This window comes from Pezoporus flaviventris, unplaced genomic scaffold (genome assembly GCF_033815535.1).
Source record: "Pezoporus flaviventris isolate CSIRO_AGI_PZ_B2104156 unplaced genomic scaffold, CSIRO_AGI_Pfla_v1 ptg000066l, whole genome shotgun sequence".
Lineage (NCBI taxonomy): Eukaryota > Metazoa > Chordata > Aves > Psittaciformes > Psittacidae > Pezoporus > Pezoporus flaviventris.
In genome coordinates this window covers 3,182,724-3,254,812 of record NW_026892614.1, presented here as the reverse complement: position 1 = coordinate 3,254,812, position 72,089 = coordinate 3,182,724, and positions in this window count along the sequence as shown.

The window sequence follows — 72,089 nt, the reverse complement described above, 5'->3', positions numbered from 1 at the left end:
GAATGTGGCCTTTGTCTAATGCTTTGGCTCACAAGGGCTTTTTCATAAGAAATTCTATTTCAATGAAATAGAAACTTTCTGATAGCTACCAAACACCGCGAGACAATGGCAAGCTATATCTGTTCATCATCCTCAGCCATTCATTTATCCTAGGAAGGAATTTCTTGGTGATAATCCTGAGTGAAGGCTTGCTTGTTTGCATGGCTGGATGAGATCCAGCATCGATAGCACCTTGCTGAACTCTTTGGAGTGTCAAGTTGAAATTACAGCAGAGATGTGATTAAGCCAGGAAAGCACTAACAAATAACCCAATCACAGCTGCACTGTAAGCATCTTCCCATATGAGGATGTCAAGAAGATGAAGGGATGGGCAAAACACATATAATTCCAGTGAGAGGTATGGTAAAGAACAAAGTATGCAACCTTGGAAGGGAGGAAAGGGAATTTTTTAGAAGGCATAACAGGAAGCAACAAGCTGGTGCAAAGCATTTGTGGTAAGACTGGGATGAAGAAGGGCAGCATCACAGCAAACCAGGGGCAGAAGAAACCTTAGAGTGCTCTTAGTGCTGCCAGGCCCTGGCACTTGGGCTTAGGCCCTGTACAGCTATGTGCATCACTTCCTCTTAAACATGCCCTGTGGCCTTCCTGGGCACTCTGTGCCACAGCCTCACACCCTGTGCATTAGAAAGCACTCCCAAGTCTCTAACTTGGCTCTCCCTCATTCTACTTAAGCTCCTGGAGATGTGACAATTAGCTAATCAGGGGATGCTTTTGCCTGCATAAAAAACCCAACAGTTGCCAGCCGTCCTCAGGAGAGAGTAGGGTGGCTCTGTGCAGCCATCTCGGTGCCAGGTGGAGTCCGGGTTTTAGGTTAAATTCTTCCCAAAAGAACAGACTGAGAAAGGAAGGGACATGTTCCAGGACTGTGTAGAAAAACCCCGAGTTAGATTCTGAAGGAATTACTGCATCAGTCAGCTCCAACAAAAACTTCTAGGGAAGTGATAAGAAGGCATAGTAAATATTCTACCAAGGGCTAGGCAGAAGTATCTGAACCACTCTGTGGCAAATTAGTGGCTGAGTTCCTACCTAGAGCACCCAGCAGAGCACCACTCTGAGGATGGGGTACAACCTTGTTTAACCCCAAGGAGGTGTCAATACTTTGGTGGCAAGTGTCCATCCTGCAGCAGGCAAGCAGCTGAGCATGGTCCAGCACTGCTTGTGCTTTCCTTCACCAGTGCCACAAGGCACAGCCTTCCCCTCTCCCATGCTCACCCTGGAGCTCACACTCTCCTCTAGGGTGGTTTTCAAAATGAGTACTTTGTCATCTCTTTATAAGAGCTGAGACCTCCGAGTCCCTGTGTGGGGAGCCAGCTGGATAATGAAGGGGGCTGAAAATGTGAAAATGACTTTATCTGCTGCTTTCAAACAACAGGGAGGGACCAGCAGCATAGGAACAGTGGGAACTAGATGAACATGTCATGCATAAAGGGCATGGGATCAACTGACAATTAATGAAAACCAGAACTATTAATTGCCTAAGTGATTGCAACAGGGTGGGTTTCAAAGAACCCAGTCTTCACAAGGGGAAGCTGAACCTTGTCAGTCTGCCAGAAAGCCTCCAAATGAGGCAGCAAACTGGTAGCTGAACTGATTGAAATGATTCATTAAGGGATTGTCAAAGCTTACTAACAAAAACCTGTCAGGGAAAAAATAAAAACTGTAATGATGTTAGGTGAATGACTACTATTAGATCAGACCTGTGGTTATGGGCCTGCCTACAAGGAATTTTGCAGCCAGATACAGATATACTGTCTGAACTTTGAACTGATCAGACCCCATGGGATAACACTGACCCTAGAGTAACCTGAGCTTGGGTTTTTCAAGGTGATAACTCCTTTAAAACAGCTTCCTTTCAGCTCTGCACACAGACAGGTCTTGATCATGCTTACTCAGTGCCTGGGCAGAGTGCAAAGTCATGGATGGATGTAGCCTGAGAGAGAAGTCTGATTAATAGATACAAACAAGGTCTAGCAGTCTTTGTGCTGAATCAGAACACAGGGAAAAGGGCATACTCGAGGAATGTGAAAAACAAAAAAATATGTAATATAGTGATAAGGAATGTAGGTACACAGTTACTTCTGACAGTGAGTCCCGGGGGTCACCCCTTGCTTAGCAGATTGGGTTGCTGGATGTCAGTGTAAGTAATGTGAATAGGTGAAGATACAGTAGCAATTGTTAAACCCAGAAAAGTAGGAAAGCTATTGAAAGATACAAAAAAAACCCTTGCTTTGGGGCCTAAGCCTGTCTGCATTAGAAATTAGGTTGTTGTACTGTCCTTTGGGGCAGGAAGGACGCTCACACCTGGGAGATTTGGTCCATATTTGGAGCCAAATGGAGCTTGATATTGGGTATTGCTCCCTGCATTCAATTTGTGTCCAGGCAGGGTCAAGTTCCTCACCTAATAGGAAGCTACCCATGGTGATACAAACTGTTGCTGGCTCCCTCTGGCATAAGTGCTGTCAGACAGGCTTCAGGGCAAACAGCCACTTCGACAGGCACCCTCTGGGCTGGCCTAGGGAAGGCAGAGCCCAGGGCCACTGCCATGGTGGGCAAGGGGGAAAAAGAGGCACTGCTTCTGCTCTACCTGTCTGAGGGCTTAAACTAACTTTTGGGTCAACCAGAGCTGCCAGCATGGCACCTTCTGCCAGTATAAAATGGCCTTTAAAGTGGGAAGGGAAATGAGTGTATAACACAAACAAACAAAAATTGGTTGACCAAGAATTCAGGGAGCGCAGTATAACTGCACACAAGACTGAGTTTTGCCTCAACCACCAATTTACCTTGTCTTGAGGGCACTGGAATATGTTAAGAGGCATCCAGTGGCCACAGACTTCTGCCGCTCGCAGCCAGGGCCCGGCAAGCGGCGCCAGCACTTGCTCTTCCTCGAGCCCTTCCCAGCTGGAGGAGGAGGTGTCCTTCAGTTCTGCATCTTAGCTCTAAATGCAGCTCCTGGGGTGGCTTTCCCCACCCTTTTCCCTTGCAGGGGTGTGCTTGGTGGTGGGTCCTGGGGCTCCCAGCAGCAGCCCCTCCGGGAGGGCTTGGGGATGTGAGGAACTGGGGATGCACATCCAGAAAGAAGCAGCAGATGCTGAGTATGGCCCTTGCAAAGTATGGCAGGAAAGCAGGAGATGAGGGGTGTCAGGGAGGGTAATATATTTAACTCCCCCACCCAGAGACAGCGCTTTGTGGTGGCTACACTGGAGGCTAAGCAGTCGTGAGGCCATAAGGGGAGACTCTTTTTACAGTGACAGGTACCAGACAGAGGACTAGGAAAGATCTGCCATGCTCAGCTGTCTGGAAAGGAGTTGCTCTCTTTAGTGATGTTAAGCACGGATGCATTTACAGGGCAAAAATGTGAGATAGGAGCTTTGGCTTCTGGTTGTCGGTTTTTGTGGTATTTTGGTTTTTTGCTTCATTTATTTGTACCCCATTGCATCATCTTCCCTCTTGCAGTCCTCCACCGGCACATCCACAAGGAACAGTTTGACCTGTGTGGAGCTCCCTGGACCCTGCTGCACACACAGAACGATGCAGTATTGCTAAACAGAAGGTAAGAGAGCCATGAACCCCACATGTTCTCCAAACACAGCTTCTGCAGAAAGCTCAGTGCCCATCATGTCCCCTCCTCTGCCTACAGGGAGATCTCTGCAGTCCTGGGAGCTAATTTTAGGGGCTTTGTCAGTGGCTGCAGAGCTGACGGTGAACAAGGGCTGGGAGGTTTTCAGGGAGTTTGGCAGAGGTCTGGCATTTTCAACCTTATTTCCAACGGGTTTAGGCTAGAGCCTTTTAAAGACACAGCTGTCCCCCAAACCAGCAAGAAAATGTTGCTAACCCTCCATGGCCTGAAGGTAGAAGCTACGGGTCACTGCAGCCCCCAGCTACAGATGGTTAGCTTTTTAACCCAAGCTATCTTATCTCATGCTTTAGCCTTCGGAGAGCCTGGGTTCAACTCTTGGCGCCTCAGCCAGGAAGCTGGCTCCCTTGGATGCTCTCCAGCGCTTATTTACAACACACATATGCAGCGTGGCCATTGATTTATACTCCAGGCAGCCTCCGCCCCGAAGAGGCAGATTTAGAAGCAGTGTCTCTTCAAAGCGAGATTGTGCTCCACTTTGTTTTGCCCTCAGCTGAGCCTGCTTATATCTGGATGCTCAAACCCAGGTAGTGGTGCTGGGATTTTTGGCAGAGCCCCCCAGCAGGATTAGGCCTACAGCTCAGAGTGGAAGTTCTCAGTCTCTTAAATCAGTGGCTGGGTGCTTCACAAGCACTGAAACTCTCCAGGCTTTGGCAGGAGTCTTAATGGTGCTCCTGGACAGATTTAGGTTCCTAACTTTAGATCCTCACTTTGAAAATTCTGGCCTTTATGTTCTGAGCCCAAAGTATTTCTGCACGGTGACACACTGTTATCCCTTCTATTCTGGTGTCCTACCACCTATTCAAGCACACCAGCCATGTTAAAACAGGCAAATCAAAGAATTTGTCTTTTTTTTCCGCCTTTTCCCACCTTTTGCGTATGGACTATTTCTGTCCTCAGTCACTCAGTCTCCTGTCAGAATGGCACTTGCAAACCCCAGGTGAAGAATGTCCTGTTTACTGCATGAAGGAGAAGGCCAATGCAGAGACTGAGCAAGCTTTGGCTAGTTGATCTCTGCCACCACGGCAGGAGCTGAGCATCCTGCCCTGCTGGGCTCTTCTCCCAGCACCCCTACCCTGGCGGCTCTGCTCCACCGGCACAAAGCCTGGCTAGAAGCAGTCTCACACCTGCTTTTCTTCAGCAGATCTCCATTTTCTTGGGCACATGAGTCACTCTGTGACATTTTCAAGGATGTGCCTGGCGCTCGGGATCAAAGGCTCAGCACCTTCCCTGGGTGCGAGCTCGTGCCAGCGTTTTCATGAAAAAAATAATTGTGTGGCCTGTTCAACAGACCTGGCTAATGGCAGGTTCTGAGAAGCACCTAAGTACCTAGTAGCAGAGAAGTAATAAAGCCTTCTATACTTAGGCCCTTGCAGGCACTTCCAATTATAAAAATCTATTTTGGGACCTTTAGAACTGTCCTTTTTCAAAACTGTTCTTAGCAAAGAGCCTCAGCCTTGGGTCATATTTTTTTTTTTCTGACATTAAAAAAACCATGCATTGTTTTGCTTATTTTGAGCTGGAGATCTGAAAAAAAAGCCCAAACAGGTTTGATGGTGGAGAGCTATTTTTTGTGTTTGTGCAAGTAAAGAAGGGTGTGATTTATAAAACTCCATAGAGGATGCAAAATTTCCCTTTCCAAAAGACAGTTCTAAGCATGTTTTCTGAGGTGTTTTGGGAGGAGGCTGCCGAGCTTGAGGTCTTGCTCACAGACAGAAAGTGCTCTCTAAGTTAGAAAAAGCTCTCAGGACAGTCATTGAAGACTATGCCCTGTCTGGCCCCACTCTCAGTTCAAGGCAATGCGAGTGGCAATTGCCGGTGGGGAATGTTTTCCTCCTCACTTGATGGTTTGTGAGTATGATCTATAAAGGACCAGACAGAGCACCTCCTGACCCTAGGAGGAGAATGGATCCATAAAGTCTGGAGCTTTTTAGCTGCCTTCTAAATAAAATGGTAGAGGAATTTAAATATCTTTTTTTTTTCTTTTTAGAAACCTAACTAGTGAAGACTGGGAAATGCATAGCCAAGGAGCAGCTCTGCATCGAGTCACTGAGCCAATTCTGTAGAAAAAGTGTAATTTGGGCATAAATGTCAAATGTAAATTGAAATTTCTTTTACATTGATCTACATTATAATTTAGTAGGAAGGGTGCTGTGTTGGGGATGGACATCTTGTTTCTTTTTATAATAGAACAAGATTGTTTTATAGAAGAACAATGTGCAGACTGATGCATAGGCTGGGATGCAGCTCATGGGGCCCCAACACCTCTTCCTCTGCCTCCATGCTTCTCCACAGGAGACCTGAATAGCAGTGGTGCCGGCGCGTCTCAGCCGGTCAGGAAGCCCCAAGCCCAGGCGGTGCACAGAGCTATAAGCAGCAAAGTTGTTTTTATGCGTGGGCTTGGTCTGCAGTGAGGTAGAGGGGTCACGGGCGTTCAGGCAGCTCCCTGCCTTGACAGACACCTATGAATGGGCACTCTGGGTAAGCTGAGTCAGCGGGGGCAGCTAGGACGTCTCCAGGCGGTGAGGAGCGAAGGGCGCTGTGTTCCTACCTGCTTGGTGCAACACAGATCTGTGAGCCAGCTGTGTGCTCTGGGCCAGACCCAGAGCAGCTGGTTGGGTTGGCTTTCCCACCACGTCCATGCTCACATGCCCTGCCCCATGGGCTTCTGGAGTCTGCATGGACAGAGTCAGCTCACAGATGTCTTTGCTTGCCAGTGTGGGCATGTTTGAGGCACTTCTGTGTCTTGGTGTAGAAACAAGGAGCTGGGAAAAGACGAGAGTGTCATGGCTTGGTGAACTAGTCCTGGGAAGGTGTTGTTGCGCTTTACAGGTGGGAGGCTGGGCTGCAAGAGGGCGTTTTAAGGGCCAGGACAGAATAGAGGACAGTGTATCTTGGGTTGTAAAGAGGTTTTAGAAGTAGCATCAAGAGTGGTGGTTGATTTGACCAAGAGGTGGTGATTTATTCAGCACAGATGTGTGGTGAGGCTTCTGTCAAAGCTTTGTCACATCACCTTTCATTCCTTGGCTGCTGACCTTTCAACAGCATGCTCAGTAGTCAGGGGCAGACTAGTCAATGTGGCTTTGTCCAGTCTTTACATGGTCCGAGGTTGCTTTTGGGCTTCCCGCAGACAATCAAACCAGGAGACACTCCAAGCATAAGCAAGACCATTGCCAAAGGCAGAGGTAACCACACATGCCAGGGAAGAGCAGCATCAGTACACATCCTTTGAGGTGGCCTGATTCCCTGTGCACAGGAGGTGGAGGTGGGCTCCTGGCTAATCACTCTTTCTCCAAGCGCTTGTGTCCTGGGAAGCCTCTCCCCGGGCCAGATGTGAGGCTGTGTGCAAGGAGTCCTGATGAAACCCGTGTTAGATCCTGCAGTCCTGCAAAAGGGTAAGCAACTCACTCTAGCACAGCAGACTTCGGGTATCTCTTGGGAGTTGGGAGCTGTTGTGGTGTGGTAGGTTTTGGATATAACTCAGGAGGGAGACATAGGGAGAGCAACAGCTTTTACTGAATCAGATGTTATGGGTGAATTTTTGTCCATATGTGTCCCCTTTTGGGGGTGTCTGAAAGCTTGCCTGTTTTTTCTGCCTCTACCTGTTGGTCCAATAAAAGCTGCTACTGGCCCCTCCAAACCTTGCTGCGGGGACCAAAAGGCAGTTTGAAAAACCAGACTAAAGCAATAATGTATAATTGTCTGTAATCAGAGACAATATTAGCTCAGCTTTTCAGTGAAGCAGGATAAACACTGACACACTTCCCACAGCTAAATTCAACTTCTGACACCAAAATGCGGCAAGGCAAAGCAAAGTGCACCTTACAGTGTCTATGACCAGTATTGTTAAACCTGCTCATGCACGGGGTCTTCTCCTCAGCTCTGCTTGACCGAGTACACGGAGGCACGTTGCAAAGCGCTGCTTCCAAGAGAAAGCCATGGAGAGTGCCTCCAGAGTGCAACTCTGGGTTTATATTTGACCAACAGCAATGTCACCTTCTGCTGTTCCTAGGCAGACTAGGGGCATCGCGGCTGGAGGAAGAGTGGAGGAAGGAGACCAGAAACAAGAGACGCAGGAGGAATCCAGACAGATACAGTCCAGCTCGGCTGGGCTAAGATCTTCTTGGCTTGTCGGATGCCTGACCTGCCAGGGGTTGGTCAGCATGCTCAGAATGAGGAGGATGGCTGCAAGCACTCACAGCGTCTGGCCCAGCAACGGGGAGGTGACCTTGACAGACTGCTCCAAGTGCCAGGGCAGCCGGAGGCAGGAGGGCAATTGGACCTGAGTCAAAGAGCATGGATCACTCCAAAGGGAGAAGGAGGCATGAGCCGTAGCAACTGAACTTGTTTATAGCTTGTGTTTCTTGGTATGTGAATGACAGGAAGGCAGAAGGTGTCTAAGGCAAGGAGATCCTGCCTGCACAGAGTATCTGGTTTATCAAATTAGCCTCCTTGTTGCCTAAAATACCCTGATGTGTATGCGCTTTACTACCATCTCATTATAAATACATTCATACATATATATATAAGTTGGTCAGTTCCACTATGATATAGGCTGCATCCAGTCACGTTTCTGCTCCAATAACCCAGACAAGTGGGGGTCAGTGGGGGTGCTTAATCTTTGGTGTTCACAGTCCTCTGCAGCTAGTCCTCACTGCATGGATACCTGCATCTGCTTTCCCAGGGAATAACACTGAAAGACTAGGAGTTGCAGACTCTAATTTCCATCCAAAAGACTGTGATGAAAACCTGAAGGGGATTATATCTCTTTCCAGGCTGTGCAGCAATGGTACAATTTAAGCTATATGTTGCAAATGCAGTTTAAAGCATGTCTCACTTCCCAGGAAAAAGGTGCTCAAAGATAAACTATTCCTTAAAATCTGAGCTAAGGAATTCTAGAAGCAAAAGTACTCCCTAAGTTTTATTTTAGTATAGCTGGATGGTTTGCTTGTTCCAACCACCAGGATGCTTTAAGTGCATTCATGAGTAAAACCCACTTCCTTCAGCCCTGGGACAATAGGGAAGATCTCTCCAGGGCCCTGTGTGGTCTGGAGCAGTATTACTCAACCTGCAAGCCAGACAGCAGCCAGGAGAAACAACATGCAGAAAAGCAAAAATGGAGGGAAATAAGAAAGACAAAATAAAATGCATAGCTTTGGGTCTGCATTTCTGTGAAGATTGTGGCGACCCTGCAGGAAATGGCTGGTGTTGTTCAAAGAGGGTAAGTGACCCGGGGAGAAGGATACCCTTACTTACCAGCAGTTAACCTGCAATTCGTATGACTAAGAGCACCTGCATGTGACCAGGGAAGATCAGCCTGAGATCGCTGCTCCCCTTTCTGCTCAGGGTTCAACAACACCATTATGAAATGCCTAATTCAGAGGGCTCTCAAGCCATGAGAAATGCCTCCAACCTACCTGCTTGGACAAATGTTGGATGGATCCACAAACGTGGCTCCATCCTGAAGGACTGAATCTGAGCCATTTTCTTTGGCAGGCCTGTACAAGCTTTTAGCAATGCAGTGCTTTTTAAGAGTAGTTCAGAATAATGGAGAAGAGTTACAATAAAACTGCCTCCCGCTCTTAAAAATTTCTTCATTATATTACTCATACTCTTTAAAATATTTTACCTATTATTTTCTCTGCTCCTTTTCTTTTTTTCTTTTTTTTTTTTTTGTGTGTGTGTGTGCTTTACAGTACTGCCATGGGCTATTCGCTCCAAAGTGGAAATTAGGAGATGTACCAGCCCTATGTCTTGAGAGCCAGCAACTGAGCTGTGCCTGAAGTAGACTGGAATGGGAGGCGACAGTCATGCCTAGAACCAGCAGCCAGGAGACTGCTGTGGGACAACATCTGGTACCACTGCAAGGAGCAATGGGATGGAAAAGCCAGGGTTTGTGCACAGTCTCTTTTTTAATTTTATTTTATTTTATTGTGCAAAGCACACTAGGCATCAGAAACAAAGTACAGCAAACAAATAAACAAAACCCACAAATAACAAAGTGCTGGAAAACAGTACTTCTAATGGAAATCACGTCTCAGATACTGAGGTTTGATGGGGATGGATGGTTGGTCTCTCAGCACCGGAGAGAGGAAACACACAGGTAAGGAGCCATGTCCTCCACCCCAGCCCTTCTATGTGCAGCAATGCAAGGGGATCGAAGGCAGCAAGGAGAGGTGCTCTCTGCAGAGGGAGTTGGCACCACAGGGCTGAGCAGGGTCCCACAAATTTCCATAGGGCAGAACTGTGGAGCCTTCAGTGCTCTCTTGGGATGCTGCCAGAGTCCTCTCAGCCTGAGGTGGAGCTTGCTGTGGGGAATCATGGAAGGCTGAAGGTTCAGAGGATGTCAGGAGGCACTTGGTGGGAGACACCACAAGGCACCTGGTGCATTGCAGACTCGGGAACCCCCTTTGGTGCTCTTTGCTGAAAACAGGAAGAATGTTTGAATGGAAAGATGACTCTTTTTTGGTCTATGTCTAATATGCTTTCAGCTAAGCATTTCCTACTAGGCAGAAAATGATGACTGGGGTAAATGACTCTCCAGCTTCATCTGGTGCACCTAATAACTTTTGACAACCATAGAAAATAGCAAGGGATGACAAGAAGGCATCCAGTCCCTTTCTGATCTGCAAGGCGGATCAGCTCATTTCCATACATCTTTCCCAGGGACCTCTGACCCCTTAATACCATGAAGAAGGACCAGCCTCCGGCACAAACAGCCCTAGTGTCCTGCCCCAGAAAATGGCATCTGGCAATGAGATGTTGCTACCAGAGGAATTCAGCCAACCTACACCCTCTTCTTGCGTTGCTCTCATTAAATAAGGTGACCAAGAACAGACTGCAGCCCAAAGGGTTAGATTTGCCAGGTTATAAAACAGTCTTCAGAGTGTAGACAAGGAAGCCCTGATTTCTCTTTTTTAGGACGCCTTTCTAGTAAGTCAAGAAGCACAGGCTCTACAGGCAAACTGATACTCCAGAGGAGTAAAAGCGGCCAATACATCCAGGCAAAACGGCGATCACTCTGAAGGGGTTCTTCTGTTTCTATGAGGACCTTGTTGGTCTTGTAAATCTTTGGAGTTAAATCAATGTTCCTGGCAGATGGCAATTCTTTCCTGACTCTTCCATCTTTTGGCTTCACTTGTTTAAGATATTCCTTCTTAAAATCAGATTTTGCTTGTTGCTTCCCTTGTGCTGGATTCCTACTTCCCAATTTCCATGTGGAAGTTCTATCCAGAATCAATGGCTGTGCTGGAAAAAATCCGGTGGCAGCACAGGGGTCTTCTAAATCTGTCCCCGCTTTGTGCTGTGCTCCTGTTTTGCAGATACTGTCTCCGAAAGGGGAGTGCTAATCCATTCCAAGAAATATAACCATAAATGCTGTTATTAAGTTGGTAAGGTGGAATTGCCCAAAGACTCACAATCATGTAACACCCTTTCAATGAATGAGTATTATTTCTGCTCATTCTCAGGGCATCTCTGGTAATCGCAGCTTTTCCCACCTCAGCTGCAAGGTGAAATATATCTGGAGGACAATTATCCCAGTCCTTCCTTAAAGCTCATCCTTTACTATGTTTTCTAGACAGAATAAGCCATTGTTTCTAGCCCTTCAGAGTCATACTGTCTTCTGAGAACTGTGTTCAACACCTACTATTATTCTTGCAGATGAACATCTCTCTTGATGCTTGCTGCATTTCATTCACCTGTTAGTCTTGCCATCTTACTGTAGAATACCTCTGCAGTCCACAGGCAACAGAGACTTCAACTTTTTGTGTGGTGAAGTCTGAAGGGCAGTGAAAGTGATGAAACTTAAATTGTTTAAAACCACATGCTTTTTACAGTACGTCTGCGAATGTGTTTGTACAAGAGTGGGCATCGAGCTGTCCCTGCTATCCAGGCAAGAGCAGCAGTGTGGTGCTAGTAGGAGCAAACTCTATGGCTGAGTGGGAGATATTAGCAGGGATATTAGCATGTGCCTGAATCAGCAGACTTCTCTTAGTAGCTCTAACCTCTGTGAGATTTTCCCCAAAGAACATATAAATATACTGGGTTGTGACCGCAAAGCAGGTGCGAAAGGTCCTGCCCAAGCTTTACTGTCCCACAAAAAGCTCTTGTGAGATGCATCTGTATCTTGGGTGTTAAAAGCAATGACTACACATATGCTGTATCTCTGGGAATACAGGTCCTGGGAGGAGGCAAAGACCAGCAAGAATCGTGGCTCCACCAGTATTATTCCCTGCGGTGCTGCTGGAGACGTGTGCCAGTCAGACCTGGTTATTGTTGGCCATTGAGTGCCCCTCCATGGGAAAGCAGTACTTCAATACCCTGGATACGGTCTGCGGGAAGGTGTCAGTTCTCACAGTGTTTTCAAAGAAGGTACAAGTCTTTCCGGCTTATTGAAACATTTGTTTTGACTCTTATAACATAGTATAAAAGTCTTAAAGTTTTGTCTATTCAATTGCCATGCCATAATATTATGACAGGCTGTGGCATAACAGTCTTACTATTTTGACTCTAGAGCATGCTATAACACGGGTCAAGCTGATGAAATCAAAATGAAGTTAATGTTTTATTTTGACAGGATTGTGTTTCTGTTCCATTTGTTTGACAAAGTCAAAACAAAAATGTCAGCAGGATTTTTCCAAAGTGCAGTCTCAAAATTACATTTTCTCATTCAGGTGTGGATTTTGAATGGGCACCATAACCTTGTTTGGTGCTCAGATCACAGTGGGAATGCTGTAGATGCACCTCAGAGTAACATTTCAGTCCCTGATTTGCTGAGGACTCTACTTATCTCTTTTTCAGCTTTACCAAAGAGCTTTTTTTTGCAGAAGTATGGTCTCGCCTTGTGGATCCAGTGTCATACTTTGACCTGTGCCCCCTTCTGATGCCATAGTTCCTAATCACCCGTCACTTCTGGGTTTTACACAGCAGGAACCCACTCCGAAAACAGTCTGAGAAGAAAGAGCTCCTGAAAAACTGGGATTATGACCTGCTGGGGCAGGGACCCTCCAAGGTATGGAATAAAATTGTCCTAGAACAGCAAGGTCTCCATAAAAGGCCTGTGGTGCAGATGTGGTCTGTGTGGCTGCAAGTCTGATCCATCCTTTATTCATGCAGCATCCAGAACTCACAGTCTCTCAATTCTATTCCTAGCCCTTGCTGCTCACACACGATGTTAGGCAGATGTTAGGCCTGCTTTCCTATCCCCACCTTTGTCTAGTTGGACTGAAGGGTCTTTGAGACTGAGACTTAATTACTTTGTGTACAAAGCACCTGGAGCGTCATGGGGGTCTCGCTCCCTGATTCTGGTCACTGGTAATGCGTCCTTCCTATTGTGCTGTTTCCTACTCTGAATATTGGCTTTCATGGTGATATATTTATTTCCCTTGTTTATTTCATTATTTTTTTTCCCACCCAGGGTTTCCCTTTGTTTGCTTGGTTGTGCTCTGATGCACAGGTATTTACCTAAGTGGGGTCTGCTGTATTTGTACCAGCCCAGGTGGCATGTAAGATGCAAACATCAGACACCTCTTTACACATCTCTGGTTTTCCTGGATGATTGATTAATAGCTTTCACCCTTATCAGCTTTTCTTTCTCATAACTGGGGGTCAGCTTGCATGGGCTAACACCTTCTGGGAGGCCCCATTTCCTATATACATCGGCTTTACTGACTTCTTATTATCTCAGCCCTATCTGAACCTTTGTTCAATTCAAGAGGTAATTGAACTCAAAGCCAAAGCAAATGTCAGGGTGATAATGAGACAGATAAGATTAAAAAACTTCTTTTTTTCTTTTTTTTTTTTTAAGACCTGACACATACCTGAAGTGCCTCCTGGCCCAGAGCCAGTGGAAAGTTTCCTTTCTCACCTGGATATAGTCAGAAAAGTGACCATGTTAGAAAATGGCACCGCTTCCCCTCAGGTGTGTGCTGCTGAGGACAGCACCTCCCTGGCAAAGCACTCAAGCATGTAAGTATTTGTCCCGAAATTGTTTGCTCATGTGCTTCAATTTAAGCACGTGCTTAAGTGTTTTGTTCAACCAGGGCCTCAATCCGTTGCAGCTCGAGTGGGTGTAATTTGGCGGGTGCAATTCCATTCATTTCAGTAATGCCAGTGGGAGCCCTGGCCCGGAGTGACTCCGGGTCGTAGCTGTTGCTTTCAGTCTGCAACTGCTGCCCGAAGTCGAAGGTGAGTGCCCGGGCCTTGCCGTGCTGCCCAGTTTGCAGAGTTCAGACATTATGCAGTAGCTCCTTTGGGCTGCATAATGCTATGCATCACCTGCTAGCCTTGACCTTTCTCTGGGCTCTTTTGGGCTGGAAGGATGGGCATGCCCTCTGCTGACCTTTGCTCTTGCCTAAATTTTTATCAGCAAGAGCCCACGGTGAGCAGGAACCTGCTGAGGTCTAGGGGCAATGGATTGTGCAGGGGGTGTCACGGGCTCTCCCTACATCACGGGCTGTCCACACTCCCTTTCGCCTTTATGCATTGAATGAGTTTATAATCTGAAGCAGACCTGTGGTGTAATTATCAAGGGTTGGGGTGAAGTCACTAATGAAAAAGAGCTGCAGTTTTCCTAGGGAGCTTCAAAGCTCTCTGCAAGCAGGAGAGCCTGTGAAGGATACACATGTTGCTGGCTAGGCAGCCCCTGTCGGTTAAAGTTTTACTTAAGCCCATGTGTTTTTCCACTGGGTATTTTTATCCTCTGAAGTCTACTGTACTTGGCTACATATAGTAAACACAATCCTGTTGTTCTCTCACACGTGTTTACTTTGCAGCTGAGGGAGCACAGCTTACCATGCTAGCTGCTAGTTGCTAGCTGAGTAAATGAAATCGAAGCACCAAAGGACCCCAGAAACCCCAGTGCCTTTCCCAACTCCTCGTATGGCTTCCTTGCCTTTGAACTCTGCTTGCTGCCTTCCTCCCAGGGCAGGGGCAGGCTCACCTGAGATCCATGTTCTTCTCAGCATCTCTTTTGCACTCTGGCTCCCATTCTGCTCCATAACCTCACCAGCAGTATTTAAGTCATCCTTCCTGCTCCCAAACCTTTCAAGAAAAAGCAGTTGTCCTGATAAGCCTCTCATGGGGTGGGTGAGAAGCAAATTTATTATCTTGTACCTGAGTGCTGAGGAGCAGACAGGAAGAGAAATGCCTCTTCGCTGAGGTGATGCAAAAAGCCCATGATGAAGTGAGGAGCTGAAGACAGGTGTCCTCTGAGCACAGCACTGGCATGTGGCCTTTCAGCAGCTCTTCTACCTTCAGTGTTTTGAGGTGGGTGCTAGCTGCCACCAGGGTGATTCCATAGGGCTCTGCAACTTGAAGACATTGAAAGTGATAAAACCAAGGTCAAGTAATTATGTAAGCAGTAGAATTTATTAGTCCCTCTCCTATGTCTCTGTCCATTGTGAACTCTTTGATGTTTAACATGTCCAGGATCCCCTCAGGACCTTTACATCGAGAGAGGTGAGAAGTTTTATTCTCTCTCCCTTAACTAGATGGCAATTTTTACAAAGCAGGTATAAATTAAATATCCCTCAAAGCTCCTGCTCCTTCACTGATGGCTTCAGAAGCTGGGAGGGTGCGGGTTTGCTGGGCACCATAGCTGCATGAACCTTGTTCCATCAGGGTACCAAGCTAAAAATTATTTTGATGAAGATTTTAAAATAAGCAAGCAAAACGCATGCAAGAGAAGGAACTGGTTGGAGGGATCATATTCATCACAAAGTGCTGCCTTTACAGCCATGCATCACCCTGTGAGCAGCCTTTGTGCTTTGGGTGAAGCTTTGATCTAGCTTTGGTCTACACAAGTAACTGGCTGTCTGGTCCCCAACATCGTGGGGAGGTTTTGAATGGAAAACGGTACATTACAGCAGTGGATGCTTCACTCCTACTGCAATATGAATTACAATAAGTTTTAAAATGCTCTAAAAATAATACTTTATGCCTTCAGCCATCCATTATTTATTGACTGACTCATTCTGGTAAACAGATAGAAGAGGAAAGTAGAGTTTAATATTAAGGCATGAAGAAAGATCAGCGTAATTTTGAATGCACATTGTAAATATATATTTGATTGTATTAGATTATACATATTAGGTTGAATACATAAATGTTATATAAAGCACCTATCAGAAAGGGCACAGATCCCAGGCTGAAGAAACTGTTATCACGTATTTATTACTCATAAGGATAAGCTCTTGTTTTAAACGGTTTTAAAAAGGAACTGTGGTCAAATAGAAAAGAATCATTCTTTCAAATAAACAGCTAAGCCCACACATCTAGCAGATGTGGTTCTCATCATGTCTGGGACAATACTAAAGAAAGAAACCAAAATTTGCCCTGATGTTTGCTGCCTAAAACCTTCCCCCTGCATGTGGGATGAAAGGCAAGCAGACTTCCCCCACAGAGGTGGGAAAGCCCTTTAAGTTTCTGCTGCCTGTCTTTGAACGGATTGACCAAAGCATTGCTAGGCACTCAGGGTGTGCTGCCCTACCTGAGGGAAGCCCCATATGTAAAGCAGAAGGTAGAGGGTCTTTCCCCACTGCCCATGTCTTGACCTTACCAAGAGCAGATCCTGGAGCTCCTGAGGTCTGTGCACAAACCACAGCCTCCCTGGGGTGATGACTCACTGTGAGACATTACATGCTGAGTGGCAAAGCCAACAAATGCCACCCTGGGAAAGCGGTGTGGATGTGCGGTGGGTGGCAAACAGCAAGCAGGCCACCTCTGTCTGAAGGCAAAAGCTGGGAAATTGGGTGGTTGTGGTGCTTCAAACACCTCAGGGATATTTGGATGGTGCCAAGGGCAAAGGTGCCCACTAACTTCCATAACCAGGGGCTCTGCAGAGATGGGTAGAATGTCTCTCTGGGATCAGGACTTGCTTTTCACCAAATGCCACAGCCCAGACAGGAAAACTTCATGGCTCTTCTGTGAACATGTTTCACTGAACAATGCTGCCACAGCTGGAGAGGTCCAGAGCAGAAGCAACTCTCTCCTCCTTCTAGATCCAGGTTTTATCCTGCCTCCAGCCTCTGTGCAATGGGTAAAAAACTATAAACCAGTCTGAAGATATCTGTTCGGTGTGTTCCCTTGCTCCTAGACCCTGCCCAGCATGGTGCTGGGAGGGTGTCCCCCAGGATGCCTGGTCAGTTTTTTCTTGGCATCAGGGAGCTATACATGAGGTCCATCTGGCTGAAGTAAGCGAAGCTGTGGAAACAGGGAAGCTGAAGGCTGTGGAGAAGAATTGAATAACATGAAAGCCAAAACGTAAAACTTACTATAGCTCCTCTTCCCTTTTACTGCCTTTCTCAGTCATAAAAAACTCATCAGGGGATGTTTAAAATGCCAGTCATGTAATTACTCGTTCAGTTTGTGATGCCTGATATAAGATTTCAGTGGAGTAATAGGATCCAGCTCATACTGTTGCAGCGTGTGTACATGTATCAGGGGAAGGGGAATTGCATTTCTGCTCGTAGAAGATCCCGTCAGAGCGCTCAGACCAAGATGAACTGCAAGGTCCCTCAAACATGCGTGAACTCTTCCACTGCAGTCCTTGCACAGAGGCCACGGAAGTACAAGAAATCACTTACTTGCTGAGGAATCAGGAATTGAAGACAGAGGCAACCAGCTGCTTACACCTGGCATTGCAAAATTGAAGGTAGTAGACTGCTGCTGGGTTTTGTGGAGTATCTCATGGACACACACTCAGCCTTTTTAGCATGGTACCGTCCATTTTTAGGTGAGAGAGAGATGCTGAGGACCAACTTGTGAAAGGTGCCCTTACCTTTTCCAGGGAGTATAGAGATTTGTTCATGTGTGTATGGGAAGCTGGCTGCAAGCAGCAGGAGATCTGGTCACGCAGCTGCTGACACATGCAGGGCAAAATGAAGATGTAAATTTCTGCATTGAAAATGGTGGGATCAACATGCAGCTGAAAAGCTGAGACAGGCACCATGTCCGTGACATCTATGACTTGGAAGTTATAAGCAGAATGAGACACGGCATGGAATCTGCCGTTCACCTGATGTGCTGCCAAAAGTGGTATTAAAAAATAGCATGGTCTCGAACATGCTTTGGGGCTCGGGATCAGATTTTCTAGGTTCTCGTGGAAAATCAAACCAGCATTAGTTTGATTTTCCAGCCCATCTAGGGTTTGGTTAAGGAAGCATTTTCCATGGCTCTGTTCTTTGGCCAGGAGCAGAATGACAGATGTGCAAAGCTGCAGAGCGGCTTCCAAGGTATCTCCCGAGCACAGCATCCTGCTGTCAGCTCTTAGAAGAAACATTGCTTTATTTCCCTCCCCTTGCTGGACTCTGGAAGGAGTCTCATTTCCCTTCAGGCCTCTTTCTAGGATTGCAGAAAAGAGCTTGACTAAAGAAATAGATAGTGCATAAACCCCTGCAGTTCATTTTTTATTGGTATACCTGGCCAAATTTCAGCTATTCAGAAATAAAAAGTGGTCCCTTATGATGGAAAGGGCAGGATGGTGGAAAACGAAGCATAGAGTAAGGGCTGATCTGAGGGAATACAAGAAGTTTTTAAGCTCTTATTACCTGATCTTACTCAGACACTCTTATTTTTCTTGTAATGGGACACATCTTTTGCCCAGCTTCAAATGTTCTGAAGTCTGGTACAGTATCTCACTCAAACAGGGGGACTTTCAGTTTCACTTTGCATCTTTTTCTGCAAGTCAGCCCCTTTCACCAAGATCTTTTATTTACGACAACCCTGTCAAAGAGACAGAAAAAAGAAATCTGTTTCAATAACTGCAAAGAACTTTCCTTCTTGAGAGCTGAGCCTGCAAACTTGAGGGTGGCTGCACGGACAAAAGTTGTCTTTTCCAGGGCTGAGCTCTGGTGTCAGCTGCTGTTGTTTATGGCTTTGGGGAGAAGAAACATCTCTTGATCTTCTTCTCCCATAGCTCAGTATCCTCACAACTGTCTTGTGAGGTTTGCTTTTCATTTTTTAACAGTGGCAAAAGCGATTGATCTCTTAGGCTGAATTGGTAGGACTGGTTCATTCATGCATTCAGTATCACAGCAAAGACATTAGGCTTGACCCTTGGGAAAAGGAGGAGTAGAAGTCTTTTCCTCTCTATGGCAGCAAGAAAGATCAGAGACAATGTGGAAGAGTCCATGGCAGTGCATTGGTGATGGCTCTCATGCTGGGGTGTCATATGCACAGACTAGAAAGCCCTGGGACTGGCAGAGAGAAGTATGAGGGAGGTTCCTCAGCCTCATTTAACCTGGAATGTGTGGGGACACTGGAAACCTGAAAATATTTCCTTGCTTTAAAGTCATACCAGGACCTACTGTAGTGGCTTCGTACACTATCCATGTACTGGTCCCTGTTGCTATCCAAGACAGTATTCCTGTAAGGGAAATAAATCTTGCTCTTAAACCCGTCAGGTGAACTGGGAAGACATACTCTTTCTGCACTGTGGACCTCAACCTGCTGTTAATACAGGTTAATACAGGTTTCTGGCTCAAGCCTATGTGCTTGTTGCTGAAGCCAGCTTTATTCTGCCAGATTTTTTTTCTTTTGTTTGTTATTTTCTCCAATAACAAGAAACTTTTGAAGAAAGTTTTCTTCCTTTTCCGCTCCTTGGGAATTTGGTAACTAGTCACAATGCCAAGTCAGCAACCATATTTGCACAACGTAACCAGACCACTGAAAGGCTAAGTATGTTCAGAGACTTCTGTTCGTTCCTACGATCCTCTCTGCAAGAAATGCAGGAGTGAACCCTCCTAGCTAGACCGACTATTCTGCCAACTCATCATCCCAGTAGAGACCAATACAGATGCTTCACAGGAAGGAATTATTTTCTTCAACAAGCCCATTAAGAAGACTTTGGCTTGAGCTCTGAAGGTTTTATATCCTTTCTGTGCCTCTTAGATGCCTATGTTCTTTGCCGAACAGACATAGTGGTGAATCCTGGGGAGAGGTAAACAGAAGAGATAAAGACTCTGAAGGCAAGAGCTTGTCTTCTGGTGTCTGTTTAAATGCCATACAACAAAGCTTTATTAGCACAAAGCGCAAGTTCTGCCTGTGGCCAGAAGTCTCTCCTGCTTGTTGTCTCTGCGTACGCCATGTATTTACTCCTTATCCCTGGTTTATACAGCTGGTCTGAAGACCACCCCAGGTAACAAAGAAAACATCAGCTCTCTAAGGATCTGCTGGGAATAGGAAGATGTCGTATTATTTACCCGGTTGGATTTATGCATATGCGTGTGTGTTTAACAAAGGAGCCCGGTGCCTGCTGGACTCCTGAGGATGGAATTTATACAGGCCAGCATTTGGCTGCTGTAGTTTATCTTGAATAGAAGAATAATAAACTCAGCTGTCAGGATGATGCATGAAAAGCATCTTCCCCTCCCATGGCGAGTGGTAGAGGTGTCTGGTTTGCAGGGAGTCCTATTATTAAGTGATTAGCCTTGCAACATTATCAATATCAGATTGCTTAAGGGCTTTGTGGGATCAGCAATACAGTAGGACTTGATGTTCATCGATCATGGTGACAGTCAGATACTGGTGGTGGTGTGAGAGCATTACCTGTGAAATAAGTGCCTGGATTTGTCACATGAAGGCTTTCAGAGGTATTTGCAAAAGAAAACAAATCCCAACCTTAGTCATAGTTAGTTCTGTTACCAGATAGCTTCTGCTACTTTGTTTTAATGGCCCCCTTTGTCTTGTCCTTGCTTGTCCTATTACTGGCTCTCATTCAGCAAGAATAAACACAAAAACATCCCAAGCACCATTGAATATGGCATTTTCTTGACTTTTCAGGCAAGGCTGATTTATTCACCCCTAATTAAGTTTCAGCATCCAGACAGCTTCAATCTCCTCTTTGTGCTTCTGCCAGTTCAGATGGTAACTCTGGGATCTTAGGAAGCCTGGGTCTTTGGATTTCTTTTTCATCACCTAAAAGAATGCTGAAAAGACCATAAAAACACAACAGCTTGCTGTACTGGATATGTTTCACCCTGAATAATCATTAAAACCCACATCTTCAAAGGCAGATCAAGTACTTCAGGGGATCTGATTGTAAGTATTTAAATTGCACCCTGCTCACATCATAAATACTGCTTACCCATTCTATAATGCAAAAAGCTCTTCACAGCCACACCTCACTGTACATGTTTCCTCTTGTCTACTTTTTATCTTACCCTAGCCGTGACACCAAAATCCCCTAGGTAAGGGCCTACTACTGCAGTTCGTTTGTTATATAAATTTACAGTGCTGTATACATGAGTGATTACAGTGGATTGTATATCTGTGGGAATTATTCCTCTCTGAAGTGCAACAGCTCCCCTGACACAGGATGACTCTCAGAAGAGGAAACATTAGGCCAAGTACAATCAGGCTAGGCTGGTGCTTACAAGAACATTTGGGTCTAATCCATCATGTCCTCATGGAGCAGGCTGGAGTCCAGTTTCCAAAGCCTTTCTAATTTACTTGCCTCCCTGTAAGTCTTCAGTGTTCTGTGGGACTGACTGAGGTTTGATCATATGTTCCGGGGAGGTAGAGCTTCTAATCCTGAGATTTGGACATGTAAGCAGACACTTCCCCAGTACCACCCATCTCAAAAGTGAAGGGAGAAATGGTAGCAAAGAATCCAGCCTCCTCCTGACTAAAATGTTTATGTGCTGTCTGTGCAGCTGTGCCCTGCAGCAAAGCTGAAGGCTGTCTTTAAGCATTGCTTTGGAGCTTGGAACAGTGTTTCAGATGCTTGTGGACATTCATAAAGCAGTTGTGGAGGGAGGCAGATACAACGAACACAGGGGAGACCGCAGTCTTACCCAAACTGCTCTGGTAGGGAAAGCCTTGAAAACCTGAACACTGACCCCCACTTTATGAGGGCAGTTTCACCCAGATGGTTATACTGACTTTCTTCTTACTGGCAATTGACACCACACTAAGTAAGTGCTCTTTTATGTGGATTCATTACTGTCTCTCTAAAGTCAGGGCACTTCTTTGGCTTGTCCAGGACTTCCTTATCTATAGATACTATGGAAACTTGGCTGCAGCTGCAGGAAGACACTGCTAATAACCATTGAATATTACATTGCATGGTAAACTAGGACAGTTCAGGTATCTGAAATCCCTTGCTCTCTGCATTGCTTTCCACTTCTCAAACATGTGGGAGCTCCTACAGCATCAGCTTGCCTCTGCCTGTGAGGACACGTTTTTTGGGAAACAGGACCTAGTCCACTGAGGTCAGTGGAGAGTCACCCATGAGTTCTAATAGGCTCTGAAGTGGGTCCCAGAGGAGCATCGTACAACTCAGTGATGTTACCCAGATCCTTAATTTGCATTTTGTCTTGTCCTCTGTTTCCTGTTATCTGTTTTCCCTCCCAAGTGTGGAGACAGATTTATCCTAGCAATTCACAAAACATCTTCTGCTTCTCTTTTGTGAAATCACTTGCATTATTTCTTCATCTCCCGACTTCCTTTGCACAGAAACCACCTTTGCTTTTCCTCCAGCATGTTTTCCCCTAAGCCACCCAAGTTTCAAACCATCATTTGCAAACACCCAGCTCCATAAGCAATTCACAATGTTGTTTTTTCCACAATAAACTCCAAAGAGCAGAAGTTGGTTGGCGGGGCAGGATCAGTACCACTTCCCTGTTGGTCTGGGTTTTGTGCCATCATGTATCATACACAACCATTTGTGAGTGTGGCATCACACCCCCCACACCGCACACCCTGCACCCCACAGAGCCAGAGAATGGAGCTGAACTGCCAGCAGTAAAGTTTTATCTGCGCTTTCAAATCTTCTTTTGCACTGTGGGCGGCTTGGAGCAGATTGGATCCTAATGGACTGTTAGACCAATTTGGGCTTGCTAACTGCCTTCACAAGGATAAGAAATGAGCTGGGACAGAGAGGAGCAAAATGCTTTGGAATATATATTTAATTCTTTGCTAGCACTCTGTGGAAGAGCCAAAACGGATATCGCTGTCACTCAAATTTCTCTCCTGTCATTTATTTTATCATCCCTGCCCCACAAGGCCACACTCTCAACAAGCATTCAAGCATTCCATTCTGCTGTCCTTGGTGAAGATATGCTAGCAGACACCAAGCAGGACTGGAGGCCTCTGGTTTCCATGGGGCATGTGTGCCCTGCGGTGGCTGGGGATTTGGGCTGATGTTGTTGGCTTCATTCTGTGAAGAGAAGTTAGTTCACAGAGCCAATGGGAGATACTGAAATAGCTGCAAGACCTCTTCAGGCAGTGGAGAACATGTGGCAGTGCCCCAGGAGCTTGTGGTATAGCAGAGACCACGTCTACAGCATGGTCTGCATCGTGCCTGATCTCTGTGGGCAGCAGAAATGAAGCTTTGTTCCTTGTACATATATAAAATAATCTATGTGAATAAAGAGCAAGGGAGGGCACTGGGGTATAAATGCAGACACTTTGCTCTATTTACTATAGGACTATGCCCACCAAGTGAAAAAGTCACTGTAGGGTTAGTCAGCCAAAGGGACCTCATGCTGTTAGGAGCTCACAGCCTACAGCATATGGTCACCCAAGGGATCAGGCAGTGCTGCAGCCAGAACATGGAGAAAAATGCAATGTGTGTGTAGGGGAAAGAGAATAAACTTATAGGAGGAGATCTGTGAAGCAGGGTAGATGGATAGCTATATTACCCAGGGTCTAGGTGGAGCAGTTGCAGGGAGAAAAAGGAGAAAGGGAATACAGTCCTGAAAAACGCCTCTCATTCCTGCTAGTCCATTGTGTTTTGACTCAGTGGCATTGCAGTTGTGGAATGCGATTTTTCCTTTGCAAAGAGCCACAGTGTGCCTGGAGATGAGGCAGTGATTTTGCACTCTTCTGAGTTTTTCTCCCCTTTTTCCACCCTGACTTTTTCAGCATCTGGATGACCATGTTGTAGTAAGGATAGGTGGGACCATGGTCATCCAGAAGTGTATTATTTCCTGGCAGGGGGCTGAAGGGCTCCTCTGCTTGGACAAATGGGGCAGGTGGATGCAGAGTAGTGCCCACAGTTTCATGTCTCAGCCTGACCAGCCATAAGCTGCAGGACTGCAGCAAGAGCACAAGACTAGCATCCTCATTTGCTGGCGTTACCTATTCCAATTGTTCTGAGGATTAAGAAGAAAAAAAATCCTGTAGCTTCCTGTTTTTCCTACCCTAATGGTTTGATCTTGCACATTTAGGAATGCTTTTCCCTCTTGGAGCTGATTTAGTGTGCTGGACTGCTCCTGCAATTGCAAACACAGTGTGGGGAGAAACACAAAGGAATGGAAAGTTGTCTCCTTTCCTAGCTAGAGTCCTTCCCTAAGAGGTGAGCAAATGCATAACTGAGGGAAAAGCTGACACACTGTCCTCCTGTCTGAAATAAAGCATAGAGGGCAGTGCCTCTTCTGCACCTTCCTGCCTCTTGCTCTGGGTGAATCAGTGGCTGGATGCCTCCTCAATAATCTTTTGAAGATGGTCACTTTCCCACTGTCTGTGCAAACACCAAAAGTCTGTCTGTCTTCAAAGAGGGGAAAACAAGTCAGCTGAGGATCCCAAGGAGAAGCTACCCATCTCCCCTCTAATCCCAACTGCTCTTTACTCTGCATCTTTTCTGTGTAGCTCTACACTCTTGCTAAGCCTAAGAGGTTTCCTGTATATACAGGGTGGCTGAGGTGAGCTCATTGTCACTTCCCTTCCTTGGCCAAGGGTGGCCTGCTGCTTCTAACTACTTGCATGTAGTGCTGTAGCTGATGGGATGCCTCCAGCACATTTTCTCATTGCAAGCCTGCAGCTCCCTTCCTTGGAGGCAAGAAAAGGGAAGTCACACAATTATAGTGTGAACATGTGAAAAATATTTATAGAAAAGGGAGGGAAAACCAAGTCAGTATTAATAAATTACAGAAAGATAGTACATCCGTACTAAGTTATTGAAAACTCAAGTGAGAGTGGAAAGCTAAATAAATAAAGGGGAAATCAAGTTAAAGAAGAGGATGAGTAATAGAAAAAATCTCCTTCAAAGTGCCACCAGTTAGCCTTTTGGTACAGCACTACATACAAACAAGGTTAATGGAGATATAACAGAGGTCAGAAAGCTTGATGCAGCTGTCAAACAGCTGTCTGCTGTATTTATTCTGCTCCCTTCTGACTGTGCATTATCTTACGGCCTGGCTAGTGCAGTGCTAAGAGAGGGACACTGAAGTTTGGGGTTGCCTTGCCCCATCAGAGTGGACAGGAATGGACTAGCTGAAGGCAGAGGTCCTCTGCAGGTAAGGATGATGATGCAGGTACCTCACATAGCAAGGGATTAGGAATGTTCTTGGAGAAACTATGTGGCAGGAGGATGTTTGAATGGCCAAGGAGCTGAGCAGCTCCTGGCCTGTGAGAAAGAAAAAAAAACACACTTTTTTTTGCTCTTCCAGTTCTATTTCCATGTCTGCTCCCAGTTGGATGTGACGGGGCACAGAAGTGCTGCAGATGACTTTCAAGGATCCTTCCCAAGCATGAGACTCTGATGTCTCATATATTCCCTTTATTCAGGGATGTGCCTGCACAAGAAGTTCAAGTTGACATAGGTACAAATGGGAGAGGGGTTCAAATGCAATAGAGTGTTTCTCTCTGTCCTAAAGTAAAATCCACAGTGACATTCCTGATAAAGGTGTTTACTGGTCCTGAAGACCTTCTGAGATGGCTAGTCCATATCTTCCTCAAGCAACCTATAAATATACCTGCTATTGGAAAACTTTTTTGAATGCCTAAATTGTTTTTATTGTAGCAATGGAAAACTGCAGATTTTCAGTGTCTGTACAAATGAAACAGTAGCTCCCCTTTTTACTTTGCAACAGCCATCTTCACGTTGAAAGTATGTTATCATTTTTTCTTCAGTCTTTTGTCCCTTAAACATTCCTGACTCTCTTAGTCCTTTTTCACAGACTGCATTTTCTACATTTCTGGTAGTTCTTGGTCTTCATTTTCTGGAAGTATGTGCCTTCAGCTTAAAGAATAATATTTCAGTGAAGGCCTTCCCATCATGAAGTAGAGCTCAGTATCACTTTCCATGGTGTGAAGGCTTGAATTCCTGCTTGTACACTTCCATGTGATAGCTTGCTTTTTCCACACCGGCCTGTTATTGCTGTTTCAGGTTCAGCTAACTCACAAATCCTTTTCCCAGAGACTCCTTTCTAACCAAAATGTCTTTCTGCATTTTTAGCATCATGAAATTTAGTACATGTGCAATCTCCAGAGTCTACCTGAACTTAATTCTTTAATCTTGCTCTGTGATTCCATCCACCTTTTTCAGACTATTTATTTCTTCAACTTGCTAAGATCACTCTGGAACCAGATGATTTGCTCAGGTGCATGGGCAGAACAGGGTTCTCCTCTGTGTGTAAAGTCTTTTTTTCCCAAGGCTGTTCTTTCCCTACTGTAGCCTTTTGGTGCGAATTGCATCCTTACATTTGACCATTTTAGGTAAACAAGAACACCAGAACAAACAAAAAACCCAGGCATTAAACACTTTGAACTGTTCATTGTAACCTCCTTATTGTGTTTTCCACAGAGCAGTGAGCTATCATTTTCCTTCATCTTCCTTTTAGTGAATGATTGAATTCTATTACTTTTGGTGTATCTTGCTAATTTAATTTTAGTTTTTCTGACCTTGTTCTAAATAATTCTGTTCATTCTCAGACAGCTGGTTTTGTTTCTGCTTGTGTGGTTCCTATTTGTCTTTGAGGTCAATAAAGAGAATTCAGTGTTTTCCATTTCTGGTCTTTCTTCTGCATCTGCACTTCTTCCTTTACCATTGTTTCTCTGTGGAATTAGCAATTCTCTCTAAGTCCTCTTTTTCTTGGCAGTTTCCCTCAAGATATTATGTGTCAATTTTCCAAGCTTATTGACGTAATCCTGTCTGAAACCCATTGGGTCAGTTTTTCTTTTCTTCTTCTGACGCGCCTCTCTTCAACCATGAAATCTACCTTTTCATGGTAACTCCCATCCATTGCCTTCCACCTTCCCTTTCTTACACAGCTCCTCCCTTGTGATGACACTCAAACCCAGAGGACCTTTTTCTTTACTTCCCTTCTGGGTCTCCTGAATCCAAACAAAAGGTGTGATGAGCCAATGCCATAAAGGTGCTGGAGAGTTTCTACGGTGCTGAATTAATTTTTTCAACAAATATCTCTAAACGTAGATAAAATCTTCCACTTCCCACAAGACTAGTGCTTCAGATGTCTCTGTTATTCCCAAAGAGCCTCATACATCGTATCTTCATGGATGGACGGCCTTTAACAGACGCCAGTAAACTCTGTTAATGGTATCCTCTTTCCACTTTTACGGACTTTCATCAAGGCTAACTCCATCCATCTTTTGGATTTCAAGGCAAGCTTATATATACAAGGCTCACAAAGTGATGTCCCTTTTCTATCCCTGCTGTCCATTTTTGAATAAGCAGCATCCTTTTCTTTTAGCGTTCTAGTCATACGAGTGGTTCAACCAAGTCTCTACTATTTCAGTGAAGCTGTAATCTTGATGCTTTAGTGAAACTCCCAGTTAGAATACAGAAAATGTTTATTAAATGCTAATTTCACCATGCTTCTTTCTTAACTATGCCAATATCTAAGGCTGATGCGTTGTCCTCTTGATAGCCTTATTCTTCCTTGTTTTAAGGTCTTCCTCTAGTTTGCTGTGGTGTATGTGTGAGCCCGTACTGGCCATGTGATTTTTACTCCCTGTACATTGTCTTCATCCTGAAACATCATCTCATAGCTAAAAGAGGGGCTTTTGTGAGGCTCAAAAGTTTTATTTTATTTTTCTTTTTTGTGAGTAGCAGTGCATAGGACGCTACGCTGAAGCTTTTCAACTTGCCATCTGCTCATAGGAGTCAGGAGTAGTGACTCTTTCTCTAAACCAAAAGTAGTTGCCTTAAAAATAGATTTGTCTCAGCTCAAGAATGAGGTTTTAATAATAGGGATGAGCTGAAGACATAAATACACCAGTAGGAGCAAGTGAAGATGGAGGGGGTGGGTAGTGCCTATCTTACTAAGCAGAATTTAATTGATTTCCCTCAGGCTGGAAAGACATGCAGCTCTTTCAAGTCTTTAAGTTGGACGGGGATGTATCATGACATGCCAGCAGGAATGCTCACTTCATCTACATGCAAGAGTTTTTCCTAACCCTGGTGACCACACAGCCCAGACCAAAAGTTCTCAGCAATAACACAAACGGAAGGAATTGTCAGTCATGGGAATGCTTCAACACATTCTGCGCTGCCCAGAAATATAAGAGACCATCTGGAATTAGTGTTGAATGATTTTGCTAATGACCTCACGATAGAATATTGAGAATGTTTATTAAATTTACAGATGACACCAGGCAGGGATTACTTGTGAGTCTGATAGAGGACAGGATTGGAATTTAAAATGATCTTGCCAAATGGGATGAATACACTGAACAGAGAAAAATAGAATGCAACTCAATAGGGACGCACGCAACTCATACATTTAGGCAGGAATAATCATCAGCATAAGCCCATAATGAAGAACAATTTTTAGAAAGTTTGCAGAAATGTATGGGGAAGAACTGTGGTGGATCACAGGAGGAGCTGTCAAATGAGCCAGCTGTGTCATGCTTCTGTGAAAATGTCCACTATTATCCGGGGGTATATGAGTGAGAATAGAATTTGGTCGATTTATACCTTCTACTCAGCACTGGGAGGACCTCAGGGGGAATACCTGGTCCAGTTTTGGGCACTGCACTTCTGAAAGGATATGGAGTGTCTGGGAAAAGGCAGGTCAGGAGCAACATAATAGTGCAGAGGAGTGGCCAAATGGGAATTGCAGAACATAGAAGCTGCTTAACAGTGGAAGAGGCATGAATAAACTTCAGGTAAACAAAGCTTCCACAGAGAAGATGTAAATGACCTTTTCTCCCAGTCTGAGAACTAAAAGACACAAATGCAGCAGGAAAGTTGCAGATCAAGCATTAATAGGAAAGCTTTTCTGATGGTCAGAAGAACAGCACACTGGAAGGCTTTTTCTGGGAAAGATGTTTCCACCTTGAAAAGATATTAGACATGCACCTTCATTTAAGGTGAATTGGAGGTTCAGACAGCTATGGGCAGCCTCTCCAAAACATCTGGCTAGCTGAATGCACAACTCTGGCCTATTAACCACAGAGATAAAGCCAATATTTAAAGCAAACAAACTTAAGAGAGATATCCACTTGCATCCTGTCTTGAATCTAAGAAACCTTTCGGCATGTCCCTTCTTTAAAAAACCTAGACATTGTTCCTATGTGCTCAAAATGGGTATTTCTACTGTGCCAGGAGCCTGTTCTCTGTCATTTGGGATGTTTGACAATGTCAGTGCTTGACAGCTCCTGAATGCCTCAGGTATGCCTGGTTAGAAGACATCGGCTGGGCTGCAGTTCACTGGGGCAGACTGCAGCTTTCCCATTTCTCCCTGAATTGCTGATGAGAGCAGGGAGCTGGTGTAAGACACAGGGCAGCATATCAGCACCTGCTTCCACCTTTGTGTACGTACACGGACCCTTTGTTTCATCCTCCAGCTGCCTTCCTGTCTCCAGGTGGACTGAACAGGCAGGGGCTCAGCACAGGGTGCAAGGGAGCATGTCCCTCAGTGCTGAGGGACCATCTTTTCCTATGCCTTGCCTAGCATGGAAGGCAACCAGGATGGGCAACTCTACCCTGCCAGCCAGGCACACCACAGGAAAGGTCATTGTCTTCTGCATTCTTGGGAGTCAAGGGAGCAAACAGTAGTCTGGTCACCTTGAATTGGGTAAGATCTGGATTTAGGGCACTGGTGATGCAGAGATGGTGCCTTCCCAAAGGGAGTTTAGATTTGCCTTTCTTACATTTATTAAAAGTTATCACCTCTGCATTGGTTCTGTTTGGCTTACAATGACGTTCCAAGTAAGTAATTTTAAACTCCTATGATTCACATGATCCCTGACTAATGGTGCCCACAATGGAAAATTCTAGGAGTTTCGTGATGAAAACCATATTTAGTGTTAGTAGGATCCATATATAGTAGGGACTGACGGGAATAAAGTAATGAAAAGTACTCGTAAAGATGGGAAATGAAGTTTCTAGAGTGAGACTTTTTCATATGACATTTAAAGGACATACTAGAAATATTTGGTGAGGGACCAAATATGACTGTTCTCCACATTTATGTTTGATGCCTGATCTTTCTTCTTGGTCAGGTTCTAGAGAGAAAAACCACACACACACACACACACACAAAGTATCTTCTGTTCACCTCCTGGTTTTGTACGTGGGGCTTCTCCTCCCCCTTCAGGTCCAGCCCCTCCCAGGTTCCACATCACCATGGGGTTATTAATCAGTTGTGATATCCACATGACCTCCAGTTTGAGTTCTCTTTGGTCCCTCTACTCCACTAGCTGAACTATTTCTAATTGGCTAATCAGCTTATCCGGTTTGGCCCTTGATGCAAACCAGGTCTAGACATGATCTATTCCTGGGAGGCCCCTGGGTTCAAGGGGCCAATCTCACACCCTGTCCATCACTATTGTCAGCAAGGTACCCTATCTCAAAGACATGCCAATGGACATTAGTGAGAGATTAAAATGACAGCCTTGGTTTTCTTACATGCCTTTTAATCATCGTAACATGCAGTCTAATGTTTCACTCTGTCTTCCTTTCCCTGCAAGAGCATGCTCTCAAGGAAGAAACCAGGAGGGATGAGAGTGGGTCAAAGACCGCAGCAGGGTGAAAACAGTGGAAAGAAATTAAAATGGAGGATGGGGGAGGAGGGGGAGGCAAGAGACAAAATCCGAGTCAGAATCTGGCAGCCAGACAGAGCGACAAGGCTAGAATTCCAATTCCTTCATGTGGCTCCTGTGGGCTGATGTCTTATAGGTACTGCTCACCACCACACTGGTGTATCACCAGTATGTGCTAACACTGGTGCCTACAGTAGGCTGCCCAGGGTCCGTAGTCACACACCTGAATGATGATTTTCACAGATGACTTGTCCTGGGAAGAGCTGGGAAGCTAGGCTACTCTGAAAACTGATCTGTCCTTATTGAAGTGCCTGCGTATGGGTTTAGTAACTGGTTTTTAGACCTCTGGGGTTTTGAAAAAGTCTTAACCTGGTCACTTAGTCGTGACTTTATGCAGTTATTGGCCATTTAGACAAATAACAATCAGAGGGCTCCGTGCAATAGGATCATGTCTGAATTCCTTCTTGGTCTCTCCGGCAGCGAATAGTTGGCGGCTCTTTCTAAACAAAGCCCCATTCTCTGCAAAGATGTGTCAGTGTAAAAGGCGGATGCTCCTGTATGAATATCTGCTACACAGGCAGGCATAAAGAAGGTCTCCCTGTGCCCCAGTTGGAGAGCTGTGTGGCTGTGTTAACAGCATGCACAACTGAAGTTAATGACCTCACTTGTCCAAGACTTCCTTGTGCTCGGCCAGCTCTGAATGCAGACAGAGCAAGTTCACACCTGCCTGCAAAATACCATATGGACATCATCTGTAACAAACTTGCTCAGATGGTTCATTTCTAAGGGGCATTCAAACTTCTCCTAGATGTATGTGTATTTTTTCCTCTCACAGTCATGCTTTTACTGAAAATTTGAGCTAATGTAATATCTACTTCTTAGCTTTTCAACTCCTTGCTCCAAAACTATTTGGCTGGTGGGATGTGTGAATTCCTTTAGCCAACCAGTGGAGCATGTAATTAGCTCTATATGCACGAATGAATTACGCATATGTTTTGCTATGTGACTTCAGCTGGTAACTAAGCATGAGAAGTTTCCAGATAGAAAAAGAAACCGGTGAGAAAGTTAGGAAAGGCTGAGAAGAGGGCACTGCACAAGATGTCTCTGTCCCTTTCTGCTACAGGCCTGAGTCTTCCTGCATCCTCATTTTTGTGCTGTGCTTTCCATGAATACTTGCTCCTCAGTGGATGCTGGAAGGATCTTGCAGGATTGTACTCTGTTTCCGGTGCCTCACATTCTGTTTTGCACAGCACCAAATTTGGATGACATTTTCTGATCCAGTAAGGATTAAATGTGCCCAGCTGCAGTGGTTAGCATGGGTCCTGATCACCCATTCCAGCCTGCCTATGCAGGAAATGGAAGCAGAGCCTTGCAATCACACCTGGCCAGTCTATGAAGTTACTGTCCCTTGGCTGAGGCAAGGTATCTGGCTCTGCATGTGTGCTGCTGAGGCCGTTACAATAGAGTCAGATGGATATGCCTGAACCGCTTCACAGTCCAGCTACATCATGTACTTGCAGACGGAGTTTACTGTGAGGACAGCTGTCTTACTGAACAGTTGCACCACTTTGCTCCTTTTTGTTGTCTGTTTAGCATTTCTTTAAGGATGTGAGCCTTAAAGCAGGTCAGAGTTGAGGGGAATTTCATATTTGGCAGTCTCAGTCTTTTTAAGAGTGCAGAAATTGGCTCATGTTGAATTGGCCTTCTCTGAACAAGGGGAATGTAACCCTGCTGGTACCACTGTACTATCATTTATATAGCAAGTTAAAGTACAGAGTTCAGACAATATTTTTTTTATTATTGTTATTTTTTTTTTTACATTTCTGTGTGGAAAAAAAATGTTTAGAATGTTTTGCATAAGCAGAATTTACCCTGTCCATTTCAATACTCGATTTCTGCAATGCACCCTGGCATGTCAGATCTATTATTTCTTAATATAAATAATACCCTAGTACATAGACTTTTCTCCTGTTAAAATCCATCCTGCTGTTTAAAACAATACCATGCCCAGATGGAATAGGATGGATAGAAATTAATATCTTCAAAGAGAGGATCTTTTAGCAGGGTATCGGATCTCAGCCACTTTCATGGTAAGAGTAAACCAGAAGTGGATTCAATGTAAACACTGTTGTCTTTCACCAGTGGTTCATACCTAAATGCTGCATCCAAGGCCCAAATCAACACTTCCCTAAGTCAGCAGAAGTCTTTGCACCATCCCTCTGGCTCTCAGGCATCCAAATGAAAGCTATCCAGCTAGGCAGCACAGTCATCATCTCTCTCTCTGACCTCCCTCTGATATGGCAAACAAGGCCACACATTTTGCAGATGGGGAAAGGCTGAACAGCAAGCATTTCAACCTCTTACAGATGTGGTTAAATTATCTTAATGTATTTAAACAAAGTGCAATGTCAAAGTAGCATAAATACCATATTTCAGCAAAATGGCTGCTTCTCCACTGTTCTGCTTCCTGATGCCAAATGAAATACTTCTCACTGTTTATTCCCAAAATTCTTTCTTGTCCACTGAATTTTCATATTGCTGGGCTGGGCCAAATAGCCGGTTTCCTTTTAAAATAGAAAAACCATTAGTACATTCCAATAGGCTTTTTGTGTTAAATTAGAGACCCTTGGGAGTGCAATGTGATTAGCCTATTTTGTTTTAAATCATTGCTGATTGGAGCCTACCTGTGGGGAAACTGAAAGGCACACAAACAGGCTACCGTGCACACCAAGACATTTACAAAGCAGCTAAAGGAGGAAGCTTGAAATGTGTGGTAGCTGTTTGGTACACCAGTGACATTTCTAGCCTTTTTAAACAGAAATAGCCCTTTGTGTTAAGAAACACACCTGCACCACTTCAGAGATTAATGGGCAATTTCTTGGCAGAACTTGTGGACATCTAAGTTGTCCATTAGGATGATATAAGACTAGAGGAGAAATTTTTTTATCAGCTTTAATTGAATGCTAATCTCTCCTCCTTAAATTAACCTAGGTTTCTTGGGAAACTTATGCCTCCTCGAATGTCATGACAATGAGTAAAGAAATGACAGAGGCCCCCCAAAGTATAAATCCTCTTCCATTAGTCAAGTCTGTTCTGTGAATGAGTTAACTTTAAAAAAAAATCATATTACTAAGTATTTTATCAAAGCGAACATTTAATCAAAGTGAAAGGAAGAGATACTAGTCCCCTTCTGGAACGGGATGGAGACTGCCAAGATGTGTTTTAATTTCTTAAGAAAACAAACTATGTCAAACACTGGGTCTTAAGCAAGCAGATGCTCATTTATCATTCGTTCTGTCTGTGCATGCACTTGGGATCCTGCCGAACACAAGTTTTCTGAAATGGAAATGACCATATGGCCAGTACCTTAAAAATTAATTCAACGTGCCCTGTCTCTCATGTGCAATGCGTTCTTTTAATGGTGCTTTTCTTCTTTTTTTACAGCGTTAGACAATGGAAACAGAACAACTACTTCGTGGGAGTCTCGTTCATTGTAGATGCAATCTATGACCGATGCTGTATGCTACCAGCAGCTTGGATACTTTGCAGAGACTGTTTTCACAGCCTCACTTCTTTTAGAGGTTATGTCACACACACTCAAAAAGCTTTGCTACTGTTTCAGTGCTGGTCTTGCTGTAGGCTTCCCAGTTGGTCCCATAGACCATGCAAAAGGACTCACAAGAAGTGGCTTGTAGCTGCCTCAGAGCTGCAAGGAGTACTCTGGGCTGAGAGCTGGGTGTTCAGCATGCCAGAGATATCCCGAGATGACAGTAGTTCATCCACTGGTCCCAAAACACTTGGGGATGGGAGGCTAGGAGGGTCCTGAGGAGCTGCCAGCAGTGCTGGGTTTGGCTGAATGACCCGTGAGAGAAGAGTCTCTGCCTGGTAAATCTGCCACCTCAAGAAGAGTGTACTTCTTTTGCTGTGAAAAATCTGTACATCTTCTGTCTCAAGTCAAAATAAAGGGGATGTCTCTCATACCCCTTTCTCCTCTCAACATTGCTTCCATCACAAAACAGCTAAAGCTTGCTGAAGGAAAATGTGAGCAAGCAAAATAGCTTTATAAACCCAAATTCTCCTAATTTGCAGGTGCAATTGACACAGTGCTGGAGATTTACATGGCAAAGGCTGCTTTGATTTCAAACTGGTTGCTCAAAAGCAAAATTCATGCAAATGCATTTATGACTCCAGGCCCTGATGCTGAAGAAAGAAACAGTTGAAACCCAACCAATGGCCATGCATGTCACTGGAGACTGTAACTTTCGCCCTCCTCATAAAAGACTTGAGTGGCAATCAAGAACCTGAAATGTAGCTCAGTGACACAATTTTTAGGTACCCACCTTGTCTTAGCCAGGATTGCTCTGCTTTACAGTGGTGTTTCCCCGGTCAGCAGAGTATAAGCTTGTCCATTGTTGGTATTATCTCTGTCCTGCCCCCTCTTCTGCCTTGTTCCTCTGTCTCTCTTCCACTAGTGATCACAACTCACCCACTCATCAGCAAAGAGCTGTCCTAAAGTTTTAGAAGCAAGAGGTGACACTGGCAGGCATTAAGGCTGAACATCGTCAGCATGGTGTACTATATATCATCACAGTGGCTGGCATTATTGACACCCCATAAAGACATACTTGAAACCCCAGCATCCCAGAAGGATTTGCTGAATTATGCTGATGCAAACAGTTAAGTCTGCACACACAGCTAGCAGTTCTAATGTCCCATATTTTTAGATGTGACAATAGTAGTTAACTATAAATACCGTGCACCCTGCATGTGATACAGCTGCTCACCTGGGCTTGAGCCCTGATTTAAGGGCAGCAGGGATGACAGCAAGGAGAAAGGAACAGTGGCTGTGTTTCAGCTCTCCTCTTGCCTGCTTCCGGGGAGGTGAGCCTTAAGTTTCTGCACATCCAAGTGTCTGAAGAAATACTTGCTGTCTGGAATGTTCCAGTCTACCAGGGAAGTAGCCAGACACTTGTCTTCTAAATAGCATTGAAAACCTCCAGTGTGGCAGCCTATGAGGAAATTAGTCATAATACTAGGGAATAGGGGAATAGACTATTTCAGTTGGAAGGAACCTACAACAATCATCTAATCCAATTGCCTGACCAATTCAGGGCTGACCAAATCAAAGCATGTTATTAAGGGCATTGTCCAAATCCTTGTTAAACAACATTAACCACCTCTCTGGGAAGCCTGTTCCAGTGTTTGACCACCCTCTCAATAAAGAAACGCTTCCTAATGTCCAGGCTAAACCTCCCCTGGTGCAGCTTTGAACCATTCCCACGTGTCCTACTGCTGGATACAGGTGAGAAGAGATCTGTACCTTCCTCTCCACCTCCCCTCCTCAGGAAGCCTGTAAAGAGAGCAATGAGCATCCTTTACTCCAAATCAGACAAGTCCTCACAGGACATGCCTTCCAGCCCTTTCACCAGCTTTGTTTCCCTCCTCTGGATGCTTTCAAGGACCTTCACATCCTTCTTAAACTGTGGGGCTCAGGTTTAAAATTGTGTTACCTCCAGGCTCGTTACCTCAATACTGCGCAGAGTATTCAAGCTGAGGCTGCACCAACGGTGAATATAGCAGGATAATTACCTCTTTTGACCAGCTGGTGATGCAGAGTTTGATGCACCCCAAGATGCATGTGGTTTGCAGGACATGGTTTGCCCTCTTGGCTGACTCCTGTTGAGCCTGCTGTTGACCAGTACCCCCAGATCCCTTTCTCTAGGGCTGCTCTTCAGCCCCTCCTCTCCCAGACTATAATTGTGCCTGGCATTACTCAGTCCTAGGTGCAGAACCTTCATTTTAACTTGTTAAATTTCATCCCATTAATCATAGCCTGATGCTTCAATCTATGCAGATGCCTCTGCAAGATCTCTTGTTCCTCAAGAAAGTCAACAGAACCTCCCAGTTTGGTATCACCAGCAACTTCCTGATTGTGCAGTAACTCATGCATATTGATTCTGATAGTGTCCTCTGCAAATAAAGGCATACCAATGCTTATTAGGATCCTCTTTCTCTTCCTTTTTTTTTTTTTTTTGATGTGGTTTTGTTTTGCTTTTTTTCACTGTTCTACATTCGATCAATCATTGTAACTTGAAAGCAATTCATTTAGTTGTGGCCGCTTGTCACATCTCAACAAATGCCTGTTGAACTGTAACCTTCTCTAAGGAAATTCAGTTTGTGCTTTGAATTATCTGCAGAGCACATTCATACATCTGATCTGTTGGTTTTTTTTCTGGTGATGCAATCTTAGTGTTAGCATTCAGGAAGGTTAGCTGACTGATAGCCATGGAAAGTGCAGTCCACCATTAGAAACACAGGCTGTGTTTGGTGCCGACTCTGGTAGAAAAGCTTTCCTAATGCCTTCAGCTCTGTCTTCCCTTGCTTGCTGTGATAGTTACTATCTAATTGTCTTCTCTACTCAGAAAGGATTTGATTTTTCAGCTACAGAAGAGTAGGCATGGAAAACAGGCTGGAGAGGTCAAAACTGACAGCCTAGTCCCACTGACACTCACAAGAGTAAATCTAGATACACCCAAAGAAGAGCTCCTGCGCAGAAGAACCAAAATGGATTTGTGAAGGAACATTTTAAAAAGATAAGCAACTTGGGTTTGTTTCAAAAGTCAGTAGCAAGTGTCTGAATAGATGGTAAGTATTTATTTGAAATTAAAAATTGTATTTTAATTTATATAATAAACACATGTATTAGTAAATAACTGTTCTCAGGGCTCTACCTGGAAAAAAATATGGAGGCCACCAAGCCTTGCACTAACATGATGCTACTAGTCCGGAGAGGCTGTAAAGGTCAGAGGTGTACCTAATATCTCCTGTGCATGCCTGCCCATATGCTACCCCCAGCAGCTTGTCATTTCTCTCCAAGAAAGAGGTGACTCCAATCCGCACTACTTAAGTTACCAGACTTCACTGCTAAGCGGACATCTGTAAGACTGTTGACTCCATCCTGGGGACCACACTCCAGCTCCAAACCTTTGATTGACTGTATTCCTTATAGTCTGGCTCACACCTAGGCTGAGCTCACCGGTCCGCAGGCCAGGGATATACAGGCACAAGGAGAGAACTGGTCAGGACTTGGATCCTGTCCCCATGGGCAATGTGGGTCCTAGCCCAATGAGCCATGCCACACCATGCCGGGAATGTTCTAGGCCAGCAGCGAGTCACTGTAACCCGGCAGTAAGCTGTAGGCTGAAGTTCAACATGAGGAGACCCAGGAGTAGGACCTGGCTCACCCATAATTTGCAAAAGTTTGGCCATCTTCTGCTATCATGCTTGGGAGTATTTCCTCAGGAAATTTTATTTTATCCTTATCTCATGATTTGGTATTTGTTTGTTTAAGGTTCCCAAAACACAGTCCAAGCAGGTTCAGCCTTGTGACTTGTGGCTGACTGAATACTGCTTTGCAAACAAATGTGCCATAACCACAAACTGGAACCAGTGAGCTTCAGTCCCAGGGAGATCTCCCTGCAAGCCTAGGGTTTGCCTAATGGAGCTCATGTCTGCACACCTCCAACCTCCTCATCTGGAGAGACAAGCTGACCTTTGACTGACACCCACAGCAGCCTACTGACTGCCAGCCTTTCACAGCAGCAGCATCATTGCTGTGACACGAACGGTTCCCTGTCCTGTGAAAATAGATTCCCTGTGGCTCAGTGAAAAGGCAAACATGAACTTCAGGAAAGGATTTTGGTTTTGGTTGTCCTTTCTGGCAGCTGATGGCATTCCCACCCTGTCCCCTTGAAAGTCCTGATCGTTCTTGTTGGACTTCCTCTGTGTTGATAATTCAGTACAACAGTGGCACCTGTTTTCCTGCTCTCCTTCTCCAGCACTGACTGCTGTGGCCTTGATCTATGGGTACAGCCCATGACATCTACAAAGCCTGGAATCTCCCTCTGCTGAAGGACTGTCTCCAGCCATGATATCCAGGCAGATTGTCTAAGCCAGAGAGACAAAGGCTAGTCTCCTTCAGAGACCTTCCTTCTGAGAGCTTCTGTGCAGCACTGCTCTTGCGTTGACCTCTACCACCAGTGCCCCTGTTCAGAAGGACCATAGACTTTCCCAGATGCACTGCAGTGACGTGAAGTCTCCCTTGGTGCGTACTGCAGCCGAAGCCTTTTGCTTTCTGGAGACACAGAAGAGGGAGAGCATAAGACAGGAAGATCAGAAGCCAGCAGTTTCAAACTGTCCCCTCTCCTGAACGTGTCCATTTAGAGGAAATTTCTCACTTGGAAGCAGTACATATTTCATTTTCCCCTCCTAAATTACTCAGCAACAATTCCCAGCCTCTCAACAAGCAATAGGGGTGAATGTAACTGTTTGTGCCTTCCAGCGTACATGACCTGTCAATGCTGTGCACGGGACCCTGTGTACATCCCCTGACTTGCACTCATCTTAGAGCAGCATCAAGGGTGAGTGACTGATCTCAAGCTGATTATTTTAAAGGTATGTTTTACTCCCTAAGGACGTTAACAGCTTGAGTGCTCCATGTGCACTTTGGCTTCACAAGACTACAGTCACATCACTGTTCTTGGAACAGATGATGAGATTCATTTTATATATATACATGTATTTAATTTTAATAAATTATGCAAATGCATATATGCTCAATATAAGTGAATTATTATTATTCCTTTTCTAACACCTCAATCAGCCTATTTTTCAGAAGTCCTCTGGCATTTGTAAACTTGGCTTCTCAGCTCCATCTGTCTGATGTATGTTCCCTAAAGTGAGGGAATGCAAATAATCAGCCCCATGGGAGCTGTAAGCTAAATGCTTTAGGTAGCCCAGAAGTTCTTAGCTCTAACATTCACCCTCACAGTAAGTGGTAATTGTCCCGCGAAAGGGTTATGGGAGGTTACCTTGCTCCCAGCTAATTCATATTCTCACCTGGAGAAAGGAGGTCTGGGTGCAAATACCTGGGGGATTTGTAGTTTCTGGGCTGAAAGGAAACTTGATGGTGTCTTGGTGTTAGGCAGTTTGATGGTTTGGGAAGTTTGTCTTTGCACAGACTACAGACCCTGATTAATGTGATGTTGTTGCTATGGTCATTGCCCTATCATGCAATGTTTTCGGTTTCTGCCTTTGCTGACAAGGCATTTAACACCAGTCTGAGGGCAACAAGTAATAACAGAAATGAACAGAGTCATAATGACCGTCCTCTGAGCAAACAATTGATATGCTAATGACGTCGGTGGGAACGTAGCTCCTATCTACAAAGAGAGGGACTGCAGAATAGGACAAGGCAAAGAACAGAAGGGATTCGAAGAAATGATTTGAAGAAGACTCTTGTGGGATTTTTCCAAGGACCTAGAATAAGCTTTGTGGAGGAAAGGGAAGAATCCAGTGTGATTTCTGTATTGGAAGCAGGTCTGTTTTATCAGCTGACCTAGCTGAGGAACCCAAACTCAATATTACCCTAACATAGTGACAACATTGAAGGAAAGAAATGAATACAGTGCTTTTTTATTTGTATTTTATCTTCTGTGCACTTGTAGTACTGGGTAAAGAGCTAAGTTCCTTCTGAATCCCATCTCAACCCCAAGGCTTGTCACCTTTTCAAGCTACTGACCACATGCTCTAAAAGCCTAGAGAGGCTCACCAGCTCTCCCAGGTACCTGTGGTCCTGAAAAATGGGGTGCTTTGAAAGTGGTGGCTGGAACACAGAGCAGTTGTCTTTGAGGCTCCACCTCTACATGCAACAGCAACCAAAGCCAGTGCCCTAAATGTGTTTCTGGACAGGTCATGAAGAAAAGGGAGCTGTGGTCTACCAGTGTAAGATGATAGAATGTGTTGAGGCCCTGGGAATAGTTATGTGAATGGCTGAAGAGATCTGCTGTAGGCAAGCCATGGGCAGTAGCCCTTCACACAATCAGGTTTTGTTTATTTTCCCCCACAAATAACCTGTACTGAAACAGACATTTATTTATTTTATTTTTTTAAGAAAAAAGCCACTGTTAACCAAAGACTTCAAATAATGGAAAATCTGGAAGTCTCATGAGGATCAACTCCAGTGCTACCACCTTCACTATTAAAGGCTTATTTCTGCTCTTAATTTTTCGCACTTCAACTTCCACACTTCAGGGTAAAGAGCCTGTCTTTCTAGATACTCTCTTGTGCAGTGAGAGTATCTATTTTAACCCCAATCAAGTTGTCTCTTAGCTGTCTCTTTGATCAGCTAACTAGATAGAGCTTCTTAAATCTGTCTCTGCAGGGTGCAATTTTCTCACCAAGAACCATTTTCATGCAATCTAGGGGCTGAGCTGAACAAAGCTGAGGAAAGAACTTTGGGCAGACCATGTTTTGAGAAAAGGCTTAGGAGATGGACTTTGTTATCTGATTATATTTGGTGTTAATAAAAACTTGATTATACAGTGATAATTTCTGCAGTTTTCATTGTTTTGCAGTGACAAAAACTTGAATCATCCATTGCATTTCTCTGTGAATTTCTTCCCTTTGAAATGATTATAACAAGCATGATTATATTGCATCAAAATAAATCAACAGTGATGTCCTGTCCTGGTTACAATATATTGACGCTTTATTCACAACATCATGAGTTTCTTTTTAGGCATTTTCAAAAGTATAAATCTCCCTTTCAGGGTTCTCAGTAGCAAAATTAGCATTTGCTTTTTGTCCCTGTGCTCACAATTTTTTCATGGTTGTCAGTCCAAGTATTTGGCCTTCAGAGCTCTTTGACAGGAAGCATAAATCAGGTAAATAAAATCCAGCATATAAAAATGCAGATTCACTTATGTGCAAGAAAAAATTTTCCTTTTTTCAGGTGTAAAAGTGGGAGTGAATCTGTTTTAAAATGTGGTCACTGCTTTTTCGTTTCAGAAAACTTTGCAGCATCATGTTACTACAGCAAGAAAATTGTTATTGGTCAGCTAAAGGCCAGTAAATCGTAACATGCTACTGCTTCTCCCATAGAAGAAATCGTGATCTCATGATGGAAAAGTTCACTGGGGTATATTATTACTGGAACATGTCCTCTGAGAACAAGGGCAGAAGCTCTTAATGGATACGGTGCCAGCACAATGGCACATGAGCGTACTCTGCTAACCACATGCCTCCACATCACTTCTCCTCCCACAGAAAGGTCAATGACAGACAAGCAAGAGGATTTATGTATCCACCACCCTACCAAGAAATGCTTTTAGATAGGTTGGGCATGGGCCGTAAACAGCCCTGCTTATTTCAGCTAAACATTATTAAGGTCATAAAATGTCTTGAGATCCATGCAAACTTCATGCCAACTTGGCTGCAGCTCAGGTACATCTGCTGTGAGAGACTCCTGAGAGCAGTTGGGGAGCTGTGGGGGAACATGACAGCCGGTAGCACGCTAAGCCGGAGCCTGAAAGGGTTTTTTGGGGGGAGAGTTAGCATCCAGTTTTGGTGGCCCAGTTTTCTGTGAGATGAAAGCACTACAAAAAGAAAGCACTCTAGATAAAGTCTTATGGCCTCTTGGGTCCCTCTATGCCTGTGAGCGGCATCTCCAAGTCAATGGCTGGGACATTCTGGTATTTGGGTTCATCTGAAAGTGCAGGTGTGTTGCTGTCAGAGGTGAGGATGGGGGGTGTCTTGCAGTGCTGCTGGCTTCTACGTTCCCATGTCCAAGGTTCACACAGTAATCCTCAGAAATGATTTATTGTGCAGGCTTTCTTCTGAGGTCAGTGGCCACTCACGCTTAGAAAGGTAACAGCTTGTTGCTCTTCCTTCGTAAAAACATAGACTGCCATATTTAGCTAGTAGTGGGGCACAGCTCTTGTCCTCCTTTCCCCCTTCCAGGGCTCAGCAGTGCGTCCTAGAGGATGGGGCAGCAGCCTGGTAATGAGTCAGGGATGGGTTGCTGTCCAGGACAAACACCTCCCCTGCAAGGCATGCAGACTATGCTAGGTGGGATGGAGCTGGAGGGGTGAGGGATGCTGGAGCCAAGAGTGCCACAGAGTCCCTGCACACCCCCAGGGATATTAGCTCTGACCAGGGTGTCCCGTAGCAAGGGGAGAGATGGGAGGACCTCCCAGACCCACAAAGGGACTGTGCTGCAGTGACAGGAGGGTAGTCAGGCTGCGTCAGCCTGGCGCTGTTGATGACATGATGACAAGCTTTCAGTTCCAGGGAATATCTTCCCAAAAGAGATTTTGTGTGCTAATCCCTCCTACCCCCACCAGCCAGGGCTGTGGCTGCTGAGCTGCCAAGTCCCCAGTAGGCATAACCTCTGCTTCATTGATAAGAGGGGATAAAAGCCACCTTCCCAGCCTCCCCTGGCTGTGGTGGGCTCTCCTCAGAGACCCCCCACCTCCAGCCCCACAGTGAATGCTGCTCCACTCTCCAGGAGGGTGATGCAGTTACCCGGTGAGGATGGTGGCTGGGTCCAGGCTCTCCTGGAGCCCAGCCCATAGGTGGGTCACCAAAGCCCTTGGATAGCAGGGAAAGGGTTCTCTAGTCCACCACCCATGTCCTTGCAACTAGCAGCATCTGTCTCCTTTGCTGTGTTGGACATCCTGTGAAGCAAAATTTGGCACGCTACTAACAGGCAAAGCTGTTCTCCAAGGGGTTACCACTGCCTGAAATACAGGCAACTTTCTGCTCCAAAGTTCAGTGCACAAAAATGGGTCTGTTCTCCCCCATGGTGGTCTCTGAAGTTACCTTTGCACTTCACATGATTCCTGGGGCTGGCACAAACATATTGCACTGGTCAGAGCATCCTCAGGGTTTGCTTAGCCATGTCACAAAAGCCTTCTGTGGCAGCTGGGAATAGCTGGAGTAGACCATAGGTCTGCTCATGGACATTTGGCAAGCTTCTTTGCAAAGAGGATTATAAGACCAGTAATACACAGATCTTCTGTTGATATTCCTGCCCCATGGAGAATTCACCAGTGACCAAAGACTCAGGCATATAAGATAATATCACTTTACTGCTGATGTTCTAAAATACAGTCAAGATTCAGGACCCTGGTGTCTTGATTGGCTTTGTTGTCATATCTTAAAGGAGAACGCCTTTAAATCACCAACCAAGCAGCATCCCACTAAAAAAAAAACCCAAACAAAACCAGCTTGTTGCAGCAAAATATTATTTGACAGACTCCACTAAGAGGGTTGTCTCTCCTTCAGAAAGCTGTGTTAAGAAAATCAGTTTGGTTTTGCAGACAAATCATGTCCGTTTAGTAGACCTGTATTCTAATCAGTGAGGTAAATGCCAAGACACTAGTTATGGGGGCAGTATAAATACCTCCACAGATAGAAGCATCAAGAGATAAAGTGTAAAGATATTTATTATTTTATGAGGCTCATTCCTTTCTCTGGGACCTAAGGAGATATGCTTCATTGAATGCCAGTAAAGCGTCTTTGATGTAGTGAAAAGTCCATTAGTTTTGATAGGCTTGATCTTTCCCAAAATAACCGTATATTCAAGTATTGTCTATGGTGCTGGTGACCTTTTATGACACATTACTGAGTCTCAAGTGGCCATACATGGCTGTGTTACAGCAAGGGCTCTATGTAGCTTAGGGAGTCCTGTAACAGCGGAGCTCTCCAAAAGTATTAAGTGTCCAGCACAAAGTCAAGGCACTGTGCAAATCCTACATGTGGTTCATATCCAAGTGCTTTCTGCCATTTAGCTTTGTAGTGATTGATCGATACCGCTGCAGGCACCGGGTTAATTTTCTGAGCTTACTGATGGTGGAGGGTACCACTGCCTGCTTCAGAAGGTGTACATAACTCAGCATTCAAGCCCTTTGGTCTGCTGGGACAGACAATGTGAACACATGGAGTAGATAAGAATTGCATTTGCCAGGGCTGGCCCTGGGAGTGGGTAGCCACTCAAGGTTTCACCGCCTCGGTGATGTCCTCAGAGCTGTAGGTGAGGAGATAGCCCCAGCTGCTTGGTTTAGGTGGCACACAGACAATTGCTTGCAGAGAAAGGCAGATAGCTGTTGATCAGCCATCTGTCCTGCTTGCACAGTGGTTTATGAATGGGAGAACAAAGGGACCATGCTAAAAGCACCTGTGAGGGGACATGGCTGGCAGGGGAGCTGGCTGTGAGTGAAAAATGAGAAGGAGGTGGCAAAGCACCAACCCCCCTCAACACTGCTTGCTGGTGAAAACATGCAGAGAAACTTTGCTCCTTCATCTTAGACTTTTCATCAAGGTTTGTCAAAAGAACTCAGACGGAAAAGTACAATTTTTTTTTGTGTACAAGTTATACTCCAACTATAATGTCTTACTCTAGACCCTTTTGCCAGTTCAGAGTCATTAGCTAATCAGGCCATCAGTTCATCACCATTTAGTGTTAGGGATTTCTCTAGGAATAGAAATGGTTAATGCGTTTTGAGGTTCTTGCCCCTGTGTGGAGGCCATGTCAGAAGGCTAGCAGAGATGAGACCATGGTGTGTTACGTGTTTCCTTCAGTCGTGATCTTCACCTTCCTGCCTATCCTCAGATTAAAGAAAATGCTGGATTTTATGGTTGCGTTTGTTTCAGTTGCTGATTGCTGTTAATGACTGCAAAGCTCCACCCTTTCTATTAATGGGTCAGTGCCCAAACCATGTCCACTGTTAGTCAGATCTGCATAGTTTAAACAGGTGCTGTAACACACCAGATACATGAGCTGTCTCTTTAAAGTAAAGCTGTCCTGCTCAGAGCTCAGGACCAGATCTTGCTTTTGCAAGTACTCTCAATGACTGTGAATTTAAGTTATGCAAATCCTGAATACCTAGTATTTAGGAGGGGTCCCTGGCTGACTCCGAAACAGCTGCTTCTGATGAATGGTCCTGTAAATTCTCAGCCGATAAAGCTACCTGAATTTAAAGAAGGCAGAGAAATGGCTGTCTGCCATTGCACAATGCCATACAGGAATGGACTTTTATTTTCTTTTTTCACTTCAAACTTTACCCTAAGGCTGTATTTATAGCAGGAGAGGGGATGACAGCACCGAGCTACACAGAGCAATGTCACAAATGCCTTCTGGGACAGGTGAATGGCCATGCCACCTGCACTGCTTCTGAGGGTTGTGGGTGAAATGCATTCAGCAAGCTCCAGCAACATGATGAGCAGCTGGTCTTCACATCTGCTCACCAGCAAGAGAAGGAGGAAGGGGCAGAACTCCAGAGACTGGAGGAGGATTCAGGACATCCACCCTCCTTGGAGGGAGCATGCTGCCTTTGCTTGGAAACAGCCAAGGTCCCTGTTGCTGAGGGACACTGCTTAGGCCAATGGGAAACAGTCCTGGGGGCATGACTTTGGAAGCTAAGGGCACAGAGCAAGGGAATGAGGTATGTGTCATCAGGTGACACACACCTCATCCCTGGCCAAAGCCAAAATCCATCACTGCTTTCCAAGATAAAACACATTTGCATTTGCTCTTTTTACTCACACTGCTGCAGGAGAGGCCACAGCCAACAGCCCCAAATCATCACCCTGAGAACCTCTCTGTGGTGGTATTGTTATCTAGATTCTTCCAGGGCAGTGGGTGGAGAGACCATGTGCCCTGGCACACCCAGAAGTCCTTTAGATTACTTATGCTTTCCTGCCAAAAGTAGCACAAAACTCCCCCAAAGAAGGAAGACCAGCACCGTGTCCATTCCCAGCTGCCCCAGCTCAAGGCAGGAATCTGTCTGCCCCAGCACTTGGACAGCTCATCGAGAGGGATCTGGCATTTTGTGGCAGATGAAGTGCTGACCCACACTGATCCAAGCTGAGTCACAGGGTGCTCTTCAGCTCAGGATGGCACAGGCTTTCCCCAGGACAGGGAAGGGCAGGGCCCTGTTCTCCTTTGCAGCATCTTTTCTCCTTCGTAGCCTGCAAGCGTCAGGCTATAGGGCTGTAGGCAAGGCAGGGTGAGTAGAGGCAGTGGAAGAGACCAGTGGGCTGTGGGTACATTCCAGTGTGCATGGAAGACTGATTCCCAAGCATGCCTGCTGAAAACTAGCATGACCAGACCAGTCCTGCTGAGAAGCAAAATGACCCTAGGTACACAGACGTGCACAGCACCATGAGACACAGCCGGTGACTCCAACGCAGCTGGTTTCTGCGCAGGTTTATGCCAGCTGGTGGACCTGGCCTGGCCATGCCAGCACTGTGGACTCGGGCAAGAAGCCTCAGGGAAGCAAGAGTTAGAGCAGGAGATCTGTAACCGAGATAGCAGACCCTTTACTAATATTTGCTAGCTTAATTCTGCCTGCAGGGCAGATAGGAGAGGGAAGCCAAGGCGACTACTGAGAAAAAAAGATGGGCAGCAGCATGAGAAAGTGTCTCACAGCAGTGGGCATGCAAGGTCTGTGCTTGGGGATTAACGAGGGAGTGGGGCATTTTCCAGAATTCATATTCAGTGTGCTTAGCTTAATCCAGTGTTTTGCTGTGTTCCCTGTCAAGCACCGCATCCCAGCAGATATGACGACTTTTCAGAGCCCTTTTTGGAGTGAGTTCTTTGTTTTCTGGGTTGCTTGCTTTTTTTTTTTTCCAAAATGCTGCTGAGGCAATGTAACACGGCTCAGCCCTGCGTACGTGCTGCCCCATTCTGGAAGATGGAAAACAAAAGCTAAAAGAGGATGGTTAACCTTTTCTAATTGTCGCAGCACAGGACTAGTTGCCAGGAGGATCTTGAGTGCTAATCCTACTTTACTCACCATGTGACCTTTGGGTAAGTTACCTAATTAACTTGTCCTTCAGTCAAGGGAGCCTGTAAAGAGCAGGTGTTTCAGTGAAACCCAGGATTTCTGAGCCAACACGTGACCTTAGGAAATACCCAGAGAATAAAACCCGCTGCACTTTTTAAAAGGTGGCATTAATAAAGAGAATTAAAACATCCTGCAGTAAGTTTAAGCCTGCCCTCTAGTCTTTTGGTGGGTCACAGGACTGAGTCCAGACTATTTAGATGCATGGGAAATCATTGTAGATGGCATTTGGTGTTTGTGGAGGAGTGATAAAATGTCATCTGGTCAAATTATAACTGAGTCAGTTCTGTTCTGATGGAATTAATTTCCTCCCTCTGGATGTGTGTGGATCCTGATTTTCCCTGGGCACCCTGTGCCATCACTGCTAGGAGTCCCCTTGGAATCCCACCATAGCTGCCCTCTAGGAGGAGGTGGGATTTGTCCTCTTTATCCATATGTTTGAAAGGAGCTTTCAGGCTGAATTTAAAACACTCAGTGCAAAGAGGTATATCAAGGAATCAAGGTACCCCTTGATTCCAAGCTTTTTCCCTTTCATTTTCTCCCCCTTCTTGCATATGTCTTTTTTATTGACTCACTTTAACCTCTTTTCTTCCAGAAATTATGCAGTATTAGGTACATAAACACTTCTCCTTTTTGCTGGATTCTTCATGCTAATGTGAAATGAAAAGATAGGAACAACAATCCCCAGAGATCATCCTCTCTTTAGTGAAAGATCTTTCCCTGTGCTTTGGAAAAAGCACTTTACAGAAATATTCACTCCCTCTTTAGCATTTGATGTCAAAGAAAATGCCATGCATCTCTGCTGTGGATTACAAACACATCGTTTATTATTATCTGGCACTCAGGAGGCAAGCCTGCCTCCTGGGGTAGGTACCACTTGTTTTCAGGGTTTGATCTTTATCTCATTTAAAGAGGCAGCTCTTCAGGGAAATGTTTGCAAAAAGCCAGTCTAGACTCTTCTTTTAAGCCAGTTTTGTCTTCGCAGTCTTGTACTATAATGGTACGGTACAGTGTGTATTTAAATCTTCCCTTTTTATAATATGCTGTGGACAGGGCAGTTGAAATGCAGCCTTGGTTTGGATGAACGCACTCTGAAATCAGATTACCAGAATCAGGTTTTGATCCCTTTTTATTTGAAAGTGTTCATAACCAGGTATGGGCTAATTGAAACCGGAGGCACTCGCTGCAGACTAAGGAACAATTCAACAGGATTAAGGCAATGCCAAATCCGGGTGTTGTGATTAAATTTTGCAAATATTAACGGAAAAATCTTGGCACAAATCTTAGCCAATATGTATTTGAGCAGTTCTGCAGAAGAGAGTGGAACTGAGCCTTGCCTGAGGTGTGAGAGTGTGGCTGTTTTAACATGTTCTGCCATTGTCTTCAGTAGACAGAAGCTAGGGATTTTGGTTTATGAAAGACAAGCTCTTTGAAGGATGTTAAGGTTAGAGTTTGGAAAGAGCAATTTCCAGGGAAAGAAGTTTACAACACGACAATGAAACCAGACAGAAACCCTGCTGCCTTGAAAAATTACTCTAGAAGTAAGAACCTTTCCCACAAATCCCACAAGCTCCTTTGGGGCACGTCTGCACCATGTGATGACGCATGCTGCAAAGACCCCAGTGCTGGTCACACAGCTAATGGCAAGACCACGAACAGAAGAGCTATGTCAGTATGGTCCAAGGAACCACACTGGCCTGTCTTTCCTACTCAGAGGGAAATCTGCCATGATTTCAAAAGGAAGCTCACCTCACTTCAGGCCTTGTACTGTGCTGAATGTACAGACCAGCCTGAGGTTTACTGTGAGGTTTTTGCAAATTCAATATAGACATACTAGCATATTCCTTCAGCTGAAGAATAAGTCTCGGGGAGTAAAAGAGAAGAAATTCCTTTTCTGTGGCAACAGGACAATGCCACTTGTCCCTGAATACATTGCTAACACACCGTTAGAGGACACTTTGCTCTTCTCAGGCTCTTCAGAGCACCTCATCCTAAATCTATCCAGAAACTGAAGCAGAAGCAAATTTCACAGCACATTTTTGGGATGTGTCTGATGCAGTGAGTCCACTACACCAATTTTAGAGGTATTTTTTTATTGACCACGGTTGCCTACTAAGTTCCAGGTTGAATCTGAGGTGCTGATGTTAATCTGCTGCTTCTCCAGGAGGCTGCCAGTCTGACTCAGAGCCAAGTTTTATAGATGTGCCACAACTGGAGTGACTAGGTCATTTGTGATGAGGATCTTCCAACTTTGGATCTACTGCTCTCTGTCCTTTGGCCTGGAATAAACTGTTAAATCGGTCCGAATCCACGTGTGAGCATCAGGCTTCAAGAATGATGTTGATCAAGTGGAGAGAGTCCAGTAGGCAGGAACAAGAGTGATCAGAGGGCTAGAAAACATGAACATGTGCTATAAGGAAAGCCTGAAAGAGTTGCGTTTGTTTAGTCTAGGGAATCGAAGACGGGTAGACATGATAACACCCTTCAAGTATGCAAAAGGCTACTGCAAGGAAGGATGAGATGTTCTTCATTTCTGCTGGGGACAGGAAAGGCAGTAAGTGCAACAACGGGAATTTAGATGAGATGTTAAGAGATATTTTCCAGTTGTGAGGCTTGTGCACTTCTGGGATAGTTCGTTGTATGAAAATGCTGTTGTCAAAATGATTTAGATAACTATCTCATCTCCAGCATCTTCAGCACAGCTGATCCTATTTGGAGGCTGCTGGAAAGGTGCTATGACCTTTAAAATTTTCTTCCAGTTCCACTTTGTATGATTTCTGTTATCGACATAGAGAGTCACAAAGCTGATTTTTAATTCTCTGGTGTTTTGTGACCAGGCCACTGTCTGGTTATATGGCTTGTTGTCTGATGGGAAAAGAGATTTAGGAGAGTTGTCATTCCAGAAACTGCCCAGCCAGAAAAAAATTCCAAAGCTTCCACAGGTACTCCCCTTTAATGGAAGTTACAGATACAAGCAAACAAGCATGAAGCGTGATGGCCATAGCACTGAGATACCCCTTGATGTCCTAGCATACAGAATCAGAAAGACACCAAGCATCTAGGAGCAGCCAGGGGTTGTTGAGTTTCTTTATGTAACTCAATAAAAGGGATAGAAACAAAACAAAAGCAAAAACTGACGCACACAATTCCTTCTTCTCTGGTTTCACAGGGAAGTAAGTTCCAGCACTGTCAAGTCAAAGATTAAAAAGAAAAAACCAAGGGCATGCTGCCATGCGTACATTAGACCTGTGCAAAACAGCAGTGTGCACACCCTCACAGATACAAACACAGTGAGGCAAGCAGGGGTTTAAGGCCTGACAAAGAAGCTGCCTTTTCGGAAGGTTCACTGGGCCTGTCTCTTTAGCCCTTCCTTTTCTGTACTCCTGTCCATTTTTAATGGGGGAGCATTATGCAAATGGTGTTTGCTGAGGAGTGACCTGCTGTGGGTCAGCGCAGGAGGACGGGAAGGTTGGATGGAAGAGGTGACTTGGGGCTCCCCAGGCTGCAGCCACCCCTGGTGCTGCATTCCAGGAAGGTCGGAGCTCAGCTTTGCTGCAATGAGTAGGGGACCAAGCAGTGGAAACCTGTGCAGCTAAGCCGATGCAAGCACCTGGCTAGTTTAGAATTAAAAGGCCTTTCAGACATCCCCACAGAGGGCAGCTCTCCTCTGTTTGCGAGTTCAGCTCCTTTCTGCTACTTTTCTGTGTCCTTTTGTGCTCTTTTGTGACTCTTTTGGAATTCAGCTTTGAGACGTGCGCACCAGCCAAGGGGCAGCGAGTTCCTTCAACCTTCCACTTCATCTGCAACAGACCAGTTTTTAAGTAGGAATAAAGATAAATGCTGATGAGGTGAAAGATCTGGCATTTGTCTGGGAGTGCAGAGGCATGCAATTTCTAATTTCACCAAAATCTAGAAATGGGGAGGCATTTTTCTTCTTTCGTCTGCAATGTTTTGGGGGTCAACAACGCATTTGAATTTCTGTAGCTTTCAAATGTGCTTATTTTTTCAGTGGATTGGATAGTTGCACATATTTTTTTACCCTGTAATTCTAGAAAAAATAGGAATGTGAAATTCTCAATTAAAAGTAAACATTTTCTTTTAAGAAAAAATTATTTATTATTACTACTTTTGGAAAATTCATCATGTGGCTATGCTGATCAAGGGAAACGGCAACTGAAAAGTGTAGAATAAATCACAGAATTTAAGGCTATGGAGAAAATTTAAATACTTTAAAAATACTTTCAGAGGAACACCTACATCTTTCTCTATTTGACAAATGCTAGCCAGCTTAATGTAAGTTATGCACACCCTTACTTCTGTCATTGCACTTAAAAGTAACTTCCCTTCAAGGAGAAAGTTTCCATTGCAGAGAGAGGTTTGTTTTTTTTAATATACCAAGGCCTCTTGAAAATTAGGAAATGAAATATGTGTAGTTTTCAAATGCTGCACATCAGTCCTTGTATCCTTCCTTTTGCACATCTGCAAACATGCAGGTCTGGTAGAGCAACGCTCCCAACATGGCAAATCCTGGGGAAATTTTTCTCCCTCCACTCTCTTTCCCAGGAAGCCTGAGGGCTTTTTGTGCTCAGAGGACCTGTGCTTGGTGCTCTCGGTCAGTAGCCCAATACCCAGGATACGCGTGTGACTTATGAACATATCTGCTGACATGTACTGAAGGAGAAGAAAGTTTTCCTGCTAGTCTAGTGCTGGCACCAAGTCAGGGCTGGGATAACAATACCATCAGATGCTTAAGAAATAGTTAGTAGGACAGAGAGTTATGTGCCCTGAGAGGCCGCATTGCGACCTCCATGTGTTGTCCAATGAAATAAGTCAAATAATTTTGCTGATCTCATTCAGTGTTTAGGTTTCTTTTGTGATTGTGTTTCTGGAGGATCCTTGAAGGGGATGCCAAAACATTCAGTTATTTTGGTATTTGGGAGTATTCCTCCCAGCAAGACCCAGTCACCTAATTCCTTTGTGTTCTCTCACAAATGTAACCAATGTGACTGCAGGTCACATTGTGTGTGCTCACCTTGTCTCTGGGAGTATGGATCACCCGGATCCTAGATGGCCAGGAATCACGTGCATGGCGCAGGGTACATCAGGTGCAACTGGGGCTCAGGCACTGCATAAATGCCTGGTTGTTCTTCCCAACGCTGCTTGGGGCAAAAAGTTCAGCTTAACCCTCTGCTCCATGTAAGCAGGACGTACTAATGCTTTAAAATGCAGCTGAATGAAAAGTGGTTTATGAATATAGGGTATTAAGCCTTTGTGTAGCACTGCGGCTCAGGTGTTTACTTTGGGTGCTGAACACCCAGCCTGAGTTACTGGAGCAAGTAATCTCTCAGTGCTTGTTGCCGCATGCACCGCAAACTGCTGCTACCCACGCAGCTGCCTCATGATTCCAGCTCAAGGTTTTAGTTTCATTGCACCTCTTCAGATGCTGGACTTCTCCTCTTATACAACTGTGCTTGAGTGAAGCTCTTTGTCTGGAGAAAATCCTGCTGGGGAATCCCAAGCCTGATCTTTCCCCTACTGCCACTCTTGCCAGCTGCACACCTAACTAATACCGTAGATCTTGCTGAGGCAAAACATCTCTTAAGGTTGGTGAGGAATTCTGCCTGAATGAATGTAGCTAAATCTGCAAACCTTGGTGGGAAGCACTGTTCACCCAGGGCTGTTCACGGGCAAGCCATGCGGCTGGTGCAAGAGTGAAGCATCCTGGCTGCTCTCATATCTCACTGGGACCAGTCAAACCAAAGTACCCAGCACAGAACCCTTGAGCCTGTGTAAATGACAGGGCTACAGTCCTCCAGGAGACTAAATCGTCATATGCCTCTGGCAGAGGTCAAGAGAAAGTGAGGGCAGCCCAGGCAGTAGTATCTAAAGCACCCAAAGTGGAAGGAAACATGATTAAACTGTTTGAGTCACGCCTACATGATCCTGTGCTGCAGAGGTAGGCAGAAAAAGCCACCCCTACCACTGTGAGCTGCAGATAGTAGCATCTGGCAAGACTTATTACAGGTACCAAGATGCTGGTAGCTGTGCTATTTCCTGGAGAAAAGGTGGTATTTTTGCTTCACTGAAGCATGACAAAGCAAGAACAGTCAGTATTTGGCCTGTGCCCATGTGTCAGGGTGTCTTATAATGGCAATGCACAAGTTGACTGCATTTTCATGAAACTCCTGAAATGAAAACCAGCAGGATTAGGTCAGTAGACATACACTTAATTTGTGTGTATTGCTACAGACAAGACTTACATTACTGAAGTAGCTGCAGCTTCTTTTGGAGCAGCTGCAGAAGGACAGGCTAACCTCACTTCTGAAGAAGATAAACTGCCTTAAGGCTGGTTTGACAGTCCTGCTGGAGAACCTGTGGACCAGCTTACAAGGCTGCAAGAGCTTGGTGTGCTGTGACAACACACACCAAGTGTGGAAGTGGAAGACTGACCTCAGCTAAAGACAAATACCATCACTCTCGTGTGCTCTGTTTTCCCCATTTAACCTTTCTCTTCCTTGCTTAGACTCACTGTAACTCTTCAGGCCAGGCACAGGTCATTACTAAGTTTGTACAAGGGTTCATGTGTCCTTTGATGTCTCCAAGCATGCAGTTACCAGTTTAGCTTCCAAATATTTTTAAATCCTTATAATACACTGAGCTGTTTCTTTCCACTGTCACTTATGAAGAAGTAAAAGTGCTGGAAAGTCTTTCTGTTCACCTCCCTTGAAGATGAATGGGCAACCATTTCCAACACAGTCACCTTTACAGTTGTCAGAGGGATGGGGACCTCATCCCAAGGCTGATCCAGGGTTTTAATCTCCCTAAAACTGGGCTGAATATGAAGGCCGTGTTCATCACCAACTCTTATGCCACTTTTCTAAAAGTGATGTAATCAGAGAAGCTAGCTTTTTTGGAGCAAGAATAATTTAAGGTCAGAGACCATTAGCTCAGCTAGCAGACCATTTACTGAGATTTGCTGCAAGGTGGACAAGCAAGGGAAGACAGGCTGATGTTTCAAATGGCTTCCCCCAGGCCATGATTTTGCTTCAGACAGAGTGGAGTCTGCAGCCTCAGGAGATCCAGCTCTCTCCGGCTAGATAGTGCATGTGTGTGCTGTGAGCAAAGCAAGCCTAGGTAAAGTCCCTCTAGTATAAATAGGCAGCTCATGATACCTAAGAGGACTCCAACAGGCTAGATGACAGTTATCTCAGCTATGCCTACCCATGCTGCTCTTGCATTTCCTGGCTGCAGCCTGCATAGTCGGAGAGCTAATGCAGACGGAGAATCCGGCTCCCAAGTGTCCAAGCAATGACCCAGCCATCTGCAGGAATCATTACCGTCCTCCGCGAGAGGGGACAAGGTCAAACCAATTGAATGTTGTCTGAAGAGGATCTTGGGGAGGGAATGTTTTCATTACAACAGTTCATCTTTCTTTTCACAGTTCATCAAAAGCAGGCCTTCTGCATACACACGCAAGACAAATAAGACTGAGGGGTGATGACGGATACTGTAGGCCCGCAGTGATTGGGATGACCCTTCTCTCACACAGTTGATCAAAGGCAACTAAAACAATCAGCCAGCCGTCAGCAACGATGTAATATTAAACTCCCCAAACACCTCATTTAATTAAGTCTTTATGTTCAGGATCTCCATACCAGATCTTTCAAGTTATACACTCTTAGACCTTGCCCTAAGATAGCAGAAAAGGACTTCCGGAGAGAAAACGGCTGAAAAAATTTATTAATGAAATAATGTCTCTTCCCCCTACCCTCCCAAATCAATTGTTCTCTGGAGGATACACTTCAGTCTGATTTGCCCAGGCAGAGCTTAGTAATCTAGGGTGCCTCATGCCCAGCACTTGTCCCTGCTTAGTCCGCTGCAGACAGAAAGCGAGGAACAACAAAGCTGGTGTTTATGAAGTCATCCTTTTTTTGGGGTGATCACTATGATATCACAAACTCTACCTCTGTGAACCTGCTGCTAGCCTTACAAGTCTGAGCCAAAGCATACTAAATACTGTGTCACAGATGGAGTAACACACTTCACTCATAAAAGAGAAGTAGCAATACGTTTATTGATATAAACCAGTGATTTAACAAAGTTCGATAGTAAATGCAACACTGGTTTAGCAAGATTTGATAGCAAGGTACAGTTGACTATTTACTGCATAGAGGACAAGATCAGACAAAATTGTCAGAAAGACCTTTGTGTTGAGTCATAAGGTTCAGAAAGGACCCTTTTGCATTGTAAGGTACTCCTCAGAGAAGAGTCTAGGTGTGGCTGGATCCCGACAATCTCAGCTTCAGACAACGGTTTATGTCTAAAGGGTTATACATGTGCAATCAACCCTTTATTTGACTTAGCTAAGATTTCAAAGTTTAGCATGCTATTAATCACTTACTGAGAATCTGTTGCAGCTAGGAATCCCTCAACCTCAAGGAGTAACCGTGAGGGGCTTCCCTACTCCAGGGGACATCCTGGCATACAGCCCACTGCCGTGCAGGAGAGCTCAATGGGCCTAAGGCTGTCCTCTATTTGTGGAGAAAGACAACTGACTTACGATCATATTTGCATACTGACTACACAAGTTAGTTTCTTCCAAATTTGGCTTGAATTGGACCTTGACCAGCACCATGGTTAGGGGGACGCATTGCTTAGCTAAGCCCTCGGCAATTGTGTCATCTGTCTCTCCCGTATCCAGTTTGAGTTGGAAGGAGTCTGCTGGTCATTATCACTTGAGCAGGGTTTTGTGAAATAAGGGTCGGGGGGGCAGGGGAGGGGAGGGGGGGAGAAGGGAGCACACCATTACAAAGTATTAGGTTTATGCAGGTGCAGTGCTAGTGGAAATAGCAGTGGAGGAGGCATGAAGGTGAACAGGCATTCACCAGGAATACGTCAATGTGGAGGGTGCTTGGACTGTTCAAACTCTTCCTCAGAGAGTAAAGGCTTCTGAGTCAGACTCCAGCCAAGGACAAGATGGGATGTGAAATTCATATGTCCTGGAGGTGGAACTGAGATTTACTCTATACTCAAGAGCATCTAATCTATTAGAGTGGGTCCAGAGGAAGACCATTAAAATTTTCAGATGTCTGGAGCACTGTAGACATAGGAGACATAGGAGATGTCTACTACACAGACAGACTGAGAGAGCCGGACTTATTCAGCCTGAAGAAGAGAAGGCTTCGAGGAGACCTTATAACAGTCTTCCACACCTAAAGGGGCTGACAAGAAATCTGAAGAGGGACTTTTTAAAAGGGCATGTAGTGACAGGAAAAGAGGGAATGCTTTAAGATGAAAAAGGGTAGATTTAGATTAGACATTAGGAAGAAATTCTTCACTATGAGGGTGGCGAGGCACTGGCACAGGTTGCCCAGAGAAGTTGTGGATACTCCATCCCTGGCAGTGTTCAAGGCCAGGCTGGATGGGGCTTTGAGCAACCTGGTCTAAGTGGAAGGTGCCCCTGGCCACGGCAGGTGGTTGGAACCGGATGATCTTTAAAGGTCTCTTCCAGCCCAAAGAACTCTAAGAGTCTTTCATCTTCAGAAGATATATCAGTCCCCTAAACACCCATCTTTGTATAAGATGCATTCTCCTCTGGAAGCTTCTCTCTCCATTAATTAGGGTGATCTGAGAAAGTAGCTTAAACTAGCTGCATAAATAAGCAGATATGAGCCCCATCCTTAAGCTTTGTAGTAATTATTGTAAAGACATCAGACACTGTAATGATGACAAATGGATAGACTTTTAATGCCTAGATGAAAAAGATATTTTTGTTTTCTCTCTGCTTTCATCATTGGCTTAAGACAATCTAATTCTATACTATATGTGAAAGGGGTGACTCAGCCCTACATCATGTGTTCCCACCCCATCACCTGTATGCCTTGATGATTGTGTGATTGAGCAGTCAGACAGATCAAGGGATTCAGATGCATGAGGGAGCTCTTCCCTTTTTTCCTCTTTTCTGCTGGGTGGAGCATTCACCTAGATCAGCCTGATGTGCTCATTTTCCCAGCTGCATGAGCCATACAGCTGGCATAAGGGAAGGGATGGGAACTCATGGATAGGGCAGACTAATGCTGGCAAATGCTGGACTTAAATTGGGTGCTCAGGATGGTCACAAACCCACACCTAAGTCAAGTGTGATCTGGTAACCCAGTAGTGATAGATTCTATATCTCATTACCAGTTTCCTGAGTCATCTGAGCAATGGTAATTTCTCTGCTATTGTTTTCCACTGCATTATAGAAAGGCATGACAATTGAGCAGGATAAAGCTTCTCATGCATGACTTCATCAAGCACCTGAAATGACACCTGTCAAAGTGCTGTGTGGCATCAAGCAGACAACTTAGCACTTGCAGTAGCACAGTTGCATTTTCCAGAGCCAAGCAGTGAAGAAGGCTGCTGGGAAAGAACAAGGATTTTACCCTGGAAGTTTTGAGACAAAGGAGAACCAGAATTCTTTGAGCAGACTGCAGCTAGTGTAAAGAAGATCTTATAGACAGACTAAGGATGTGAGCCTGTCCCTTCTGATTATGTACCTTGGCAAATAGGGCTGTATCCCAAACTGCCGAGGCTTCTTACTTTGGAAATAGGATATTTACTCAAATGTCATATCCCAAATGCTGGCACCCTTAAAAATCCAGTGTCAGAACCAAAGAAAAAAAAAAAAAAAAAAAAAAAAGAGGGAAGGGAAGAAGCAATTCAGGAGGAGCCCCAAAGATGAACCCCAAAACCTATGGTTACATTTTACTGTGTTAAAACACATTAGCTAAATTTCCCAGGGCTGAGTTCAAATCCCTCACAGCACATTGGTAAAAGTAACAGTAGGCTAAAGCACGGTCACTAAAAAATAAACCACCTTTATCTAGTCCATTCACCTCTATCCACTTTCTTACATCTCTATCCACTTTCATAAACCACCAGGTGACTTAAGTGCTTTGACTGGTTTATACAGTTAGGTCTTTAGACACTGCAGCACTTAATTTTTTGTTTTCCAGCTTCCCTGAATTGCTACGCTACGCGTATCTGCTGCCTTGGGAGCACAGACCCTTGCTACCAGATCAGATGTGTCTGGAGGTTTTCAATATGTGTATTACAATAGCAGCCAAGTCATACATAGCCACCAAAGGCAGAATAGTTTATAGCTAGAACGGGACTCACATACAAGACAAAGCAAAGCTTGTGGTTGCAACTACGTGTGGTGATCCATGAACTAAACTCCCAGGGGTGTCAGTGGAACTTTCTTTCATGAGTGTCTGGTGGGGGTCAGCTGCCGTGTAGTTGAGGCTGGATTTGGTGACTACCCCAGCTGTGTTCCCTGCCATTGCTCTGACCAATCTAATACCAGTCCAGAGCAAAGCAACGTGGGGAGGAGGAGCTGAAGTTCAAAAGAAAAGAGCTTTCTAAACCTTATCATTAAGTCTTCCTCAGGGATGTGGGTTTCAAGCAGACTCTCCGAGGGTTTTGTAAGACCAAAGAAACCCTGGACTGTGCATGCAAAAATAACACAGTGAAAGCCTAAAGGCAGACAGAGGGATGGAGGACACAAATCATCCTCCAACAGCTTCTGGAGTGGTGAAATCTTTCCTGCGAACAGCTCATTGTGAAGGAGATGGGCTGTCCTAGAGGATTAGGTAACAGTGAATTAGGGTCTCCCACTTTTCAAGGTTTTCTAATGTAATAGTGAGGGGGGCCTACTTTTCTGGCTTGCTGGCTATAACATGCTGGGATAGAGGGGGAATTGCCTGAGGTATAAGCTCTGCTCCAGGGAGAAGCTCATTATTTCTGCCAAATTGAGGCACATCAGCAGGAGTCCTAGAGAACCACTCACCTCTAGCTTGAGTGCATGGAAGTGTGAGCCCAGATCTGGGAGGTGGCCAAGATGTCAGCTTAAGACAGCACTCACTCATCACCATGCTGTACTTTCAGTTGACTTAAAGCTTTTTTGGTAATTGGAGTAAAATTTAAAAGATGTTTTAACTACATAACAAAGAAGCCAAAGAAGAGACTTGTTTCTAACCAAACCAGAACATTTGGGGTTGGCTTTTTTCTTTCTTTTTGTTTGGGTGCTGAACCAGTAACTTCTGCAGTATTGAAGGATGTGAACTACATCTCCCATGGTAATAAGTCATCACCCTCTCCTTTTTGGTTGCACAGGTTCAGGAAGGGCAGCAAAACTGACCCTGTAGTTCTGCAGAAACCGAAGCTGATGTTCTCCAGAACAGCTACAGAGTACATTGCCTGAGGCTTGGCTTGTTTTCAGCTGAGCTGTTTGGGCTGTCTCCCACTTCCTGAAAAATCCCAATCATAGAAGCTAGGTATCTGCAGCCACTTACTGGCTCAAAGAAAATGACTGATGAGTCACAGATCTGGTAAAGAGAATCGTGTCTCCTTTTCATGGACAGCAGCTGGTTATATCAGAGTATTATCAGTAAGCCAAGGCTGGAAGAGGAGCAACAGAATAGCCTATCACCCAGTCCTCCAAGCTGGGTTATTTTTCCTGTCCCTCTGCCCTGCTGCTCTAGAAACCATAATGTTATCTGCTGCAGGAATTTTGTTGAAGGAAGTTTACACAGCCTAATTCTGCTGGTACATGTGCCGTGCAGAAGGACGGAGAGTTAACGCCCTCTCAGGACTTGCTGTTCCCATTTTGAGGCAGGAGACACGATAACAAATACTAAGCAAAGAAAACAGACTTGCCCAGCACATCTCAGCGCAGACAACAGACTTCAAGCCACAGAGCTTGGTGACTCCCACCAGACCTCCTAACCTGCTCTCACCTTGCTCTCTTTCATTTTTTCTTCTCTCTAATCTTTCCCTTATCACAGGCAGGAAAATGTACCAAAGCAGAAAATGGACTCCTTCCAACTCTTGTCCCTGTCTGCTTTTACTCTGTGCTGTTCTCTTCCTCTCTCCCATTGAGATTGTTTACCCACAGCCAGAAAATGCAGTAGGTGCAACTGGAAGCCTGTTACAGACCATGGCTTGCCATGCACATTGTGATAGGCCTAGAGAAGTGTGGTCACATACCCTAGAAGTTTTACGGCCTGATCCAAAGCCCTGTAAGGTAAATGGCATCCTTTCCAATGGCTTCAAGGGGCTTTGGATCATGCTGTAAATAGTCCAACAAGATACTGTACATGGATGTGACAACTATTTATAGGACTTATGATAGATAAGATGTGTACTCAACATCTAAATGTAGCCCCTATGTCATCTGGGGAGAGACAAATCAGGGCTGATGCTTAGTGGAATGAGAGATATCAGTGACGATGGGGGACCATTGACTGACGTGTCACCTGCTTCCCCAAAGCACCTGAGATCCTTCACCACCTACTGCAAGTGTCCTTTGTAATTGATAGCTTTGTTCTAAAGGAAAGTTGTCAAATATAGCAAAGTGATAGTATCAGCTTTATGATGTTTTTTCTGTAGCAAATGCTCCTAGAGCCTCTCATGGTGATCCCAGTCAGACCCATGATTGGTGGTGTCGGTGCAAGTTAACGTGGATGACCTTGGTACCCAAGATTGCGTGTGTGTCCTGGGTTCAGCTGTAACCATGACTGTGTGTAATACAGGCTTTATTGCTATCATCACTACCCAGTGTTACCGGATCTGACAACATCAGAGTAGAGTTACCTGCGTGCCACAGCCTATACATATTCACATCTGTGAGCAAGCTCCTCACTGGCATTAATAAACACATGTCTCCCTCTGAGCTGAACACAGTGTGCCGATGCTTTCATGCAAATGTTTTGGTTTTTTTTTCAGATGAAGATGTCCTAACTTTAAATGTTGGAGGAGAGGGGTGTTGTTTCATGTTGTAGAGGGATTGCCAGCAGTGATCTGAAGCTTTACAAATCTTCATGTTGAAGTGCAGGTGGGAGCAGGATGTCCGTACTGTTCTTGTTAGATTTGTTGTGGTGATGCCAAATGATAAATCAAGAATAGCCCCATTATCTTTGGCACTGTATAAACACAGAGAGAAATAAACAAATCCCTGACCTATGGTTCTGTTCCTCTACCATGAGGGTACCCAGGGAGCATAGGGGAAGGAAAGGGGGCTAAAAGAGAAGAAGGGCTGTAGGTCTGTGAATAGTTGATATCGGTTTTACTCCCTTAGAAATGATAGTGGCAGACATTCACTTTGGTTATGACCAGCACAGATTTTAAAGGGTATTTCCACATATGAAACTGGAGCTTTACTTAGTGAGATTCCATGCAGTAACAAGAAGAGAAGTAAATCTAGCTTGTTTGAGGCTTAGCATTGATCCAAGATGTAGGAATGACATGGACATTATGCTAGTCTTTGAGGAAAGGCACATGCAGCTCCTCAGCCTCTGGCACAGAAACAAGCAGTATTTGTGTGGTGTAGAAGAACATCTCCTTTCTTTGAAATCCCAAGTGGAATTTGTGAGACTTGACTAGTGCTTAAATGTATCTTCCATACTCCCTATCTGCTCAGCAGGCAGGCAGTGATGGCTGTTATTCCTCAAGTCCTGGGCAGCAGCTCCCAGGTATCAATACCCAGGGGTCTGTGTCAGTATGGGTCCTCTCAAATGATGACTGTAGTCTTGTTTATGCAAAGCATCTTCTTAATTTCAGGCATGTGCTCACATCCATTGATGTTCATAAAAATACTGAAGGGAATATTTACTATTACTCTCAAGTAAGACTTACATGCAAGTGCTGTGCTGAGCAGAAATTTCTGGTCCCTGGATAACAGAGAGAGCCATGCTGGGGACTGTAGAAAAGGAGGGTGTATGGAAGGCAGGTCTCTCACACTGGTAGTAGCACTGGCATGCATGCTTTTGGGGTTCTCATGTCCTGAAGACTGTAATAAGTCACTACGGTCTGAACATGCGCTATGGAGCGGTAGGGTAGAATTGTTTGTTCATTTTATCCTTGATCCTTTGAGGCTTTATAGTCATTCTGTGCTTGTATTTTTTTGTTGACTTAGTTATATAAACTTCCTCCAAAAGGAAAGTAAGTATGTCTTTTGTGCTGCAACCCTGAGATCCTCTGCAAGGGATTCTGCGTTGACTGCAAACGATCTCAAACATCGTGACCCTACAGTGACCACCCAACTACAGTTGTCTGAAGACCTCTCAGACCTTGAGAGCAGCCATCAACTGGTCATTGTTTTTGCAAGTTTATACTGAAGCTTTTACTTAGAAGTTTTTCAGGTTTTTTGTTGGGGAGCCTGTAGAAAAACTACTTTGATTGCAAAGCAAAGTTTTCCAGGGTTGGGTTGCAATTTTCAGTGCCCAGCTCCTAAAACTGTAATTGCATTTGGCTTTCAACAGCTGGAAACCAACAAGATATTTTTGTTTGACATAATCCCCCAAAGACTGACATCAATTTTTTTCTGGAGATGTTAGATCTGCCCACAAAAATGGGCCAGTTTTGATATCGTCTGTTGCTGTTGTCATTTCATTAAAATACTGGACTAACTTTATTCACTATTGCTTTTATGATCTTTCCTCTGGCTGAATTTTTTCTTTTCTGCATTTAAAATGCTTGCATCCAGTTAAGTTCTGATCTCCTCTGCAGGAGGCTGGACCACATAGCATAAGCAAGTGTCTTCCCTTCCACAAGTGGAACACGGGGTCCCTTCTCCTCCTGTTACCTGTGCAGAAATAGATACTGTGCCTCTCATTTCTTCAGTTATTCACTATTTCAAAAGCTTCTGTAATGAACAGCTGAATGTGAACGTTCATGTTCCACTCGCTTCTATGCAGGGGGGGTGTTTTTTTGATGAGTTCCCCATGTCTTTTTTGCTACAAGACAGAGAACATTAGTCTATTTGGGTACCTCCTCACAAAAATACGATATACCAGCAGTATATGTGGTTTAGATACTGTCTTAGCACTAACCTGGAAAATGACAGAAGGATTTGTACCTCCTAGACACCTAATATCCGTGACAGGTATTTTTAGTTGATTGCACTCTATATATTGATTAATTTTCTGTTGATCAATTAGAAACTGACCAGTAACCAGAGCACATTAAAAATGCTAAGCCATTGTGCATTTTCCATCAGTGCTGTTCCCTAGAAAGCTTTAAGAATTTCAGGTTACAGTGGCCTGAGGCTGGGCATTTCCAAGACCTAATAGCAGAAACAGGCCAGGCAAGTTCTGAACTTCTGGAGCTGTTTCCCAGCCTGTGTTTCACATCTTTCTTGATTGTAGATGAATTCTTCTATCTTATCTGCTTTCTAGAAACTTTCCTCTACATGAAATGCTATAGAGTATTAGTGAACATTGATTTATGGTGCATTAGCACATGCAGCATATGTTTCTGTAACTCCAGAGAAAGTCTGGCTCTGCAGTGCTTAGAAACAGTCATTAAAATCCCAAAGCAGAGTGCTGTACGCATCTGCAGGTGAAATTCAGATCTCCCTAGAGAGATACCACAATGCTGAGGTAGTTGTTAAATTCTGTTCAAATGCCAGGATGCATTTCATCTTGTAGCCTTTAGACAACCAGAAAGGTTACCTTAAAAGCTTCTTGATGATGGAGCTTGCTGCATTTATGAAGGCTACGACAGGATGCACATACCAGGAGATTGGAATTGTCAATCAGGGACAGCTCTTCTGGCTCTTAGAATCATAGAATCATAGTTTGGGCTGGAAAGGACCTTAAGAACATCTAGTTCCAACCCCCCTGCCATGGGCTGGGACACCTTACACTAAACCATGTCACCCAAGATTTTGTCCAACCTGACCTTGAACACCACCAGGGATGGAGCATTCACAACTTCCGTGGGCAACTCATTCCAGTGCCTCACCACCCTTACAGTAAAGAACTTCCTCTGTGTATCCAATCTAAACTTTCCCTGTTTAAGTTTGAGCCCACTACCCCTTGTCCTATCACTACAGTCCCTAATGAAGAGTCCCTCCCCAGCATCCTTATAGGACCCCTTCAGATACTGGAAGGCTGCTATGAGGTCTCCACGCAGCCTTCTCTTCTCCAGGCTGAACAGCCCCAACTTTCTCAGACTGTCTTCATACAGGAGGTGCTCCAGTCCCCTGATCATCCTCATGGCCCTCCTCTGGACTTGTTCCAACAGTTCCATGTCCTTTTTATGCTGAGGACACCAGAACTGCACACAATACTCCAGGTGAGGTCTTACAAGAGCAGAGTAAAGGGGCAGGATCACCTCCTTTGACCTGCTGGTCACGTTCCTTTTGATGCAGCCCAGGACACAGTTGGCTTTCTGGGCTGCAAGCACACACTGCCAGCTCATGTTCATTTTCTTATCAACCAACACCCCCAAGTCCTTCTCTGCAGGGCTGCTCTGAATCTCTTCTCTGCCCAACCTGTAGCTGTGCCTGGGATTGCTCAGACCCAGGTGTAGGACCTTGCACTTGTCATGGTTAAACTTCATGAGGTTGGCATCAGCCCACCTCACAAGAGTGTCAAGGTCCCTCTGGATGGCATTCCTTCCCTCCAGGGTATCAACCGAACCACACAGCTTGGTGTCATCGGCAAACTTGCTGAGGGTGCACTCAATCCCACTGTCCATGTCGGCGACAAAGATGTTAAACAAGACCGGTCCCAGCACAGATCCCTGAAGGACACCACTCGTTACTGGTCTCCAGCTGGACACTGAGCCATTGACCACAACTCTTTGTGTGCGGCCATCCAGGCAGTTCTTTATCCACAGAGTGGTCCATCCATCAAATTGATGTCTCTCCAATTTAGAGACAAGGATGTCATGTGGTAGAGTGTTGAATGCTTTACACAAGTCCAGGTAGATGACATCAACTGCTCTACCCCTGTCCATGAGTTCTGTAGCCCCATCATAGAAGGCCACCAAATTGGTCAGGCAGGATTTCCCCTCAGTGAAGCCATGCTGGCTGTCACCAAGCACCTTGTTGTTTTTCATGTGCCTTAGCATGACATCCAGGAGAATCTGCTCCAAGATTTTGCCAGGCACAGAGGTGAGACTGACTGGTCTGTAGTTCCCTGGGTCATCCATTTTCCCCTTCTTGAAAATGGGGGTTATATTTCCCTTTTTCCAGTCATCAGGAACTTCACCTGACTGCCATGATTTTTCAAATATGATGGACAGTGGCTTAGCAACTTCATTCGCCAGCTCCTTCAGGACCCACGGATGGATTTCATCAGGTCCCATGGGTTTGTGCACATTCAGGTTCTTAAGATGGTCTCAGACCAGATTCTCTCCTACAGTGGGCCCAAGGTCTTCATTCTCACAGTCCCTGAATCTGCCTCCCAAGACTTGGGTGGCATGTTCAGAGCATTTGCCGGTGAAGACTGAGACAAAGAAATCATTCAGAACCTCAGCCTTCTCCAAATCCAGGGATTTTCCTATCTTGAGCTGGCTGAGGCATTGCAATTAAACTCAGCACAACAGCTGTATGTAGGGAGAGCTGTAAAAGTAGAGTCAGGTGCAGTTCTATCAATGAAATAATAAAAGAAGCATAGTGTGAAGAAAGCAAGGAGCAGAATAGAGAATTGCTGTACAATAAGAGAGAGGGAAAGCCAGCAGGCCAGTTTCTGGACACAAACCAGTATCTTGTGATGAATTGTGTTGGGAAATCAATCATTCCATGAAGCTTAATTCTCGTGTCAAAGAAAAATATCGTTTTGAGTTCAAATGTCTCTTGTCTCAGCTAGGTTTGCAATGCCTTTCCGAGAGCTGAAATGATCTCAACTCGTCTATGTACAAAATCAAATAAAAGATAAAAGACAGATTTGTGTCCAGTGAAAGGTCAGTGAAATTTGTCACACAATTAAAATTACTTTATTTCTTTAGAAATCCTCCAAAACCAGCCTTCCTAACTCAATGCTATTTCCAGCCTGCTCACCTCTTCTTTTCATCTTTATACTACAAGAATAGCACTCCTGACTTCCAGACTTGTCTTTGCTAAAGTTTACATTCATCTAATTAAATACTGCATCGTGCAGCTCTTAGCACTAAAAAAAAAAGACCAAAGGAAAAAAAAAAAAAACAACAAAAAAAATCCAAAAAAAAACCAGCCCATCTGTTTTGTTTTGTTTTTTTTTCTCTATGAGAAGTATCCTCAGGGAAGATCTCATGTCTATGCCATGAGGGGTGGGGGCAGGCAGTAAATCCTATCAATGATGAAAGGCATATTCTGTATTTCCTCTTTTCGTTCTTGATAATAGCTGTACACACATTTGCCTTTTGAGCCATACATTGCCATCTTGAGCACTCTCCAGATATTAGAAATATCAGGGTCATGGATGAAGACATTATTCTGGAGTCTGACTGTTGGCAATTCGTGGCGATGGAACTTGCTACTTTACTGGTGCCTAGCTCATCACTGCCACCAAGGACATTGAGTGTTGCCTTTTCCTTTGGTCCTTTTCCACCATTTGTCTTTCCTCCTGTGGTATCAACTGAAACAAAGACAACAGAGGGACTGGACTCTGTCTGCCTCCTGGATTGGGAACCTTACTTGCTGAAGTGTCAATGTGACTCAACGCTGGAAGCAGTGGCTGCTGTCTTCTACTACTATCTTGACTCTGCACCCTGGGTGTCAAAGTGCAGTCTTCACCTGGAATAGCTCAGCAGAATGTGGAGTGGCATGAAATGTGACCCTGAAGCCACCACCAGCAGCAGATCTCGACTGTCAGTTAGCAGGAAGAGCTGAGTTCAGCATGGCCACAGGTATATAGAAAGCTCCGCGTAGGAGCCAGGCTGTGGGGGAAGCCTGTCCCCAGTGGTGGCAGAGGTATAAGCGAGCAGAGTTTGCAAATGTCCTTTAAATAGTCAGGTGGGGATCTAGCTGATTATGCAGAGTCACCTCCAGTGTGGTTGGTCCATGGGAGACCACAGATATCTAAGACTGCTTGAGACCTTTTATGGCAACAGAAAGAGCAGAGTAGTCCCCTGCTCCCCAGTGAGGTTAACATAGCAAAAGTTTGGGTAATGCAGACATGGTTTGCCTCATGTGCACGGAAGCATGAGAGAGAGGGGGTCTCATCTGGTGAGTGAGTGAGAATGAAAGGGGGAGAAACCAGTTTCACTGAGGACAGAGTTCTACCTTTCATTTAATGAGGTGCATGTCTAATTTGTTTTATCGGCACTTATGGACTAAGCAGAGGAATTCACCTGCCAATGGGTTCAGGAAGCAATGATCTCTACTCAAGAACCTACAGCAAAAGGATAGTCTTGCACATAGACACGACCCATCCATCAGACTGACTTTATTTCTGACTGGGCCAGAGAGAAGGTATCTTTTTGTTCTTTCTGATTTGTCCTCTGCTAACATTTGCTTTTGTTTCTTGTCACAACAAGACCAACCTCTTGAAGTGCAGCACACGCTCTGTCCTGTTTAGTTTTGCAATGTTTTGTTTGGCTGCTAGCAATTTGTTCATCAGAAGAAACAATACTTCTTTGGCCCATGCTCTAAGAAATCCTCTCCTGTAACAGCAGAAATATAACAAAGTCCACACTGCCCACCAGACACCAATAGAAAGAAAACAGCCAAACACACCACCCTTCTGACAAAATGTTACAAGAAACCCACCTGACAGAAGCTGTGAAGGAAGTTCCTGGGATCAGTCTATTCAAAGAGCAAGAAGCTGAAAAGGATCACATGAGGAGAAAGTAATTGTCCAATTAGCCCAATACCAAATCTACAGCTAACGATAACGGATGCTTAATAGGAAGGTGCAAACCCCTTCCTAATTCACCTGAATGCCACACAAGTAGGGATAATTTGCTGTGCCCCTTTCATAGCTGATTATCTCATGCCCTGAAGCTGGGCACTGGCAGTGCTTGTGATCTCACCTTAGCTAGCCTAACCACATGTATTGCTAGCGTTATGTATTGTAACTGCATTATGTATTGTAAGCATTATTCATGCTTTATTAAGACATGGTCCATTCCCTGAGTTACAGCAAGGGTAAATTTAATCCCATGTCTACCACACGTTCAATCTAAACTGTTTGCCTCAACTGCAACATAGACCCTTGCCAGAAAAAAAGTATTTCCTTTTATTCTTTCAAGTCTATCTTCTTATGATAAAGAGAGTCTCTCTCTTGGAAAGGGAAGTAGCAGTGCTGGTTGGAGTCATCTATGTTACTATGTACTCCTGCTTCTTCTCCTCATGCTCTCATCCAAGTTCAATTGCCCTCACAATATTTTCTCCTTATATCAAAGCTCTTCTTCCTTTTACACCTCCTGCATTTTTGCGGTTCTGTGGATAGGCATATTGTATTACCAAAGCTCAGTTCTCTTAGGAGTGAGGTGATGTGTGGCCCAGACACAACCGAGCCTTTCATTCTGAAGGTTGCCTAATGTCTCTGCACTAACTTAGCTGCTGCCTTGTGTCCCATCATGAATTGCCTGTTTGTCTCTCTGCCACCTGCTGCATCTGGTTCTAACTTTACATGGGAACGCTTTGAACGCTTTACCAAGCACATGTCCCACACTTAGCCTCAAAGAGCACATCATGGATCCCACAGCATAGGCTGAGTGTATTCCCTTCCCAGCATAACACAGGCAAAGACAGCTCTATAATAGGCGGCACATCCTCTTTGCATAAGCAAAACCACTGGTGAATACAATAGGATCAGGAAGAAGCTTGCTGAATGAAACTGCATTTTACTGAGTATCAATGATTCTGGCACCAATGCAAATAATATTTTCTTCATTAGGTTCTAAGCACTTCCAATTGTGTGTCATCCTATTTTCCTGGTCTATTTTTTATAACCAACAATTGCTCTGTTTCGAAAGAGAGATTGAAATGATTCTTTCCCAGATATATGGAACTAATTCTGTAAGTCTGTGTTCATGAATAGACCTGAAAAATTATTATTTTTCCAGAGAATAATACATTCTCTGGAAATGTGTTTATAGTTGTCCTGAAACTCCTCACACATTATTAGTACTCTATTTCCTGAGTGATGCTAGCTGGGAAGGAAAAAAAGAAAAAGGGATTGGCTGCACAAACCTTCAAGAGGAGGCAGTGCTCTTCAATTTGTACCGCTATGTCTAGACTCAAGAATGTAGGATACTCAGATTAAACTCCCCCACACCAAGGGATGATGCAGCCCAGCCTCCCTTCTCCTGGGACAGTACCCTAATCCAGCAGGATGGAGAGGGGTGTCCTCTGGCCCAATCAATATTTAAACAATAATATCTTCAGCAGGAAAGGCAAAGAGGTGGAGAGCAGGCTGGCCCAGAAACCCTTGGAGTCTGGGACCCCTGAGTGTTGGAGCCCCATGCTAGGGGCAGCTGGTTTATTCCAGGCAGGGATGCATCCTAACCTTGCCTTGCACCAGGCTTCAGGGCCTTTGGAGATGAGCATCTCTCATTACACCCTCTATAACAGATAAAAGGCTGTGATGGCAATAAGTGCTTCTTCCTTTTGCAGTTGCGTAACCTACCCCCTCTTTGCCTTTGTTCGCATGTGTCCATAGCTAAGCATTTCATTTTGGATCACACGGAACATTTTGTGTCAACTGAAAACAATAAGACTGATCCCCTTCCTCTGCCTGTGAGTTAAATCCCCAAAAATTTACATTTGTTTTTCTCTGAATCCAAGTTATTTTCCAGTAAGGCTGCCAAGCTAAAAATAATTTATTCATGCAGCTCCAGAGATGAAACAAATGCATCCTCTCCCTTATCTACCTGATTCTCAATGAGAAACATGGCAAGAGGTTCCCAAAACAGCACAGCCCGGCTTAGCAGGAGAAGCTGTTGCTGGCGTCTGCACAACAGCAGAATTTCAGGTACCGACATTGTGCGGCTTTTTGGAGGAGGATTTTCCTGCAGAATCCAAGGGGCCTGACAGATTTCATAGTTAGTACAGCTGAGAAGATGGAGATGATGTTGGATTAGATTGAAAAATGAGGAGTTACAGGAAGGGCATCACCTCTTTCCCCTTGCTCTGCTGAACCGCAGTAGGAGATCCCAATGCCATCTTCACTTTCTTCTTGCACCAAAATGACATAAGATCCATAAAAAGCCACTTCTGAGCGTAATTCATTAAGTTGACTCCCCAGTTCTTTTGATCAGGCATGCAAAGTGTGTTGCACCCCTCTGTGAAGCTGCTGGACAATGCCAGCCCGAGGTTTTTATTATACCTTTTGGCTAGCAGATGCAATCTCAACAGAAGACACTTTTACTTTTCAGGGTAGGGATGTACTTTGTAGAGGAGAAAGACTGTGAAAGCAATGCATGAAACTGCCCCAAACCAAAGGGCAGCTGCAATTATTTTCACTGTTCTAATCAACGCCCCTGATGTGGGACATCAAAACAGGGCAAACCAAGCACAGAATTCAACGTGTCCCTGAACTCAAGGCTGCATGACAGGGATAGCATAGACATGTCCCAATTATATTTCATAAGCTGGCAACTGCCAGACCTGCCCTCAGAGGAAGATTGGCCCTGAAGTCAGGAAGATGCAGTGGGACACAGTGTTCTGCGTGACTCCAAAGGGAGTCAGTGATATTCCTGTTTCCATATGGCACACTCTCATGTGAAATCCCCAGTGAAGACACTAAGAGCTATGAGAGTGTGACACAGCTTTTTTGGTGGGCCTTCCATGGGTAAGCCAAGAACTGATGGCAGCACACACTGGAGAGTGAGGATGAGTGGGAATACTCTTTCTTGACGGTGTTCGTGGAGCTCTGACCCCACCACTGAATGGGGGAGCTTGGAAATAAGCTTGTTCCATTGACATGGCTCAGAGGGATTATCTCCTCCTTGACCTTACAACCCTATGGCTGATGAGCTTACCAGGTGCTTTTATCTAGCCCCAGCTGACACTGCCAAGGGGTTTTGTCAGATCTACCGCTGTTGAGCAGAATACCGTCCAATGGATTCTCCATGCCCATTCTGGCTTATAAATGACTTGGACAATGAGGTTTTCACACCAGGCAATGGGGCTTTCAGGCTGAGTCAAGGCAGGAGGACTGAATGACTGGACTCCTGATCCAATCTGGTGTCCAAAGGAGCATGGAACTCAGCAGCTGAGAGCTGAACCTTCCAACTTAGGCACAAACACCTACTATAACTACATATAAGGAGTCTAAATACAAGCAAATGTAACAGCCATTTAGGTTTAAATGCAGTGCTCATGAACAGAGATGTGGCTGTAGTTAGTCTAGCTCTAACATCCATCAGCAGTACTTCCAAAGCAAAGGATGGACTGTTAAAGCAGCTGAAAAATGAGCACTGGTCACACTAAACCATATACCATGCTGCCTTAAGAAGCCTTCCTGAAGTTCCCAGGTGTTTAGCACTGAAAGTGCATCTTCCGGTGCCTATGTGGTCAGCAGAAACCATGCCTAGGCTAAAGACAAGGTAGATGTGAACACATACTAGCTAACTTCTTGGGGTCCAGCATAGTTCAGGCAAACCAGTCTTAAACTCATGTCCTCATCAGTCATAACAGTAAATAATTACAATATGAGCATTCTTGCCGAACCACAGGCAAACTGCTTCCTTATAATTCAGCAGCAGCAGGTCCATTCTTTTTCACATATTCTCAGTGGAGAAGGGAACTGTATTTCCTGACCAGAGTTGGTTTAGACCATAATTCAAGATATGACCAGAACCTGCTGCTGTTCGTGCGTGACACATGCCTGTACGTATCGCATCAGCATAGTCAGCATTTCCCTTTGACCATCATAGGTGTGATATCATCTAATGGATTAGTTCAGACTTTTAAGGCGCCCTTCAGCCATAGAGGCAACTCGTAACCCAGATAGTGAATCCTGTCAAAAGTGGGCTTTTTCAGCATGGTTATTACTTTTGTTACAGTAAATGTAGTGCTGGCGGCACGTTGTGCTCAACAAACAGCCCCAGAGCCTTAAGTCCTCTTTATCTTCAGGAGTGCTACAACACGAGGAGGGGCGGCATTTGCTTCCACTACAGCAACCTGTCAAGTTGCCTCAGCCTCGGCTCAGCAGGGTCACTTCCAGGAACAAGGAGATAATTCAGCCATTATGACCCCATCTACTCTCCCATTCTTTGATAAG